We start from the raw sequence: 72089 nt of genomic DNA on the forward strand, positions 1-72089 counted from the left end.
TCAGGAAGTAAGCTTAGAGCCATCAATGTGCTCACACATTCTTGAGCGCCGATTCATGAAGACCCAGGGTCATCATTATTACTGATTACAGGATAGCGCCGCATTCCGCTCTGCTGCGCTGTGTTACCGCTGTCATTTCAAAGGATTTTACTCTCCTCTTTATCCTTTCGTTTACCTGGACGAAAGCCCGATGGAGATGTTTCTCAGCACATGGCGCGGTCGGGATCTGAGGACGGATTAAATGGGCGGCAGAAGATGGAGACAAAAACAATCATCAGTGGATGGTGAATAATGTGACCCTTGCTATCCACATGGCACACGCACACACACACACACACACACACACACACACACACACACACACACGCACACACACTATAACGTGCACACATCTGCTCAAACATCAGGTGAGGGCCTGCGACCCCGTAGGAATAGCTCTGTTCCCTCTGGCGTCCATTCGGACGACTCTGCCCGGTCCCTTGGCAATTCAAAAATGGAACCAAAACATTGAATAATGTGTTGAAATAGGTCTCGGAGGGCAGCAGACGAGGAAGCATGCGTGTATCCAAGTGTGTAATTGCATATTTGTGTGTGAAAGTGTACATGTGTATGTGTGTGTATTGAACCCCACCAGGAGGATGGGGACATGAATAGCTACATTCAGGCCTCAGGCGACTCAAGAGGCTGTGCTGTGGCAGTATTAGAGCGTGATGCCTGATAATCACCCCTCATTGGAGATAATTGGGTAATTGGATAATGGACTTCACCACGATCCTGTCTCATCATCGCAAACAGGTACCGGGTACCATGCACCGCTGTGTAAACTCAATGTAATTTGCTTCTTGTTTCTGTATTTTCGTTTCAAATGGGAGGATATTTGGAATTCCCGACAGTCGCACACAAAGTCACTACCGAGAGAGAAAAAGCAAGACAAAACACAGGGAGACCAAAATGGAGACATACACGGGAATAGAGGAGAGAGAGTAGATCTTAACAGGGTTAAAAGGAGGTAGAGACAGACAGAGGGGTCTGGCAGGTGGTTGGAAGAGATGCATGGGCTGCATTACAAAAAGCAGCCGAGCATTAAGGTCCCACCGCCATTATAGATTTAATGACACGCTGGGCAGCATCCAACTACGTTTAACCTGCTCATCTGCATAATAGGGTCTGCTTTGACAACCTCTCACTAGGGGGGGATGATTCTCATGTTCTCTTTTCTCCCTTCTCTCTCGTTCTTTTCCCCCCTTCTACACTCTTTCAAACACACACACACTCGTAAACCGCCACCACTCACACATGTTCCCCAGTTGGAATGAACATTATCATATACTTAGCATGAATGAGGCCGGAACAAAAGGTGATGAGCGCATTAGTGCGCAGAGCGTCACGTATGACCGAGCCATAACGGCCACTAATGGAATACACCTCGATGACACATAATTATGCTCGCTAACAGTGTGTTTCCTTTGAGCCTGCCAAATTCATCTCAGTGCTTATGAAATATTCATAGAAATGCCATGACAAGAAAAAAAAGTATTCAAAGTATTTAAACTTACTATTGTAAATGATCACACACGAAAAGTACATGATCCACCCGACCACCCAACCACCCAACCACCCAACCTATCCAACCAACCACCAGACCACCAAAACACCCAAATGACCAGCCAACTAACAAACCTCCCAACCAACAGACTATCAAACCACCAAACAACCAGCAAAGCAAACAACCAACGACCCAACAAAACAACTACCCACCCAACCAACCAAACAATCAAAGAACCACCAAACCACCCACCGACCCAACCAACCATCTGATCACCAAAGCACCCGACCAACCGACCATCCCACAACCCAACCAACCAACCAGCTACCCAACCACCCACCCAACCATCCAACCATCCAACCAACCAACCAAACAACCAACCAACCAGCCACCCAACCACCCACCCAACCATCCAACCATCCAACCAACCAACCCAGCAATCAAACAACCACCAAAGCATCCACCGACACCACCAAAGCACCCAACCAGCTGACCATCCAACCAACTAACCAACCACCAACCAACACTAGGTAATGGTAAATTGGCAAATATTGATTCTGATTTAGGATTCATCATCTGGCTAAACTTCCGCAGGGTGGTTTGAACTTGAGCCACTGGGCTGAAAGACACATTCTCCGACCAATCAGGGCCGGCCTGCCACCCCACAACTCCATCGACAAGGATTAGTTGAGCCTTGGAACCTGTGAGTCACACCTGAACAACTGGAAAGGCTGAGAGTCATGAATCTTATCAACGACACTTAGCTGGTTATCAACCTAATCCTGACCTTTATTTTGACTCTTTCCCTCTCTCACCCATTGTCTTCCTTCTTCTCTCCCATACCCTTTATTTTCCACTTTCTCTCTCCATTTGACACCCACACACACACACACACACACACACACACACACACACACGCACAGTGACGGTGTAGAAAATTGAACCATAAAATCCCTGGCAGTTTTGATGTGACCTCCAAGTCCACAGTGAATTATACTCTGTGCTCATTCTTCCACATATTTCATCTGTAAGCACAGCTTAAGGAGCCATAAAACAGCAGTGAATGTGATCATCCGTCACGAGCAGAAGGCCACCGCAACGCTCCCGCTCTGATGGCAACATCGCCCTTCACGCGGGGCGAAACCAGGGCCTCACTAGTTTGGTAAGTAAACAGCAAAGCATTCCTGAGTTGAAAAAAGTTCAAATTTTACTTGTGTGCTATACATTATAAATTATAGATTGTCAAATATCACAAAAACCTTATGGAGAATAAGGTGCCAACATGTTCTTGCCATCAGGTTAACCAACCATGGCAACAGAACACTTCAAAGTCAAAATTTTAACTAATTCAAACCATATTTTAGTTTTTTTTTACCTTTACCTTGATCAGCTCACCTAGTTAGGTTGGCAGATATCTGGTAGCACAGTATTAAGTCACAAAATTCCCGCTATGCACGTAAAAAAATCACTATGCAGACATGTAACCAATACCCCAATAATATGCAAGTGTGCATGTGTGTGTGCGTGTTTGTGCGTGTGCGCGCGCGCTCCTGTGTGTGTGTATCTTGCAGCAGTGCACCATAACAGCTTACATGCATGTGGAATCGGGCAGTACATCAAAGACACGTCCATATGGGTAACATTTCCACGACTATAGGGCGACCATGGCTTAAATGCTAGAGAGGGACACGCTGAATGAAGAGAGAAAGAAAGAAAGAAAGAAAGGGAATAAAACAAAAAGGTTAACAATACCAAAGAAACATAAAAAGGGCATACGATGTGTCTGGTGACGATTAAGGGAAGCGATTAACTGGAAATAGATTAAGACGCAAGAAACTGGGGCTTATCACCGCTGTGAAAGAGTGCAGGCATCTGCTCCCTGGTGGAGGCACTGACTCATCCATTATGGCCATGTGGAGCTCCGTTGTAATCACTAGACCATGACAATAAATTTGTGAAAAACACGATAATGTTCAGGATGTTGTGGTACTGATGTCATTCCGATTTTTGGAGTCGTACCATATAGGCACTGAAACCAGATGCTCCCCTGATGGGTGATGTTGAGCACGCTGACCGTGAAGAAGCACCCCTCCGGTAGGTGGAGGAGGTATTACCACCGATAGGAGCATTGGTCGGTTAGTCCACTCTGGGTCGGTGTCATGGTGTTTGTCTCTATTTCCTTCGGGGATAAAGGAACTGCACGGCCTCAAACCTCGGATACCATCCCGTCCCAATAGTAGTCGAGGCGTTTCTCACTCACCACGGGCGAGATCATCCCGTAATGAAAACAGGCCTCTGACTCTAAAACGCTGGACTGCCTCCCCCCATGTGGAGTTCTGTCAAGTGGGGAGGTCAAAACTTTTAAGACGCGCTTGCCTGTCGGGCGCTGTCTGAGCCGAGTTTTGCAATTTACCGGGGTTCGCGTCTGGATTCCATGAACGACCGAAGGAAGAGCCAATGGCCAACGAAGGCCAAACAGCACAATTTAGTTAAGATGTTTGCAGTCAAGAGTAATTATGGGTTAGTAATTATGTGCCCCATTGTGTTGCGCCTTCATAGGAATATCTGTGTTTTAATACTTGGAGGCAGCCAGTGATTGCTGTCATTTCTTGGCTCTCCTTTGTTTGGCAGCAAAAAAAAACAAGCAACAAAACAAGACTTTATTATTCGGTGCTCCCCTGGTGAGCAGTGACCCTATGAGTAGGGTTAGGGTTTCCTGTGGAAAATAAATCAATCAAGCAATCAATAAATCAAGCAATCAGTCAATCAAAATCTTGTTTTCATTTCCTACAGCTGCTTTCTTCGGGTCATGGAAAATAAAAAAAATAAGCAGCAAAACGTCAATGTTACAAAACTTCCCGCCCTGAAGTTGCCGTAGTGGATGTTAATAGACCCATCGAGATAAATTCCACTTTCATTGCATCGCGAGGTGGCAAACGGACCCGACTTGGCCCGATGTCTCCTTGTTACGCAATTCTCTCTCTAAATTCTGCGAAGCGGAGCCTGGGATTATCACCAAACACCCCCCTGAAAATATATCCCCCGTCCGCATAAAAACCGCGGCGTTTGGAGCCCGTCCGCGTCGAAAACAGAAAAGAACATTGTGTGTTTGTTGTGTAAGAGCGTCTGATCGTTTGCAGACCGGCCCGGCGTGGATCTTGTAAAACGAAGAGCGGCTGAGAAAAAGGTGACTCTGCAGAGCCCCCGGCGCTTTTATATCCCATGTTTTGCTGCCTTGTGCTGTGCTTGTCAACTTCCCCACCTGGACGCAACGTTGCCCCGAAGACCGGTTCAAGTCCCATCTCATCTTATCTCGTCTTATCTTTAGGACAATTAATAGCCCACATGGACGGCGCAGGGCGTTAGACTGGGCGTTTCTCGAGGCTGGGAAGCGCTCCCCAGCATCAAGGAGAGACCGGTGCGACTGCGGCCGCCACGGCGACAAGTATTTCATCTAAGCCTTTGATCTGCTCCCGCTGGTCGGCCGCCGCTATTTACACCTCTGAAATACACCACACGCGCACGCACACGCACACACACACACACACACACACGCACTATTCACACCTTTGAAAATAACACACAAAACCATTTATGACGGCACCACCTTGTTCGCTAATGTGCTAAATAGGTCTGTGATGCATTTACAGAGTTACAGAGTTAACGTTACTTAGCGGACAAGGCGCGTTTCCGCGCACTCTAAATGAGGACGTGACCGCGAGGGGGCGGCGCGTGAACCGCACGGGCTTCGCTCTCGTGGTAGAAACCAAAATCGACGTGTAATAATCCTCAGAGTGATTGGTGTTTCTATTTCGCTTTCTTTTTTTGCTTTTTTTTTCGGAAAGGGAGCCAAAGGGAGGGAGGCCCTGGCCGAGGCTGTGGAGGCTCCGATTCCAGCAGGTATTTAAATCTGCAGCGGCATGGTGTGACATGGTGAGACCACATGGTGGGGGCGGGGGGACGGGGGGGGTTTCCAAACATATGCCACTGGGAGTGGAAAGACAGCGCTCTTAATTAGAGTGTCCGCACATTTCTTTGGATTCAACTTCCTCTCACCCCCCAAATCCTTTCTTTCTTTCCTCACCCGACATCCAATCCTCCCCCGGCGCTCGCCAAATGATCCAGATATGCAGATAGACAGATAGATAGATAGATAGATAGATAGATAGATAGATAGATAGATAGATAGATAGATAGATAGATAGATAGATAGATAGATAGATAGATAGATAGATAGATAGATAGATAGATAGATAGATAGATAGATAGATAGATAGATGAGTGAAAAGACAGACAGACAGACAGACAGACGATAGATAGATAGATAGATAGATGGGTGAATGAAAAGACAGACAGATGATGGATAGATAGATAGATAGATAGATAGATAGATAGATAGATAGATAGATAGATAGATAGATAGATAGATAGATAGATAGATAGATAGATGGGTGAGTGAAAAGACAGACCGACAGACAGACAGATCATAGATGATAGATGGATAGATAGATCGATAGATAGATAGATAGATAGATAGATAGATAGATAGATAGACCTCGTTTACCTTATATAATGGGAGAATAGTGGGATTTCTTGAGTAAATCTACAATTTGTCAAGGATTGGTTTTTATACTCACATTGAAATAAAGCCCAAATGGGATTTCTGTGCGATATTCAGTTTAAAGCCTTTTGTAAAACGAGGCCGAGTTTCTGACTGTGCGCAAAGGTCTCGGTTTGTTTCCTGGCTCGCTCCGAGCGATCCACAGCTCCCTCCGCTTCCAAAGATCCTGGAGCATCCCGACGGCGCTGCGTTCCTCTGCCAAGGCAGGTCTTAGCGCCGCAGCGAGGGGGGGACAGATGGACGCTCCCAAGGTATAATCTCTCGCCGGTTGGACGACTTGAGGCCGCCTAATAGAGTCCAGGAGTTTGAGGCCGTACCACCAGGATCTAAAATGGGATGCTGGAAACATTGCGAGGGAGACATGTCTCGAAATGGGCTCGTATACAGAATTCCATGCGTATGATCTGATATCATGATTATACAGTAATATATATGATAATAGGATTTGATTTACTTTACAACCTGCGGTTCTCGTCGAGGATAAATAATTAAAATGAAGCGCGTCAACGGTGTCGGTGTGCGCGCCGCAGCCTTCCTCCGCGTATCAAGTTGGAAAGCCAAGATGAGATTAATCCGTTCGAGTGATCTCATCTTTTTTTTTTTTTTTTTTTTTACTTAAATGGACCGTATCCAAATGAGCCTCTGCCAGACGCTCTATCACCTTAGCAGACATTCATTAAATAAGTCAGGCTAATACTGTCCGAACGGAGAACGGTATCTCCCCCCCCCGCCCCCCTGCGTGTGGGTAAAGTAGGAATATGTGACCAATTGGAAAAACAGATTAAAAGGCTAAAGGTCAATGAGGTGCGGCATCAAACTGCACCGAATGTCGTATCCGTTACACGGGAATGCACGCGGCACTTGTCCCTGGGATCCGTGGATGCCAGCGGCAATATGAGACACGCATGAATGTGTGACAGAACCCTAACACACGCACACACACACACACGCACACACGCACACAGATACACGCACGCACACACACACGTGCGCACACACACACACACACACACACACACACACACGCGGCAGGGCTATAGACAGGGTCTTTCCTCTGGCTCCAGTCGTGTCATAATCACTGCGGTCGAAGCATTAAAAAAAAAAAAGCAACACGTATTGACATCCAGGTTGAAGTTTGCCAACGCAGAATGATATACACGGATCTTAATATTAAAAAATATGTCCGTTCCTAATCCATATAATTTAAGGTAATAATATGAATATACTGTATACTTACGCTCGCCAAAGTCTCCATCCAATCAACGTCCTTCTGTCCTGGACCTCAACCAAGCCCCAACTACTCATCAAAATTGCATCATCAGCGTCGGCGGTAAATGCTGTTTATTCTGTCTCTCAGATCGGGGGCAATACACCTCACAAAACACTCGCGGACCCAACAGCACATTCCACCGCTGAGCAAACACGATTATCCTCCGGATCATTTTAAGGGCGGCAACTTAGAGGACAATTTGTAAGAATGAATCCCGTATTTGTTTCTTCACGGTGAAGTCCCAAGGTTAAACTAATGAGACACGGGGAAGGTTTACTTGTGAGACAAGCTGATAATGGAGTATGATTTCAATCCAAACACTTACCAAGAATGTGGCTGCGCATGAGGATATTCCATATGATTATGATTCCCAACTAGAAAATAAACTAAGTCCTTCTGGAAACAAGCATGTTATTAAAGGAAAACAGCGTTCCTTTGGGGGGATGCATGTCGAGTTTTGTTGGGGAGAGCCAAAGATAAATAGGTTCACTTGTCATTTTATTTTGCATTTCCTTATTTAATTAAGCGAAAACAGGGTTAGAAAATAAAACACTGAAAGATAATCGGAGACAGATTGTTTTCCTTCTCCCGTATGAATAAAATATGTCAAATACTGTACGTGACTTTCGTCTGGAAGAAGAGCTCAGCTACACCGGTTTCGACTCGGTTGTTTTCAGAAAACAAAAGGGGCACCTCCTGTTTATTGACACAGAAAATGATTGAAATCTGAGACGTCGAAATTCTTCCCCCCTTCAGGAGCGGGGGGGAAAACAGCTGAAAATCGTCCAAAGCTCACACGGTTCTGGGAGATTTCCCTGCGTGGCGAGGCCGCTGACCTCGGCGCGGCCCGAGCCTCCCGCGGGCGGAGGATCCACCGAACCAAAGCGGCGGCGGCAGCGGCGGCGGCCGTGATACGTCAACGTATCGTACGAGACAACTCCTCCTCCACCCCTCCTCCTCCTCCTCCCCCCCCCCCCCCCCCCTCTCCTCCTTTGTTCTCGCTCATTCTCCCATAGTCGCCGTCCACCTTGACTGGAACCTTCAGGGAGCTCGAGGGGCTTGTTGTCACGGCCTTCCACCGTCACCTATTCCGAGGCGTGAAAAAGCGTCAAGACTCAGGCTGTGCAAACTGGAAAAGGTCAAACGTAGCTCTGTATCAACACAAGGGGAAGAAGGCGGGCGCGGAAAAAGGGATAAAACGAGAGAATGGGAGGAGGCGGGATGAGTGGAAAGTGTTGTTTCTTTAGGGTTTCGCGGGCCTGGTTGAGGGGAAGAGTTCATCCGTGGAACATTGGTCGTCAGCAGACCTTGTGTAAACCAGACTGCTGGAATAGAAAACCCCGCTGGTCGTGGAATCGAACCTGCCCCCCGCTCACCGTGCGGCCGCGCCGTCACCGGCACGCTCCGCGCCGTGTGCAGGAGATCTTCTCACGAGCACGACTGCCAGACAGTAGCCAGGCGGTGTGGGGTTGTATGTCTGTGTCAACAGCGACTTTGCACTTAAAAAAACGAAGGGAAAAAAAAAAGCCTTTGAAAACAGTGGTTATTTGCCGAGAATCGTCCTTTTCATCGAATAATCATTTCATTTTGAAATGAGAGATATATATTATTATATATATTGTATATTAAGTTAAGGCAAATGGTGTAGTGGTTTGAAGAAATTCTGAGAAGGTTCTGCACTTTAACCATTTGAAGTTTGCCGTAGGGCTCTGTTAAGGCTCATTCAACAGCCAGCATCACGTGGTGCATTTCATTTGATTCAGGAGCCTGTTTCCTTTATTTCAAGGGATTACCATTCTTTCGACACGCTGTAATCGAATTTAAAGGGGGCCTATTATTCGCCTTTTCAACGAGTTGATATCGGTCTCTGAGGTCCCCAGAACATGTTACTGAATTTTTGGCCAAAAATTCCACTCAGATTATGCATTCTAGCCATTCTAACATGTCCCTAAACCATCCTGTCCCAGGACGCTCTGTTTAAGTGTGTGGCGCTTCCCACCTGAGGCCCCTAGTTCTATGAGCCAATGGGGTTTGAACATTACTTCTGGGCTCTGTTATATTTAGTCTGTAAACTTTCACTGATTTCACCTCATCAGTCCAACAAAATCTGTTTCTGAGAAAATTTAGGGCGAGAAATAAGCAATCCACTTTCTGATATTCACTCATATTAGATCTCATTCAAAGGTCTGTTCCGACTTTATTTGCCGACACAGCACCGGGACACTGGATTTTGTGTTTCATGTAAACATTTGAAAAGATTAAATAAACACATCTACAATAAATACACACTATTTTTTTTTTGGTTTTGTTTGGATAAACACACAATGGATCGTGCGCCGCAGTCTACAGTCTGTCTACCGCATGCTTTTTTTTTTTTTAAAGAAACACACAGCGGAATTATTTTTTAAATACTTACATTTCTATCCTCTGCGGTTTCAACACGGACAGTGGGTGTTAATTCCTCTTTCTTTTTAGAGACTTGTGCTGGTCTCTAAGCCAGCAGAGCAGTTCCCAGCGGCTCTTGTTATTCTTCAGCCGCGGGTGGAGTTACTCAGGTGGGGGCGGTTCTAATCCTACTGAGGCAACGAGTATCGAAGTGGGATCGCAAATCTGTACGGCTCGTTTCCTCACATGTTTTTCTGAAATAGACAGCTCACAAAAAAAAAAGAGAGAGTTTCATATATAATATAAATAATATAAAATAAATAAAAAGTGAGTTTTTCACAACAGGTCCTCTTTAAGGAATCTTGTAGTGTAAAATCATACAGGTAGGTACACTGCAATTTCACACAATTCCAGATGGTACCTGTACATGTCAGCTTCTTTGCAGCGGGTAGAATCAAAATTTATGTTGAAACAACATTACAACATTACAACATACCATAAACAGAAGATTTTTAGATGTTGTGATTGATTCGACTCAGAAAAGGGTTACTGTAGATTGTGGTTGCTATTCACTTGTTTATACGTCTGACATTTTTAAGATTCTGTAAATCTCCAAGACAAAGGAAGAATAATGTGTAGTATTTCATTTTAAAAAATCATCTTTCATCTTTGAGGTCACTTCTACTCTATTGCTGTCTTTTTGTTTTATACATTTTCTCTATCGGTTGAAGTTGGAAATCATTTCAACAACTGAAATGTACTGTCTGACACAAAAACCATTTTCATGACGGTTGTATTGCACAAGAGAGAAGTATTGCAAAGATCAGCCAAGTTTCTGTGACAAAATGTTTTTTTTTCGAGTTTGAGATTCAAACTAAAATAATAGAGTTTAATCGAATATTATACTTTATAGTTCATACTATAGCTTAATTCAGCAAAGCTGGAATAAGAAGCTCTGATTTCAAAAGAATATTCAAGTGAAACCAAATCCTGAAAAATAATGCTTTGAAAAAGGTTGTATGGAGGGCATAACAAAGAATCATTTGTAAATACTGTTTTCCTTCTTTCTAGACTTTTCAAAAGGCGCAAAAAGCTCTAAACTCATATCTGTCCTTATGGGCTTATGTATCACTGTGAGACCCTGTATATTCCAGGTAATGCTTATTCCAGGTTATTAGACACTAATTTGAAATTCATGCTCATACACACGACGTTTCACATAAATATTCAAACGCTTCTCTTTCCTCCTCTGAAGTATGAGGAGCGTACGTCCGACCTCCATGCCGGTCGCATACCAGCACGTTTCGTGTGATCTGAAAGGTCAAGATCCGTCCCCCCGGTGTCTGCGGCGTAACGCTTTGTGACTCCTGCGGCGGCGCGGGCGATCGGACGCTGCGTTGACGCGAGAGGCATCGGAGCCCGCGGCGGCCGCCCGTCTCCGCGACCTCCGACCTCTAATGAGAAGAACATGGGCGCGATCGGAAACCCGCGGCGAAACCCGATCGGCGCGGAGGCACAATGCCCCGTGACACTCGACCCTCCGCCGGCCTCCGCCAGCCTCCGCCGGGCTCGCGGCTCGGGGGAGGAGAAAAAAAACGGAAAAACTCGCATCGGAATTCAATCGCATGCCGTGAAAAGCGAAGAGACTTCCACCTCCTGCGACACCTGACACCACTGAGAAAATGAAAAAGAAGAATTCTAAAATGCCCTTCATGTAAAACCTGTTCGTGAAGGACGGCGTCAGGCATTGGTGGACTTTTTACTGTAGGTACAGTAAGTACATTTTTCCAAGTATATGTACGTCATTTTTTATGGAACTTAAGTCTTTTACTACTTTTACAGTGCATTTCAAAGAAAATATCCACGTTTTACTCAAGGAGATTTCTAAGACATTTTTATATATCAAAATTAGTGACGGGATCGATCAAAGTGCTGATTTTGATTGTTCACTGATGTTTCATTAAGTCCATTTCCCTGTTATTCTCTGACACCACCCCTAGTATTTTCTTTTGTAAATGTTAATCAGGATCTGTATGAGCTGCAGCGGACATTATACAGAGTTGTATATACTCTGTTATGTCATGGCACTGGCAAGTACTTATACACTTTTACTTAATCAAAAGGTACTTCGGGTACAGTACTACTTCCATGCAACTCGCTTGCCAATAGTTTTACTAAACTGTAAATTAGATACATTCCAGGATGTCAGGAAGTTGTGCATTTCTGAATATTTTACTGATCGAAACAAGAGCTTTTGTTATCCGGTGATTGCTGCTTTTTGACTGGAAAAATCTGTTGAAGTCCGACATATTTAAATGTCTCCAGTCATAACGTCTGGCGAAAATATTTCCCTCCTCCCTCCTCAATTTGAATTAGTGCTGGGTGGATCATTTCGATAGAAAAAAAAAAAGTCCGCAGATCTGTTCATTTCCGCGCTTGGCAAGCTGCAACGGAAAGCCAATCAGTTTGAACGATCTAAAGCTGACCTTTCACCTCTGACCAATCACCTTCGTCCATATAGAACTAAGCCCCGCCCCCTCCCTCATGGCAACAGGGACACACACGTCCATGGTTTGGTGTCTTTTTGGATATTTAAATTCCGACCCAAAGCAGACGGTAAATATTCATTGTGTAAAATATGTCAACGGGACGTCCCAACGAAGACGGACAAACACCACAAAACAAAGTATTTATTGAGACCTACTTGCTGTATTTATGTTTTTGATTTGATCAAATGTTATTTTAGTTAAATGTTAATTTAAGCGGCTGCACTTGTTATTGTTCACGAATGGAAATTACTTGATTCCTAGTAGTAATATTCATAATATTTATTTCTTAAATGGCATTAACTGCATTAAATACATTTTTAAGCTCAATAAACACTGATAATATTTGACATTATTCCCTCCCATTTGTCTGGGAAACTGAAATCTTCCAGGACACGTGGACCAATTTGACCAATTTTTCCAACGGAAACTCTGATCACGACATCAATCAGCCTCTCTGAACGCTTGCAGGTTTGTGTGTATGTGTACCTGGCGACAATATTTCATCTCAGGATCCCCCACACTCTTCATTGCGTGTGTGTGCGTGTGTGTGTGTTTAGGAGACCCACTACATCCTGCCATGAAGAAAGATTGTGCACGTCGGCGGCTGAGGCAGGTAGTCATTAAACCCGGGGAACAACTGTTTTTCGGCTCGTGCACACATACTTCGAGGCAGCCATCATTACCCCCGGCCCGGGACAGCGCCCATCCACCTCCGAGGCCCAGAAGTTTTCTGTCAACGCCCGACAAACACACACATATCTGCACAAAGTAAATACCCTGTAATATAGAGGCAGGAGCACCGTGGCGGTCCGACACCTCAATTAACCTAAATTGATGTACCTTTTCTTATTTCCCCCCCGTTTCTCTCTGCGCTGCTTTCTGTGTCTTCCTACGACTTGATATTCTCACTTTGACAGGTGGTTTTGTCCCCATGTGTTAAATGGGAAAACACCTCCGGTTTGAATGAAGTCATTCAAGCTCCAGTGTTTACAGTCAATATAAAGAGTTATTGGAGAGGGCGGTAATTTTATGTGGTAATCTATCATGTTATTTTGTTGAAAAAACTCGTAATTTATACTTTATTCAGCCGGAATTTATTCAATGCATTTGTGTCGTGCATGTGCTCCCCTACATGCAGTTGCCACTGTTGGTGGCGGGGTTCGCATTTCTTGGCAAGAATACAAAGATCGGGCTCAACAGAGTGAAAGTCAACCCTGCAACCTTTCCGTCGTCAGTCAAACAGTTGATATGGACGAGCACTCAGAAAAAAAAAAGGAACAGCACCCCCCGCGAGAAACATCCACTTCAAATGACCAAGAGAAAAACAAACCAAATCACACGCTCGGAAGAAGAAAAACTTTGGAGAAAAGGCGCAAGGCCCCGATGTGGACGACTGCAGTCCACCCAGCAGCGATGATTCCAGGCACGTCGGCTTTAATGCAGGACAGCAGGAAATACCTTTTGAAAGTTCATGAGTAATCGGTTTCATTATGTAGAACTCCAACAGTGCTACAGGCATGAAAAAATAAATAAAAATCCCAAAGTCATTATTTTCCAATCAAAACCTTCTCATCAATAACAGCGGCTGCTTGAGTGTACCTGCGCGTGCGCGCGAGTGTGTGTGTGTGTGCGTGCGTGCGCTCTGTCCCGGCGCTCAGGGGTTTCACTGTAAGCCTTCTGCTCATTACACTAATCCCATCAAATTAAACGCTCACTTCCTTACGTCCAGTCTGTTACCCCCGAACTCCCTTGATTTGGCTTCATACCCCCACTGTGTCTGTCTGCCTCTCCCTCCCTCCCTCCCTCCCTCCTAGCGGGGATTCCTTGCTCCTATTATTTCTTTTTTTTTTAACTTTTCTTATTCAAACTAATTTGAAGGTCAGGTTCAGTCTGGGCCAGACTATTAAAGATGTTTTAGTATTGCGTTGAGTCACGCAGAGTATGAAGCCAGACAGTGGCGTCAACTGAATGATGCAGCTCCCAGCCTGCAGCGCCGAACGACCTGGAAGGAGAGACATTTCACTTCCAATAAATACATAAATAAATAAATTAAAAGCCTCTTACGCAACAAGTCTTTTTTTTTCACTGAGAGGAGAGAAAACTCGGTGAATCAAGAGCCTGATCGTTCATTGTCCTGCAACCTTTGCGATGGGCTGCGGTGAAAGAGTGTGACCAAGGTTCCAGGCGTCGCCCACCACCCCGGCTCGTGCACGTGGTTCTTCGACTTCTCCTCGGAGCTAAATAAGACCAGCCTAGAGGGATGGAGACTGTCAGCTGGTGGTGTTTTGAGGTGTGAGACACACACACACACACAGAGAGGAGAGTGCTGCAGCTGACTGTACCCTCTTATATAAAGCTAATAAAATTTGTCTTTTCTCCATTTTACATCCTCATGAAGAAAGAAAGAAAGCCAGGGGCAGAGAGAGGATGAACTTACGCCCCCTCGCTTTCATTTTTTTGGACCTCTGTTTGCTTCCGCCAGCTTCTCAGTTAATTTCATTAACTCACATGTGTTTGTCGATGGAAAACCTCTTTTCCCTTTTTTTTTTTTTAGCTCCAGCGTCACATTTTCCTATTTAGTTGTTCTTCTTCCACTTCATGTCCTGGCTGAACTCCCTGTCTCACTACACACACACACACACACACACACACACACACACACACACACACACACACACACACACACACACACACACACACACACACACACACACACACACACACACACACACACACACACACACACACACACACACACAGCGTCTCGTACACAGGAAAGTGATGGGCAGTGGGAATGGTTATTGAGGCGCAGGACTGGAAGAATGACTGGTATAAATAGACATGTGAGAGCGCGCAGACAAATTTAGAGACGGACCTGTGCGAGACGCTTCCAGCGGTGACCCCCCACCCTCTGAACGCCTGCGCCGCAACAACTCCGAATTAACCCTGATCAAAACCGCCCGGAACGTGCGAGTAGCGCGAGCGGAATGTGTGTTTTCCTTCGACATCTGTGCTTTTCTGACGTCTTGTCGTGAAAAACCTTCTTCCCCCGCGTCACTCTGCTTGTTGTTTCCTCTTTCGGGGTAAGTGTAGTTTGTTCTCTGCAGCTGTCTGATAAATAAACAATAGACATGTAAAAGCCGCCTAAATTATTCATCTTCTTTGTTACAATAAAGCCGGAGAAAATCACAGCGGAGGAGAATAAAAATAAAAGCAGATTTTGCTGGCTTTGACCGGGAAAAAACAAAACAAAACAAAACCCCAAAAACAAATTTCCGCCTTTAAACAACTCAATCTGCTTTCGGGTTTGTTTCATGACAATTTGGACAGTATTTATTTAAATAGGTTTTCAACAAGACAGCACAAAATAAACAACTACTTCATCTACAAAAGTGTGTTTGCTTACAAAAATATGTCACTTTCTTTCCCCCCCCACACAAATAAAAGATGATTATCATGATAGCCATACGAGAGAAAAATACATTGCCACTATTCCTAAATTGAGCATGCTGCGTCTCCTGTACATGTTATATGTATATATATTTACAGACATTCAACATGAATGTATCGGTCATGACCACAAGCAAATAATGTTTTTGTTTTTTTTGTTTTATATAAGTGGAGTAACAATGTATATCAGTAATGTCTTGATGGGTGAAAACTTTCATGAACAACAGGCACGGAGCTGCACCACTGCCTCCTGACCTGGTGAGTTCTTCCTGCGGCGTTGTCGGAGTCCCGGTGATCCGAGGCGCGCCAATCTGTTAGCGTGAGGAGCGAGCTCACATACTATAATAAGCTCGATTTTGAATCGGTACCTCCCGCAGCCCTTGGTCTGGAGTCATTGCTTTTCAGAGTCAACACATCTTGGATATTGTCGACCGTTCTCCGTGATTTCCGCAGCATCGCGTAGAGGGTACCTTCAGCGTTTTTTTTCAACCCGGGGCCTTATTAAAACGTTGCTTCCATTCGTGTCATCACTGTTTATGGCACAGCGCTAACACGGAGTCTAAATTGTGAGTTATTCCGGAAAGATATTTTTGATTGATTATTGAAAATACTTTTGTAACCCTGCTCTCATAAGAGACTACACACCTCCTGCTGACCGCCTTCTGTAGTCATCATCACATTTTGGATGTACAGGGGCAATTGCAAAAAATAAATATGCTTCACAAGAAAATGTGACATTACCGTTATTTAAAACATGTAAAAGTAATGCACTAAGAGGAATATAGTTGAGTTTCCTGTTTTTTTTTGTTTTTGTTTTTGTTTTTTATATTATTATTTTTTTTTTATGAGATTGCTTGAATGCAGCAGAATGGGGCAAAGTAAAAAAAAAAACAGTGGGAAGCTGCAGACTGCACTATGAACAGTTGTAAGCTATGGAAACCAACATTTTAAAAAGGCCCGGGTTTAAAAACAGCCAACCCATCTGTAAACTTTAGAAATGACACCGCCTGCTTCTATCCTTCATCCAGCTTTTATCGTCTTCTTCCTTCCTCCGCTGCCCTCTTCACCTCCTCTTGCTCCCCATCTCCCTCTCGGTGGTGGTGGTGGTGGTGGTGTCTCCGGTTTCTGCTCTTCTTCATCTCCTGGATGTGCTTCCACTTCCGCGCCCGGGACGGCCTCTTCTCCAGCCACAGTGCGTCGCAGTAGTCCTCCAGCGAGCCCAGGGGGGAGCTCATCACCCTCAGGTACTGCTTGTAGCGCTGGCGGGACTCCGCCGCCGGGTCCTCGCCGGGCTTGGGCCGGGCCTCCAGGTGCCCGTGCGGGACCAGACGCAGCGTGAGGCGGAGGAGCGGGCGCACAAAGTGCGTGTGCTCCTGGGCCACGCAGACGTAGACGCCGGCGTCGGAGGGGCGGAGCGAGCGGATCAGGAGCCCTCGGTCGGTGTGGACGACGCGTTCATCTAGATGAACCTGTGCAAGGAAGGAGGAAGAAAGGATTCCATTATTTTTATTTCAGTTTTTCTTTTTCTTTTTTTAAGTATGAAATGTAACCATTGGCAACAATCAAATTTATGTATTGATTTTCAGTTTAACGCTAATTTGACTTGTGTAGCAACTAAAAAAAGACCGGTTAAATTATAATCTCTTCATGATGAGACAACAACTCCCTCGGTCTGGGTTGGAAATACAAAAAAAAAAAAAAGTAGTAAAGAAAAAAAAATAAAAAAAAACCTTCGGCCTGAACGATCAATCAGCGCGATATCTCGTGACAAATCGCTCGCCCGTACTCCCACGCTGTTCACACGCATTTTCACGCCTGATTTGTGTCCAAGGTGCGTTAACCGCAGTAATGACCCCTGAAACAGGATGCACGCTGAACGGGGCGTGGCGAGGTCGGCTGCGGGACAACGGGCGAGAGGTCACCGCGCGGCGTCAAGGTATTTAGGAGCGTGATTGCCGCTGGTGTTAAGTTCAGAGCAGGAAAGGTGTATCGCCCAAGGATCGCGATCGTGCGAGAGAGAGTGTGTGTGTGTGTGCGTGTTTCATTTTGCGGGTGTGTTTGGAGTTAGGGTTAAGTGGTGAGAAGAGCTTATTAATGTTTATCACCCTGCACACCAGTATCAGCAATGATTTATCAGGTGGCACGGACACTGTCAAGGCCTTAGGCAAAACAGCTGCGTTCACAGAGCCTGTGTGTGTGTGAGACACCCCGGACCCTTGGTTCCCCAATTCCATAACAAACAAAAACAATCTGCCTATCTGGTTAGATAATTCTCCATATGGGACCATGTAGTTACTCCTGTGCCAATACACTGTGTGTATAATTGGAATTTGCCTCTGCACATTTAATTCTACCTACACGTCGCATGTGTGTTTATTTTACTATCTTTGTGAGGACATTGTGTGTGTGTGTTGGACTTCAGCTCTGACACTGATGATGTGTTTTTGGGCCAGACCAGGCCCTACAGCAGAGAGACCACTTGGACTGACCACACACACACACACACACACACACACACACACACACACACACACACACACACACACACACACACACACACACACACACACACACACACACACACACACACACACACACACACACACACACACACACACACACTCTAAATTCTTCTCTGACACGTTCACTCCAATGAACGGAGTTAAGAGATGCTAATAAGCGGATAAAAAATTTATGTGACACTTATGTAAGACTACAAAAGGAAAATTTTGCAAGATCAATCATTGCAAGATCATGACATCGGAATTTGTGTGTTTGTTTGGGAGCATTAAAAGCATCCTTGCAGTCCAAAAATCAAGGCATCTGTGACTATTGTGCTCATACATTCAGAACTCACCCCGATGGCATGCGTTCGTGTGTGCACGTCTGTTCGTGTGTGCGCGTCTGTTCGTGTGTGTGTGTCCATGACCAAATAAAACATGGAACCAAAAACCAAGTACATTACGCTCCAAGGAGCGTAATGTACTTGGTGGCACCGTAGCAGCTCTGTGTGTTTGGTGTTTTGTCTCTGTCTCCCGTCCTGAGCAGCAGTTCAAAGTATTTTATGCACTCCAAGTAGATTTTAAAAATCGTTATCTTTTTTTTTTTTGGTCTTTTTAAACAAGGCTCTAAAGGCTCTCTTGAGTAACAGTGAGTAATAGTTTCATCAAAGCTCGGATGTTTGGGCAGTCGTAGTTGACTCCATGTGCTGTTGCTGCCACTGAGCTCGTTAAAAACAGCGTTCTACGGAGCTGCTGGGAATCCGGCTGCTGGAAACGCTGCATTTCAGCTGGTTAACAGCTGAACATTTATTCAGTCTGTTTGGACGGGGAGGCCTGTTAACCTCTCGGAGCTGAAATGCCGACACGTCGCTCGGTTTTGATGGGCCCCAAACTCCCCATGATAAAGGAAAGTTTTTTTGTTTTTTTTTTCCCCTTGTCTCTGATACAGTTGATTAAAATTGTATTCCTATTGTTTTAGACCCCAGCTGGTCCTGGTTTCCATTCACCCGCGGCATTGCTTCGTCGGGTTTGATTTCTTGTTCGGCGGCGTTACCGACTGGGAATGAAACGGACGACGACGACAACAATGCCGACATAAGCCTTGATGGTTAGAATGTATATGGGACTGATTGGCCCAAAAGGGCCGGAGGTGTTGCAATTTTTATCCCAAAAAAAGTTTCACGTGAATGCGCTTCTCTTTAAATCAGTGGGTAGGCGACTCAATTTCTTTTAGCTCCTGATCTGATCTTGAGGTTTCCAAAACTCTCCATATCACCGTGGTTGGTTGCTAGAGGACGCCTTCAGCTGTCAGTGGTGCTCTACTACCACCACCATCACTACGACTACGAATTGCTGACAAGCACGCTCGCCTCAAAGTACGGAGTAAAAGGCCGAAACAATGGCCGGTTCACTCCAGATTTATCTACCGCACTTCACGAGCTCGTGAGGTGGCGTGGGCAAAAGCCAGGAGGACGACTCTCGATTCAGACTGGCCGCTTTCCAAGGCAACTGCCCAATGCATGCTCCTCTGCAATTGGAAAAGCCAAACTTCCTCGACGAAACTTCAAACAATCCCTCGGAATCCCGGAAGACCGATAGCGGGAAATAAGAGATGGAGCTTCACCCGTGCAGTGTTAAGGATCTCTGATAAGGCCCCGGTACCTCTGGCTCAGGTTACAGTAAGTCAATCCTCTAGTTTTAATCCAGTTAAGTCTCAGAGGTTGCACCGAGCCCTCAAACTCTTAGACACCAGAAAATTGGCGGGTCATGTTAACTTGGGAGGCTTACTTTCCAACGCGAGCAGATGATTTTATCACGCCCTCCCTTTAACACATCTTTTTAATCTCTCCCTGGACACAAACTAAATTCCTCCGATATGGAAATCTGCCTTTGTCCTTCCCCTGCTGAAAGGGGAAGCGGGTGACAGTCTGAAACAATTACAGGCCCGTCTCCAAAGTGTCTGTCCCGGATCAAGTTCTGGAATCCCTTGTGAAGAGTTTTTAAACCACTAACAATATCTTTTCAATCGGGTTTTAGGGAAGAAAACAGAGCAACGCTACAGCAGGCAGGCCTAAAAGTACTAAATGGTTTTAATACGGAACGTGAAGGCGTACAGATGAGGGAAATTATGTTGGGGCGGGACACAGGTGCAACGAGCAGCTGGAGTGGGAGGGTTGTTTGTACACAAGTCCATCGGGGAGAGAGAGAGAGAGAGAGAGGGAGGAAGGGATTCCCAAAGTGACAAAAGCCACGAGGAAAAAAAAAAAAAGGCAGGAAGGGATGACGGAGGGAGGGAGCAAGGAAAGATCAAGGTGCAGTAAGGTGGGACTGATGAGAAGGCTGAGAGACGGGATGACAGACAGCTGGAACCGGAGTGAGATGTTAAAATTATCCAGGCATTTCAGGGCTTCACCTGCGCCAAAACTCCACCCCCGGCCCAGATGTGCCGCCGGCGAGATTCGCGCCGATTAATTACAGCGATTCCTGGCGGCGGCTGGATTCCACCATCGGTCTGGCCGAGAATTGACACGAGTGGATCTACTTTAATAAATCTTTATTAGGCAGTTGTACGAGCTATGAGAGTTCGAATAAAGTAAACTGACTTTTCGCAATCAAAACATTAAAGCAACACGGTCACGTTTTTTAACCTTAAAATAACAGCCGCCAAATCATTTTGATGATACAATGACTTGTACGATGGAGAACGGTAACTCTTATTTCCACCCTCCACCACTTAATTTCCTGTTTTTTTCCGCCTGGCAAAATTGACAAAAAAAATTTAAATTTTAAAATAAATGATAAACTTGTCGGTTAAAATGCCCAGTAATACCACCTCCCCCACGGAAGCCGGTCCTCTCTTTCATTGCACCGCGGGGTGCGTTTCACCCTCTGACTGGCGTGTCCGAGCCGATCTGCCAGCCCGAGCACACCACTACAGCGGTAGCAGGGGGCGCCCGCTCGCAGAGAGGCTCCGGGGAGGGGAGCCGTGGCCTGAGTGCTTGCAGAAGCGGTGAGGTCCGCGCAAGGGGCGCCGTCACCTAGGTGTACATTATATTTACGTTTGCAACATAGACTTGTTGAAACGTGTGAACGATAAGGTTCAAATTTGTCCGGTAAAATAAGTTATCCTGGACACCGGAACGAGTTTTACGCCGTGGCGCGAAAGTGCACTCAGAAACTGTGGGGGCATCAAATCCCAAATACCAAGAGTTACATAGTACTGCTTTACTTTAAGATAAGTGTAGTTTTGTTTTGTTGCTTCCAGGGGAAGTTGTGATTATTTGCAGGTAAAATTATGGAACTTATCTGGCAAATGCGGTGCACTCTGCTTATTGGATGCAAGTCCTTATTCATCACTATGTGGGGTAAGGGTTTATTTTAGATAGATAGATCCTTCCTCCGCTATTAGCCAGTGGAAGTCAGCAGTGATAATCTGATGGCAGTGGTTATTACGTAATAAGTAACAACACAAAAAAAAAAAAAAAGAACCCTTAGTTTTATAGCCACTCAAGATACGGTCACAGTGTTGATTTGTGTGAATAAGCTGCCGAGCTGTGGGTCCTGCTGATCTTTACTGAAGGAGGCGGCAGAGTTTGAAGATCTTAAATGATGTCATTATGGTCCAAAGACTCTGCTGAATCTCTCCGTCATGACGGATTGCTGCTTGGATACCACTTTATTTCAAATGGTGTTTCACGTGCCAAATCCGAATCAACCAGCCTTGAGAACTGGGGAACATTTAAAAGCTTTGACAGCCCTGAGAAATTTCAACATCTACACGTGAATTGAATGGAACATAAGTCCTAGAATGAACTGTGCACTTCTAATGCACTAATCTTATTATTAATTACTTAATGAATCGCTAATCTTATTACCTTATCTTAATACTTTGTAAGTAGATAGGGTTCTGTTTTTTTTATATATTCATTGAGGGATATTGAACTGCAACACACACGCACACGAGAGTGGCCGGGGGCTGTTTCTGCTGCTGTGCCTTGATCATATAGACAGTCACACACTGCTGACACAAGCACAAAACATTTAACACACTTGAACTAGGCCTGCAGGATAACGTCAGCTAACGTTAATGGGCGCCAGCGTTACAGACCACGGTGTCACCCTCCTCAGTGAGGCCACTGGGTCAGAAAGGTGTTATCAACGGAATGGAAGATATGGACGACCGGTAAAAGAAGGAAAAGCAAACACTTGGTATCTCGACTCGATCCTGAGGGGAAGTAAGCCCAGTGATGACTGAGGTAGCAGGAGTAAATTCGGGTGACGGGCAGATGTTGGAAGATACAAGTCACGACACCATCCGTGCCACGGCTGGAAAAGAATAAACGAACTCGACCGTCTTGCAGCATGGCCAGACATTTCAGCCTCATATCACCTATCGCCACCATTGTATCCACCTAACTGGACTAACCCACTTCATGATTCACGTTCAGCTGCATTTCCCCCCCCCCCTCTCTCTTCACAACCGCAATCCTGACGGAAAGGGATCCGGAGCTCTCACGTTTTAAAATCTTTTGTCACTTTGTTTAAGGTACAATGGGTCACATATGAGTGTCTGCTTGGACACACAAATACAGAAAACACCCCATTGTGTTCATTACCTAGACAAACACATGCCTGTCCCCGGGGAGCGCCCTGTTATGATTCCTGCAGTAGGCACGCACGCACACGCACACACACACACAATGTTCCGGCCTATAAAAGGAACACATGGGTCTTTTTTGCGGCCTCTGCACCTGTCAGTCTGTTTACATTTACCCCCGAGAGAGAACACAGCAGACGAGGGGTAAACATGTGTGGGAGGGAAAGTCAGGAGACAGGAGGAGCGAGTGGGTGAATGGCATTCCCCTTTGTTTTTTTGGGGGGGGGGGGGGGGGGGGGGGGGGGTAGCAATTATGTTTGGAGAGGAAACCATTGAAGATGTCCCTGTGAAATAGTCAATGGGTTCCCCCTCCTCACCTCCGACACATCATCTCCGTGCACCCTTTCACGTCTTTTGTTTCTCCAACACCCTTTAAAAATGTCTTCCTCTTCCCGAAAAAAATAAAAAAAATAAAAAATTCTGTCACAGAGGAGCCCCGACTTCTGTCTCTCTTCCGTTGTTTTGCTGAAATACAAATGTTCTCATTGCTTAGGTGTGATGCAAGCCATTCATCACCCCCCAAGTGTGTGAACTGGACTCAGTCACCACCACCCGCCCCCACTCCAAGTCAGAGAAGCCGTAATGGATTTTGGAGAGCTGTGTATTCTCACAAGCATCAGTCACCCGGTTAAACACAACAGGCGAGGCCCTGCAAACGCTACCTCATTGTCACATGACTCTACAAAAGGTGTGGGCCGAGGATATTGAGCTCAGGCGACAAGGAGCCGGGCTGCGGAGAATTTCTGCTGCTCGGCGGCAACCGTGAGATCGCTCTGAGCCCCCCCCACCCCCCCCACCGAGACATTTTGGTTGACTTTGTCGGGAAGTGGAACTCCACCTCGCAGACCGGCTCCGGTGCAAGCGGTTCAAGCAGTCACTGCCTTGCGATTGGTGCCCTGAAGCCCCGTTGGCTGTTGAGAAACCCTGCGTCAAGTATGATGGACAGAGTTTGATGCTTTTCAAGAAATTACTAAGGCCGGCGCTAGAGGATTATGCAACTGTGAACATCTGTTTTTTGGCTGTGTTGCACAACAGCATCTTTACCTGGTACAACAGCGGTCTGACAAAGTCTCTCTCTCTACTCGTACTCTTTTTGTTCCCTCGTAATCAAGTTTCAGCGACGTGACTTACTGACAATAAAGGAACCATAGAAGTCAAAGTCTCTCTCTCCCTCTCACCTCTTCTCTGTGTTCAGAGCCGGGTTTCTGTATGAACCAGCGGATCTGGGCCTGCTGGGACTTGGGGATGCACTCCAGGAAGGTGGAGTTGTTCTGGACCCCAAAGAGAAGCCTCTCCTCCACCCGTCCGCCTCCAGCGCCTGCAGTGCGGAGGGATTCACAGGTGACGTGTGTGCCCTTTTCTCAACATTATCCACTGTTGCAGAGACGTTTTCGAAAAGAGGCGTTCTCACGGAGTGGGTTCATTTTCAAGAAAAAGAGTGGAAATATACTTACTGTCCTCTGTGTCCCAACACTGAGTTGCGGGGTCCCCGTTTTTGATATCCTGTCTTCTGGCTCGCCTGGGGAACACACACACACACACACACACCTCAATGGGGTTACAAGTTCACATCCTTTGCTTTGGAAGCAGTGCCTGCAGGCGATAGCTTTTCAGGGTTGTTAACAGTGGTTATTTGAGGGCGGTGATTTACGCCCGCCTGTTATTGACAACCGGCGGTGGTCGTTTTGTGCTTACACAGGTACAACTACAGTAAACACAACTAAATCCCTACAATTTTGAAAAATGATTCCTATTTGTTGACATGGTCCGCCCTTCGTTCGTGTTCATTGTTTTTCAACCATATTGTCAGCTGGTGGTCTTCACACATTCAACTGTAACACCAACTAGACAGTTCGGATTTTTCGAACGTCTGTGTGTCGAGCCCTTAAAAACGGTGGCACGTGCTCTAAAAATGAACTTGACTCGAGTTGCTCAAAACCATCTTAGGATGTCGCAAATGTTTAAATTCCCCCCAACCAAATGTTGTGGTTTTTTTGTCGTCTCCTTCATTTTGTTTGAGTTTTCCCACCCCTTCCTTCTTACATGTCAGCCCCTTTTACCGGGTCCTCTGAAGCCTGCGCGTACCGACACGATTGGAGATCAGCTTTCAAAGCGCCCACCGGGCTAAAAGCAGGGCTTCTTCAACAGCGCATTACAGCACACACACTCACCAAAATGTGGCAGAGCGACCCCTGACTGTAAGGCACAGCATGTAGCCTGGGTTCTGGCAAGCTAGAAATGTCAGGCAAGCAACTACACATGGGCGGGCGCGGGCGCGGGCACGCACGCACACGCACACACACACACACACACACACACACACACACACTTTTGCCTGAACAACGGCATCCTAGAGATATGAAGTGACAGTAGCATTATTTATCGTTTCTAAATCAATGCCTTAGCTCAGTGTTTGGCTGACAACCCACACCCGCACGGCCCTGAGGAAGTAGGCTGATGGACTGTCAGTTCGAGAACGTCTTACTTGTTTTAAATTAAAACGGGCTGTTCCAGTAAATCATAACACTGGTCGTGTCAATATTCTAAAGTATCACAGTGACCACAAGAAGAAGAGGAGAGCTCTGAGTTTCTACAGGGACCTATAGAAAAATGTCCGGTATTTATTTAACCAGATCTTTTCTCGGTGATGAGCGATGAGCTCAAGCTATTTTATAAATACTGGATCAATTTAAAAGACTCTGATGCCAATCACTCAAGTTGACTCACTATGATTGAAAGATTCGCGTTTCGGCCGTTATCGTACTGGAGTTTTTCTTTAAAAGTGGGGAAAAAATAAAAAATGAAATAAAAATGAAAAAAGAGGCACCGGGTTTCGCTCCCCGTACCTCTTGGACGCAGGGACGTATCTGGAGCAGGAGTGTCCGTCCCAGGCACAGTAGGGGTCTCGGGCGAGGCAGCACTCTGCACAGGCCTGACCGTACAGGGGGCATCTGCTGAGGGAGACCTGGGCCAGGCCCTCGCTCGAACCCACATACAGCTGTTGCTAAAAGGGGGACACACACACACACACACACACACACACACACACACACAGACACAGACACAGACACAGACACACACAGACACAGACACACACACACACACACAGGGGAGTGACTAAATAAACAGCAAATTATGTTATCAGTTCGGGTAAAAGATAAAACTGCCGTTAAACGTCGACGTGCAACAATGGGGCGATTCATCCTCGCGGGATAAATGCCGATTTATTGTTTTGACATTTGGCGTTTCTCAAGAAAGTGGCCTCAGGGTCGCGGCATTGCGTAAGCGGCACAACAAGAGTCGAGACCACGAGCTGCAGTGTGCTCCTTTAAATGTCGAAAGCCTAAACAAACGGAGGCGTCCCCCACAGACCAGGGAACAGGGCTGCACCATATATCGTTTCAGCATCGCCATAGCGACGCGGGCGTGCAAAATAGTCACACAGCAGGACGTGTGATGTCAAACAACGGTTTCTCCTTTTCGATGACTGTCTGATATAACATCATTTACTCCGATTGAAGGGTTCTTGGGAGGGTTGGGTATCAGGAACTGGTTCCAAATTTCCAAGAACCGTGGATCTGCTAAGACACGTGCATTTGCATCCTGCTTGTCGGTTCCTAACTTCTGCCTATTTCAGTGGCGCTCCCGACTCGCTCACCTTATGTTGTGGCGGCACGGTAGCAGACCGGTAAATGACGTAGTAATCCAATCCAATGAGTCATTTCCCGGAGCGCCACGTTCCTCCATGTTTGTTCAAGTCGCCCCCACGTGCAGATAAAGTAAAGCGCTAGAAACGGCATCGGGGCGGGCACACATTTCTGTTGGCTTCCTGGACCATGGCTGACCACAGCAAACGCTCCAAAGTTTGGCTGAACTTCACAACATAAAAACAATTTCCAAATATTTGTCCATTATTTATTTAAATAGTTTTGGTTTTGTAATTGTTTTGGTTGATCATTCCTTATAATAAAGAGTAATTTTTATTCTCATAAATGAAGGGAAATAGGAACCTTCCTGTCACAGTTGACGGTTTACTGGTTATAGCCTAAATGTGCCAAGAATAAAGATATAATTATTTTAATTTTCAATGCAGATGCACTCCCCTACAAAATCACCCCAATCGTTCTACAATTATATAATTGTTTCCAAATAGAGCAATTCAAGTCATCTGGTGAAGATTCCTGTATTTTTTATTTATTTATTTATTTTTTAAATATCGCTGAAATAAATATATATTGCAATGTCGGTTTTTTCCCCAAATATCGTGCAGCCCTGGGGAACGATTAATGGAATTCTCCAGAGATGGAATTCTTTTTGGAAGGAGTTCCATCAGATCTACTATGACTCATCTGAAGAGGAGATCCCAAACAAAAGTTGCAAGCGGAACGCCGAGGGTCGACGAAAGATGGAGGAGGGCGCGGCGGTGTGACACACACACACACACACACACACACACACGCGCGCACACACACACAGAGATGAAGGCAGGTTGTGATTGGAGGTGATGTGTCTACTGAAGCCTCTGACCCTCAGATAATGAGCGATGGGAGGGTCAGAGGTGAAGGAGACGGCAGGATGGACGGAGTAGAGGAAAAACATTGTGGAACAAAGAAATAAAATGGGTATAATGATTATTATGCTGTGCGCTATTGTATGCCACAAGCACCCATTGTGTGTGTGTGTGTGTGTGTGTACGGGGGAGGGGCTTCTTACCTGCTTGGAGGACATCTCCATACTCAGGATGGGAGTTGGAACCTAGAAGAATAAACACAAACAAACACAAGTCCTATTACCCGGTCGCCAAATTAACGTCAAGGCGAGCGGTGGAGCGGTGGAGGCGGTGACTGACGGCGGCGTTGATAAGTGCTGGGTACTGTTTTTGTATTTTTTTCTGCTTTTTTTAAAATAAGGACACATCAAACATTTTACTGTTTGATAAGTCAAGTGTCCTGCTGAGGTGCTGCTCTCGTCTAACAGATGACAAAGTTGCTGTCGTGTGTGTGTGTGTGTGTGTGTGTGTGTGTGTGTGTGTGTGTGTGTGTGTGTGTGTGTGTGTTTTCCCGCCGCAGCACCTTGAACACTTGCAGCTCCTCCAGCAGAACTTCCTCTGAAGACCAACTCTCCCGGGCTATGCTCACCACCTTCAGAACCGAACCAACATCTGACAGACAGACAATAGAGAAACATGGAGAAGCAAGCGAGAGATTTTGATTTAAAAAAAAAAAAAAAGTCACTTCCCGCCAACACATTTTTATTATACAACAGCTGACAACTGAACAATTTTGCCGGATATATAAACACTTTTTTTAAACACAAAGACGTCAAGGCCTCCAGAGTCCATCCTTCCCCGTCCAGACTGAACACAACATGTTCATCTGCAGTTTCGGCGGTTTTCCATAATTTGGGGAAAGTGCTGAAAACGCACGAGTGAGGGAATGAGACTGAATCTGACGAGGAGGAGAAGGACAACAGGACGCTGCGGTGAAAACAAAAATGTTCCCAGTGAAACCACCCATCCACCGCATTCCTCCACAACAGACACAAAGACATTCACACCCTCAAAGAATGGACCAGTTAAATGACTAATAAAAGAAACAAACAAGTTGACTATAAATTACTTTTTTCACAATAAATGGCGTTCTAGTGCCCTCTGTTGGTGACTTCTAGAGTTGCAGACAACCAAGAAGCAAGGTGCTTTCACCTGTTCCCAGGAACATGACCTCGTACTGTCCGTCCTCGGCCGTGACTCTGTCCACCACGATTTGCGTGAGGGTGTAGTCGACGCGGACCAGCGTGAACACCGGCCGGCCGCTCAGCGGGTGGATGGAGCGGTGCATCAAGGGGTGGAAGCGGATGAAGCTGATCACCTCATCGGGGAAGTCCTTGGTGGTCTTGATCCTTGGGTCGTAGGTCTTGCTGGGACACTGATGGGGCGAGAGATTATTTTAATGTTGTACATTGAGATCAGACTCGCAGATCTGCGGAAGGTGATGGTAAATATGAACTTCAGAAGAACGAAGCAACAATCACCACTTTAAGTTGTTATTTTGCAAATATTGATCATTTTCTTTTTAGATAAACGGTTAAGAATCCCAATTCTCAACCAGGGTATTAAACTGTTAATGTCTTAAAGGGGAACTATTGTTTTTTTTCCTTAAATTCATTATTATTATTATATATAATTTATATAATGTAACAGTGTGGGATGTTCATATTAGACGTGGCCAAAGTGTCAAACAACGAGGTGAACTAATGACAACTTAATCACAGTGAGCAAAACGCTCGGAACGCTTTTCAAAGGTTTTTCTATTTTCGGGAGGAGCCGATGTCAGCTCGTCAAGGATTTCTTTATATGGTCATCTGCGCCATCGGATCCGCTGTGCCTCCCTCCAAAGAAAACCAATTAAAAAAAAAAAAAAATGTGTGTGTTTTTATTGTAGATGTATTTATTTTATTTTCCGACGTTTACTTGAAACAAAGAATCCCCGCGTGGGAGGGTCCCGGTGCGTCACGTGTCCCGTGTCTCCCACCAGACTGGAGCACGGCAACCAAAGTCGGAATAAACTTTTAAATCAGGCCTTGTAGATCTGATATGAGGGAAGATTGGATTGGAACTGGATTGCTTATTTCTCCCCTCAAATTTGTTCAGAAACAGATTTCGGTGTACTGATAAGGTGAAATCAGTGAAAGTTTACCGAGTAAATAAAACGGAGCCCGGATTAAAGCTCAGACCCCATTGGGTCACAGAACCCATAACTTGCGCTGAAACCCTATCGGCTCAGAACTAGAGGCTTGGCTGCTCATTTACCATCAAACTACACACACTGAAACACACCTGTTTTTGAACAATAAGGTGTATAGACCTACACCGATCAGCCACAACATCAAGACCACCACTAATAACCGCCAATATTGTCTAGCTCCCCCTCGTGCTGCCAAAACAGCACTGACCCGTCGAGGCATGGGCTCCATGGCTTGTTGTTCCAGCACATCCCATAGATGCTCCATTGGATCGGACCCTAACCCCGCCTATCCACATGGTGTAGAAGAAAACGCGATTCATCAGACCAGGCCACCTCCTTCCATTGCTCCATGGTCCAGTTCTGACGCTCACTCATTGTAGGCGCTTTGGGCGGTGGACAGGGGTCAGCATGGGCACTCTGACAGGTCTCTTGACGCAGCCCCATACACAGCAAGCTGTGATGCACTGTGTGTTCTGACACCTTTCTATCATAACCAGCATTAACCTTTTTAGCAATTTGTGTTACAGTAGCTCTTCTGTGGGATCAGACCAGACGGGCTACACTTCCCTCCCCACCCGCATGAACGACTCCACGGGCTCCCCTGAGCCTGTCGCCAGTTCACCAGTTCTCCTTCCTTGGACTACTTTTGGTAGGTGCTAACCACCGCATACTGGGAACACCCCAAAAGACCGTTTTTGAGATGCTCTGACCCAGTTGTCTAGCCATCACAATTTGGCCTTTATCAAAGTTGCTTAGACCTTTATGCTCGCCCAAATTTCCTGCTTCCAACACATCAACTTCAAGAACTGACCGTTCACTTGTTGCCTGGTATATCCCACCGCTTGACAGATGCCATTGGAAAAAGATGAGCAAAGTCATTCACTTCACCTGTCGGTGGTTTTAATGCCTCGGCTGCTCTGTGTATATTAACATGTAAAAAGGAGCATGATACGTCCCCTTTAAGTTAGGAGTTTCACTACACTGCCCACGTCTTGGGCTACACAGTGGAGTCTGTCTCCCTCTGGTGACGCTTTTCAGAAACTGTAGTAGGAGACACACGTGCACTGAAACTGCCTTCATATTAAATACATGAGCTTAAAAATCAGTGTGAACTCCGTCCTCCACATACGAGCACCGCTGCCTGATTAACTTTTAACACAAACGGCCACAACTAATAAACATGGTCAACTTGGTAATTCTACGCAAGCCTCCCAAGCAGGACTGTCCAAATGGCGTCATGTATACACACGTGCATCATCGTAACCTGCATATTCCACCACGTGTCCCACTTCAGTATCCATTGAGGCACGCTTTCAAATCAGCTAATGTTTATTGTCTCTAATTAGCGATTATTATTTCTAATCAGCACTTTCTCAGATGACTCCATTCTAGCGGCTGGAGAACGACTGTTAACTGCCCGTGTGACTGAGTGTCTGTCCTCTGACGGCTGTCTCACCGTCCCAGGGCGGGGGTATGGGATCCTTCCTTCATATTCCACCCAGCGATAGTCGGGCCCCTCCTTGTGGGCATAGGGGCCATTAAACGCTGCCCTGATGTCCGCCATGCTGTACACACACACAGCTGAGCCGCGGAAGATGGAGCTGAAGGAGAGCGAGTCACAAAATTAGCCAAAGGGTCGAATAAGGATGTGCTGCCGGCGGTGTCGGCGGGTCGCCGTACTGTACCTCGAGGTAGTGAAGACGCCGTACACCACGGGGTTCTTGTCATCTCTGGTGGGAAGTAAAAAGATGTCCTCTGCAACACAAAAGGTTCAAATTAAGCATTTTGCACGTCTCAGCCGGGGAAGGTTTAATACACTGATCTTCGTTGTGTTCTCTGACCATTTGGACATGAGGGGCAGTTTACACCAGAATAGTTCAAATATTAAATTATGTTTGGGTGGTGACTCACTGACCAAAGACAAATGTGGATCCTGAGGCCATACCAGTTGAGAACCACTGGGTTATACCTTCTGCTACTGATTATAGCAGGAAGAGTGGGAACAACAGAAACCGAGACAAGGGGTGTGTGTGTGTGTGTGTGCGTGTGCGTGTGCGTGCGTGCGGGCGGGCGTGCGTGCGTGCACGCACACACACACACACACACAGCTTGTTAGTGTCTGTGCATAATGCGTGCATGTGTGTGTCACTTACGGAGCTCGTCAAAGTGCGTGTCCACTCCGTCCGGTCCAGGGATGGAGCAGACCAGTCTCGCTTTCAGGAAGGTGGTCCATTTGTTGGTCAGACTCCTCAGCCCACCCACGTCATTCTAAAAAAAAAACACCATCAAACACCTTGTATGGAAACCACCGTCACAGTTGCAGCTGTCTGACGCGACCGGATGACAACCTCCATACATTTTAGAGAGCGACCCTCGAATCGCAATCAGGCTCTTGCGCGTCCAGTGGACTTTAGAGACAGTTTGAGGACGACGCACAAGGTTCCAGTCTGGTTTCAATCCCCCGGACTAATTAGGAAAATAAACAGGTGGACCACATACCACCAGCCCGAGTTGAGATATGCTTATTTAACAAGGAGGAGGGATACCCTCTCGTTAAAATGATCGTATAAAAAGAAGCGAGCAAATGAAAGACAGGAAGAAAAGAAAATAATGATAAAAGGAGTTGAACGGTAGATCAAACAGGGCTTCTCATAAATAATGTATATATATGTTTTTGTTTTCCATGTGAATGCCCGTTTCAAGTAGTGAACTGATGGGGCTAGGACAAGAGTACTTAAGTCCCCCCCTTTTGTCTTGCTTGAGAGCCAAAGGTAAACCTCCCCATTAAAGTCGGCCGGGGGGGGGAGGGGGGGGGGGGTAACAGAGCAGGAAGACCGTTTAGGGTCAACGAGGCCAAAAATACTTGCTGAGAAGCAAAAGGAAATACAAAACAAAACACATAAAGATGGCGTTTTTATAACGAATCTTCTAAAATGCTGGAAAAATAAAGTACGACTATATACGGCAAGAAGAGAAACACAGAGAGAGAGAGAGAGAGAGAGAGAGAGAGAGAGAGAGAAATAAAGAGATTAGGAGCGAGTGTGAGAAAGACAGAGGAGCTGTAGCTCTGGTGGAGTCTCCTTTCTGTCTACCTTGCAGCTTACTCCCAAGTCATAAATGTTCTCAAGGCTTTTTCCTGCAGAATGTAGCATGTGGCTCTGAATGCTTATGGGGAGGTGGAGCTCAGGAGCCGCTTAACACCGTGCACAAGGATCGCACAGTCCGCAGGCCATGAATTCACCTGTCTCCTATCCTCCATTAGCACTGTCCAATCACAGTACATTATAAATGGTGTAAGTAGATGGGAAACGCATGGCTCGTGGCTTAGTCAGCTCTCGGGTCGCTGAATCAGCAGAGCTTTGCTGCTAAATGGGCCTGAAATCACAGTTTTTGCTAAAAGCGATAGTGCGTAAATTGCATTTAGTTCAAATTAGATTCTGTTGTTATGGAGCTGTCACATTTTTTACATAAATCACCTCAAAGCATTATTTGAGCTGACGAAGCATTTATAAAAAAACAGTTAGATTCCAGTCATATTTCTTCCATCCAAAATATGTTTTTGTAATCCTGTGTTGCAATAAATAAAATTTGAATTTTATTGCACTTCTACTAGTTGGGTTGAGGCAAAATGGCTGCCTACATTTTTTACGCCCAATTGTAAATAAATGACTGTTCTTCAACCATTAAGAGGGATGTGTCTTATTGCACTATTATAGGCTTATACTTAGACAGTGAAATGAACAAAAACCACTCAATCTGCAATTATTTGCATGACAATCACTTATGAACTAAAATTTCATAATGCTCGACTACTACAACCACTGCATGATGCTGTCCTTTTGATGATTTTCCCCGACGTCCATTTAAATGTAACCGTTAAAAACAGAAAGAGCCGTTATCTGAACAGCTTTTATATGCCGTTCACATTAGACTGTTAAGACACAGTTCAACCAGGGAAGGGGAATAATTGATAACGTAGAACAAGTGCACCGACCCGATCACTGCATCCGTCTTAATGAGTGTCTGGGGAGCTGCCCCCGCCAGCAAAACACAAAGGGCTTTAAACTCTGATTTTTATCCCCCCTGACAGCAATGGCCTGCTCCTCTTTCACCAGACTACAAATGAGGAATGTACCAGGAAGGCCTCTTCCCGGAGAGGGCATAAAGCACAGGGAGCCCATGGAGACACAGAGATCTGGGGGATCGGATCCCTCTCTGAGGAGTAACGCCTGCTGCACCGCCTGTGGGGGGCCTCGTCCGTCACACTGCCTCTCTACTGCGCCCATTGTGTCTCAGCACTTCATACTTTGTCTTCCAGGAATCTCCCCCCCCCCCACCGCCTGCTGTGTTTCAACAGGCACGGCTCCCGGTCAAGAGTCACACTCGCGCTCTTAAGCCGTATTTACACTGAATCCAACCGACAACGGTGCAAACCGCCGGAGCCCGCCCCCTGGTGGCCCTGGCAGTGCCAAGTGCCTGGATTTCACGTGATTTAAAATGTCATTTATATGTTAAATATTCCCCCCCTTTTTTTTTTCCCCCTCGTGCTATCAGGCCCTTCATCTTCTTTTCCACATCCTCTCTCTGTCGATGCAACTGGCGCCGCGCACCGCCCTCCCGCGAGGATTCCGATTTCGCTGCTCACCTTGCAGACGCGCGCCACTCGAGACAGAATGCTCTTGTCCTTCCCCTCCTGCGAGACCTCGCGGAAGAAAAAGTAGATCTTGTCGTCGTCCGGGTTGTAGGTGTCCGAAATGGGATGGGCAGATATAAACCTGGCCTCTGAGGTTGGGAGATAAGCAGAGAGATAAAGGAGCGCATTAATTGTAAACGGCATCTCCCAAGACAGTATTTAGACGGCCCTGTTCCAGTTTTAAGGCGTAAATGGTGCCTCATAACAGATCAGTTTTTACAGCGAAATCCCAGAAAAGCGTTCATCATTTGAGAAGGAGGCTGTAAAAACAGCCACAGCAAACCCTCCGAGGTAGTACAGCAGGCACCCTCTTAATCTTAGTCGCTCTATAGGAGCCTCGTAGGGCACACTGGGTTGACGCCGTCACGCTGGGATGCTCAGATACCTTTTTAAAGAACGTCACCATCACTCTCCCGGGCAAATCTTGTTGATAAGCTAAGTGTTACAGTGAAGTTATATCAACATCGGCTCGGCCCCTTGGAAGCGAGGCCGTGCTGAACAGGGCCAATCCCCGCCTGGGGCGGCTTAATGAACAGCGTTTCAACTCTACACAGAGGAGCCTTTGTTTGGATGATCTCCCAGAGAGCAACCGAGTGGACGTGGACATAGAGAGAAGATGTCTAATTTCCCTGGACTCGCTGATGGATGTGTCGACATGGATAAATATTAACACACACACACACACACAGAAAAAGACAGTGGGGGAGAGAGAGAGAGACAGAGATAGGGGCAGGGAGAGAAAGACGTAATTACTCTAAACATCTTGTGCACACCATGCCTGGGTGGTTGTGAAATGTGGAGCCCGTGTGTCAGGATTTAGATCCTGGTGACAACTGCTGATTCATGAAAACCCATCACACACACACACATCACTGGCAATAAAACTGTCTAGACCGGGGTTGACCACACACACACACACACACACACACACACACACACACACACACACACACACACACACACACACACACACACACACACACACACACACACACACACACACACACTTCCATATTTATCCATGTCCACACTTCCACCAGCACATGTATGTGCATGGTGAGGGCGACCAAGACCGGTTGCGGCACACTGTAAATTTCCCCCCGTAGGCGTGGTCCCTATTTGACTCTGGCATTCAAATAAAAGTTCCAGCTAAATGAATAAGTGGGGCTGTTTCCTCCGAACTGGAATGCCAATAACCACACGGCATCCCGCCCCGGGAGCGCACAGAGGCTCATTGTATCAATAGAGAGCGCGGAAATATAACGTGTAGAGAAAGAGGGATAACAAGTTATGACAACACTCCAGCCGGTGTGTGTGCGTACCATTGATCCAGTAGTCCTCCGAGATCTCAGTGCGTATGTAGTGCTGGTCCGGCGGGGGGCCCAGGGAGCGGGTGAACGTTGTGTCTTTGCCCAGGAAGTCCGACGCCGTGCCAGCGTACAAGTACTGGTCTGCGTCACGGTCACAGACAAAACGCAGCGTTAAAAACACATCGGACGGGTCAGAATTAACCGACCAGACTATAAATGTACATGGCAAAGGTTTCGTTTCGACCAAGCTTATAAAAGCAAAAGTTCAACATGGCTTTTTATACATCCAGTAAAATGCATAATCCCCTTAAAAACAAGTTTAGTTTGGGATACATTCGGAGCGGAAATTGCAGAGCTAAGCTTTTTTTTTTTTTTTTTTTTATAGTTGTTTTCAGCACACACTCCACAAAAACTGCGCAGCAAATATAAACTGTTTGCACATTGTAAGACTATTAATTGGCTTTTCGAGTGATGAACCGCCCTTGAATCGAGATGACTTCAGTGGCTTATCTCATTAAACCCACAAATGCACAGAGACAAACAGAGAGGGAGAACGGGAAAATATGAGCGAGGGATGAAGTCAAACAAATGCGCGCGCACGCGCGCACACACACACACACACACACACACACACACACACACACACACACACACACACACACACACACACACACACACACACACACACACACACACACACACACACACACACACACACACACACACACACACACACAGTTTATAGTTCCTTGCCAAGCAATTCTGTCCATTTAATGTTATTGGACAGCTGCTCAACTTGAGAAATCCTAATAAATCAGAGACAAGCGCGTTTAAAGAGATCTTCGGAAAATAAGTGAGTCAGGCAACCGGGCGGAGACGTGACGAGCCGGATCTTTGCGTCGTCCCGGGGACAGACGTGTCGGCGGGACGGGCTCGGTATCGTGTGCGATTGCATCTCGCACCTGCAAGGACGGAGGTGGACGGCTGCCAGGGGTCAAAGGGACACTTTAATCTGCCAGACTCCACCGTGCCGGGGAGCAGTTGGAACACACCGCCCTGAGGGATCGAGGGGAAGGAGAGGTGGAGACCCGTTAGGAATTAAGAAGGAGTCAAACCCAATGCTCGCAGCTAAATCATCCTTCGTTCCGTAGCCAGCCGCGTCCAAAGCCGCGTGCAATACCTCTCTGCTTCCTGTGAGCTCGATGAACACGCAGCTGGGGTGGAACGCTCCCGTCCCACATGCGTAGACATGCGTGCGGTTGTAGTTGTGGAGCACTCTGATGAAGTTGGCGCACTCCAACTGGGATAAGAAATCAAGGGAGAGAAGAGAGGGCAATAGACCAGATGAAGATTTTTTTCTTCCCCCTCCCCCCCTCTCCCTTAGCGGAACGCAACGTCCTTGAAATGTTTTGATCTGAGTTTCTCAGTCACGATTCGGTTTTCTTCGGGAGGCACTTACGTTTACGTTTTTGCCTGCCAGTATGCACGTCTCCACTCTGTCCGGGGAAGCGGGCCAGCTTATCTGAAGACACATCGGCAGACACGCAAACATTTTTTCACGTCACACTTTCGGATTTAGCACGCAACGTAGCAGCTTATATAAGTGTAAACAGTATAATAATAACACACACACACACACACACACACACACACACACACACACACACACACACACACACACACACACACACACACACACACACACACACACACACACACACACACACACACACACACACACACACACACACCCACCCACCCACCCTCAGGGCAAAAAATAAAAATGAACCTTTTTCCTTTCCCGAACGATTTTGTAGATTGATTATTGATGGTTTTAAGATGCGCAACCATCAAAACCTCCGGTCAGGGGTTTTAGTACGTTGCAGAGGAATAACATTCAATGTCCCTTGCATGTACCCATGTTCACACATGGGTTATAACAGGCTTATCTACTTAGCATCCCGCCCCCCTAAACCCTACCAGGGCGAGCGATCGCCATTGCACATGCAAACAAAACTGAGTGTCTCATGATACGATATGATTACACGGCGCTGAGGAATTTAAGCCTTGATGAATTGATTGAGTACAGTGCATGACTTGTGTGAGGACTCTAGTGCGAGCTGGATTTGCGACTCCCATTTACCATATGGCTTGGTTTCACAATAGCTTGCGGTGGCATTATTGTACAGACTGACATAGCCTGGCATAACCAAGCAGCTGGATAGCCAGTCAATAAAAGCGGTTTAAGTTTTTACGGTTTTCAACCGAGGGACGCCTCTAAAATAATCAATCAGCGCAGTTTGTGTCTCTGAGTGACTATCGTATTCACTTTCAACGTGAGGGTGGAAGCCCTCCCTCCAGCACCGGGATATCAGTGACCAGAAAGGCAACACTTTGAGAGCGGGAGTAAGAGTTAAAACAACGAGATAAGATCAAATAAACACAATGTCGTCTCACTTGTGGATCAACCACAGCTGCACACACACACACACACACACACACACACACACACACACCTCATGTGTGCAGACGTGTGGACGTGTCAACGTAAACCTGTGTCTTTGGATGTGTATGCAGTTAAACGCATGTGTTTTTGTGCATGTGTATGCTTAATGTGTTGGCAAAAAAGTCCCCAATGACGCTCCAGCATAGCAGTACAGTGAGTAATGGAGAAATGGTTTGCATGACCTCTTGTGACGGCCAGGCAGGAACGTCATGATGGCAAAATGAACTAATTTTGCTAATAATGAGCCCTTCAGAGGATACATAGCTGTAGTTATTGTGACTCTTAAGCACGATGGCCTGCATGCGTCTGCATGCGTGCAGATTGGGACGGATCCCCCAAGCACATCGTAGAACACCTCACTCAGCTGTTCAGGCTCTCACCCAGCATTTTCCCCCGTTTCTGCTGAGGTTGCGATGACTCTTGAAACCTCTCTAAACATGCCTGAGTCCAGATAAACATGCTCTGAACATCAACACAAGGCCTGGAGTTGCTGACCAAAATGCACGGAGCAGCAGCCAGAAACTCACAACATACCTATTTTACTTTTCTTCTCTAGGTTTTTTTTAAATTTATTTTTCTTATTTAAATTCTGCTTTTTTTGTTTTGTTTTTTCCACAGCGATCAAGAATCAAATAAAAAAAATAAATAATAATAATCCAGTCCCGCGCACGGCATCGCGTCATTTCCGGTGTCGGTTCCCGCCTTTGTTTTCGTGACAAAACGTAGTTCGGAGACCCGGCTTCCTGCTGGTGAAAGACCTTGCAACGGTGCGACCGCCTGTCTCCGATCAGTCATGTAGTGTGAAAACCACAAGAGCGCAAGGTCGCCGCCCGCAAGACAGAAGGTCGCGCAGTGCCCCCGTGGCATTAGTTGAGTGCATTTGATACCTTCCTCGGGGCTCTGTCCAGGTTGTCGGGGTTGAGCAGATAGACGTGATCCCTGGCCCCCAGCAGAAGACGGCCCCTCTCTTCGTCCAACAGCAGGGTGTGGGAGTGGAGGCCCTCGGAGGGCCCCAGGAACACCGAGACGCTCCCGCCCTGCACCAACTCTGAAGAAACGGCAGTAAAACGGAGAGGGAAAGGTGCATAAACTCCGCCGGAGGGCATCTGCAAAGAGCTTACGATCGGGTAAAAAAAAAAAGCACATGTTGATTGATGTGAACCTTCAGCAGGATTAAAATGGCCCACGGTCCAAGTTGACCTGACTTGATAGGGTTCAACGACACAATAATCCTTCAGTCGAGCCCAAGGGGTGCTCTGCCAGGGGGATGCTGCATGTCTTATCTTGACTAATAACTGACTAATCCTCTGCACTTCACACCTAAGAGACACAGAGGCAGAGAAGGGGCTTAAGGTGTTTTGACAGGACTACTGTGGCATTAGAAGCAAAGCGAGGTGTTGGCGTGTCTACGAAAACAAAAACCTGAAAAATAAGTCATTACGGCTGATCATTCGGCAACGGATGACGGAACATCGGCGTAAACAGCCTTCCGTCACGGTCGTTAAGGAGTAATAAATATCAGATAATGAGAGATCTTGGAGTGTTTCTCCATATCTGTGAATATCCAATGAACGCTGCGTTCTACCAGTTACCCAAAACGGATGGATCTAAAGTGACAGTGGTGCGTCACATGCTTAACACAAGTTATAACTATTCAATAATAGTTACAACCTCGGTGCCGACTATATTGTTGTCTCAGCCTAGTTCCTTGATCAAAAGGGGGTCTGCCTAAAATCACTCTTTTCACTCTGTCGGTACAGCAACATGTCTCGAGTAAACACCGGCTCCATGCGGGGGAGTCGGAGGGGAGTCACTCTGAAAGGATTTACATTGTGATTACCCTTTCAGTGTGAAGGATTGGGGAGGTTGTAGCCCTCCAATATTTGAACTTCTAAGACCCCCCCCCCCCCCCAGTCCATGCAACACACAGCCTAATACCCATGGTGTGTGAGCATTCACACATGCTCACACACCAATCAATCCCCCACATGCCCATACCTTTCACCACCCCCCCACACACACGCGCGCGCGCATGTACACACAGACCCCTGCCCTCCTCACACTAACCCTCAAAGAGAGATTAGCCGTGCTAGCCCTTGGCTAACGCTGATCTCTTCTGTAAACACACAGCACTGCGAGCCCATTGAAACGGCACGGCTAGCTGCTGCAGCTTAGCATAGGGCTCAACACCTTTCACCAGAGAGCGCAGCCCGCGGCCCCCCTTCAGCGGCTCTTCGTTAGCCTCACTGCTCAAGCTCTGAAGCCAAACTCTCATCCACACATTAATTTGGGTAAAAAGAACATAGGGTTGGCTTGCAGCCAGTGGATTCCGGTTCCATGGGCACAAGCGCTTCGCTCGCTGCACCGCAGCATCACGCGCTGTATCCGGAAGAGTCATCTAATGTGGGAACACACTCCGTCCGCAACTTTTCCATAAAGGAGGCTGATGTGGGAATGACCACCTACTGCCTTTGCTGGATGTTTTTTATCCAGCAACGTTACGGATTCCATGTGGGAAAGGGGCTTTATTGTGTGCATTATTTCAAAATGCTCTATGAACAAAAGAACCGGGGCGTGGACGTTTTTTGGAATGGAGGAATTTGGTTGTACTCTTCTAGTCCTGGCTGACCCCGGTCCAGATAACACCCCTGTTGTGCAGCCGCATGGTCACGAAGACGCCAGCTGCGCATATAAAGTACAAAGACCACAGACACTTAATATCCACACACTATCCATCCCTTCATGGCTTCAGGATGCACGGCATAATGTTGCAGTCCGTGCCGAATGATAAATCCTATGGTTTACACATCAAAAAAACAGCGATCATTATGTTGCGGGGGTATTTCAAGTACTGGCTTTTCTTTCATCTCGTTTCGTAATACTCTATACGCTCTCAGTTATAGGGGATAGAGGAAAAATGGAACGTAGGACATAGCAATGTCCTATATTTATTTTAGATTAAATATAAGCCAGACGAAGATACATTAAACATTTGCACACATGTGGCGCTACCTCATACCTCTCAGTAAATGTCAAGGCAAGAAATCCATGGAGACGCCGCTCATAAGCCATTTCATAAAAATATTTACATTTTGGACGGATCATTTTTCATTTTATTTTTATTTTTTTAATTCTGCTTGGGAGGAAAAAAAAGCCACCGTGTCTATATCGTGCTCTTTTGAACATCATTTAACTCGCTCAGCTGTTCAATGAACAGCAAGCCTGGCTCGGTGGAAAGTTCACGGGTTTGCGGCGAGGGAGGGCTGTTTTGGAGGTGCTCACTCACTCAGACTTGATGAGGCTTTATTTGAAGTTGTGCTTCCACATGGGTGGGACCCGATGTTTGAAGCGCGCGGACATTGACGGGAGGCGTCGCACTTGATGAGGGACGCGTGCGTGTGTGTGTGTGTGTGTGTGTGTGTGTGCGCGCGTGTGTATGTGCGGGGTCGGACGTAATTTGGGTTTTGATTGATTCTTCTGCCCTCCAGCCAAATATGGACTTTGTTGAAGTCCCTTCACTCGCGATCGGAGTACTCCACCACGTCATTTGGTAAAAGGGTGCGCAGCACAAAATAGAGCAGCTGGACACACCGCAGGCCAAGTAGGGTTACATTTGTAGAAATAAACACAGACTCAAACTCAAGTCTATCACCAAAAACTAAAGTAAGAAAATGCCTTTGAACATCGAATACGTATAATTCCAATCATCAGGGAGAATAAACAAATGCAAACAGAACCAACAAGGAGAAAAAAGAAAGAGCAAACGAACATAAATCGGGACAAACTACCGCTAAACTTTGTCATAACTGCTGAGTAAACAGTGTTCCTAGCAATCATTATTCCCGCTGCCACTTATGTATATTTATTTTGGACGCCCAGGACATAAATGTGCATCTATTCCCGGCGAAATGGGTTTTCGGAAGCTTTCAACCAGCACAGGGGTTGCTGAGGTTGAAAGGCAGACCGAGTTTACTTTTAAGTCGCCGTGGGGATTCCGTTTTATAGAGCGGGACGAATGCTCATTTTGTGTGGCTTTCCAGCAGCTGGTGTTTTTGGGAGAGTTAACGGCAAAGCTATAGTTTTGCGCAGGACAACGGCGAGGACGGAGAGTCAAGCTAAAGAGTAAAGTTTGCCCTGGAGTTCAGAAGGGGTAATAACTTAGCCGTCCCAAGGCGCCACAAAGCAAACAGGCGGAGTTGACTTAACACTACACACACGGACACGGTTCACACCGCCACAGCGGCATCGCACCGGCTGATATACGGACTGCTATGGGGTCCTGTGTGTATCTTATATAGGAATATATGACTGCACTCCGGGCGTCGTGGGGCTTATTTCATTGAAAATAAATATTTGATATTTTGTCACTGCCTTTCTAAATATTTCAAAGCCCAAACGTGGCTGTTTGTTTATGTGATACAGATTTACTTCACTCTGGGGTTAAGACATTATTCCTGTTTCATGCATGAGAGGGGGAAAAAAAAAAAAAAAAAAAAAAAGTCTCGAGTCAATTCAAGTGGAGGGAGAAAACAAAATACCCCCACTACCTGCTATAAATCTCTTTTACAGTTTTGCTTCACAATGATATTTTAAAGGCAATTTACTTCGACAATGCAAATGTCTCAATGTTATGTGCTCAAAAAATATACACTGTATGGGAACATAAAAGGCCAAAATTGACATGACAGAACAGCAGACGGCAGGTGAGACATAGCTAGAGATGCCCTCCCAATGTGTAGTCTGCGCTCATGCACCTCAGAAATTAATTGAGAGCAAAGTGTTCAGGATCAGAAATACAATTCACAGAATGAAAGAAAGTAGCCATGCTTTCTGAAAGCTTAAAGGGGACTTTTATTATCTATTATGCTCCTTTTCAACAAGTTAATGTAGGTCTGAGGTCTCCAAAATATATTTTTACGGTTTTTTTTTGTTGCTGAAAATACCATGCATTCAAGGCATTGTGACATGCCTCTAAAACATCCCGTTCTAAGACGGGCCGTATTTGTGGGGTGGAGCCACCTTCCCGAGTGATGTAAGCCAATGGGATTTCAGCTTTACTCTGGGTTTTTTTGTATTTCTCTGTAAACTTTCACTTATTTCACCTTATCAGTACACTAAAATCTGTTTTTTGAACAAATTTGAGGTGAGAAATAAGCAATCAAGTTGCTGAATCTTCTCAAATTAGATCTACAAGGCCTGACTTAAAAGCTTGTTCCAACACCGTACCGGAGATTTTTTGTTTCATGTAAAGGTTGGAAAAAATAAAAATAAAAAATACATCTACAATAAAAACACAACTTTTATTGGTTTTATCTCTTTTTTTGTTTGTTTTTTTTTTTTTAAGAAAGAAACTGTAGAATTATTTTTTAAATACTCGTCTGCAATTTTGTCCCCAACAGATTGTATTAATTTCTTTCTTTTAAGAGATTTGTGCTGGTCTCTGCAGCCAACAACAGAGCACTTCCTATGCTTAGCTTCGACACTAGCAGGTGCAGTGGCGCTCCAGCCGCGGGTGGAGCTACTCAGATGGAGGGTGGTTCTCGTTCCAATGTGTCTCAATGTTACGTAGTACCGAGACACAAATATGAACGGCTTGTTTTGTCACAAAGAGACAGCTCACAAAGTTTCAGTGCTAGTGTTTTGTGTGTTAGAAGGCCCATCAGAGACCCAAATGTATATGCACAAGCACTGTTGAAGTGAGTTTTTCATAATAGGTCCCTTTTAAATTCCAGGTTGTGATGATGAAAGTGTCTTGCATATTTATAAGAAATTAAATATTCAAACTCTTCTTACAATATTTTAGATATTAAATGAACTATATATGCATATGGGTGCACTAAAGTGTAAAAGGCCTTGTTTTCCTTATGTAGGATCACCAGATGAGCTTTCATTTTTATATGACAAAAAAAGTAAAAGATTCATCATATGTAGCTGTTTGTTTTTTTTTTTTTAAGTTTCACCCGCCCTATCCCAGAGCATTAGAAAGCATTAGAAAACATTCCAAAACATGCTGAATGTCCTTACCTGAGTAGCTGAGTTTGACTCTGGGAACACTCTGTTTGATGCTCGCTCCAAGAGGCAAGGCGGCCAGCAGAATCAGCCCCACCAGCAGCCGCTTTGGGTGGGACACGCCCTTCTTTCCATTCCCACATTCGAGGGATCCGACCGGCACCTTCAGTTTACCTGGAGGGCAGAGTGTCTCCCCCTGATTAAGACCCCTGTGAGCGGAGCCCTCCATCTTTGACAGGAAGGTGAGTCTCACACAGTGTTGCCGGCTCACTCTCTTCTTCTCTGCTACACCCTGAAAGGGAGAAACGGGTGTAAGTAGTCAAGCTATAGGGAGGGGCTGGGTGCGTGCGTCTGTGTGTGCACACATGTGTCCATTTTCGAGTATATCCCAAGCCTTAGCAGGGAACGGACACACATTTTTGTTGTGAGCATTCAGCCGCTTCACCATGGAGCCCTGCAGGCATGTCGCTCATCTAAAAGCTCCAACATCAGCTGTTGTCGGTCACAGACTTCCCCCTTTGTGTCCCTTTTTAAATCTGTTTGACCAAAACAAAGGTTCAGAGCGTCACAACAGTCTCATTCTGCGGTCTCTCAGGCAGCCTCTCTCCCCCCTCCCCATCTGAGTTGTTGCCCTTTCACATGGAAAACTAACTGAATTTGTTAAATAAACGACTCCTCCAAAATAGTTTTAACATTGACCCTGTCAGCTGTTCTTTGTCTGCTGGTATAAATATAAATGTCCCGTCCGCATCTTCACGCTGCGTTAGACAGGCTGGCACTACAGACATCGGTCAATACAGACTGACGGGTGGAAAGTACCACTGGATTAAAAAAAAGGGAGCGCCTCCTTTTTATTACCTGCACTTTAAAGTGAACTAGCCTGGAAAGACCTTGCCGCCACGATCACGAAACTTTAACCGACGTTTAATTGTCAAACAAATAATTGGGATTGATGATTTAATTGCCTTTTTGGTTCATTTGACGCCACCATCATAATATAATGGTGTAATAATTTACATCCACCTCGTGAAGAAGAGTCGTTTATTGCCACTTAGCGATCGAACATAAAGAATTTGGGTTTGCAGTTCATTCTCCTCATGGAGACGGACCCAATTCACATTCTATTTGTGGGAACATTCCTCACATGAGCTTAAAATTCCCCCGACGTTTGGATGAAAACACAATAATTGGATCCAACAATTTGGCCAAAGGAATCTGATTATCTCAGATAATTGCTCTACTGATTCATTGTGTGCAGACTAGTACAAAGTCCCATTAAAACGCAAGGCTTCTCTATCAGTTTGTAATATTCTGAACGAGCACATCTAGGGAAAACAGCCTGAGAGCCACGTTCACTTTTGACATTTCATACACAGCAGTTTTTTGCGCCTTCCGGAATCGACATCCCAGCACATTCCCCCCATCCCATCAAGCTACTGATTAACCAATTAGTAATGAGAAATGAGCGAATGCATCTGAAGAATGTGTTGCCCTCTGTCCTCTCCTTCCACCCCCAGCGCGACATATATCAACATCAAACTGTCTGGGGAGAACATAAACAATGTCGAGAAAGGAATGGCTATATCACACCCACAGCCAAAACCAATCAATATCCTGAGCACAGGAAGAATGTGACGTGCAGGGCAGAGCTTACCAAAAAATAAAAACACCACCTACCGCAAATATTGTACTGCACAATCGTGCCATGTGATCGTTGAATCAAGTTCGAGAGCGCACACACACACACACACACACACACACACCAGTAAGAATTGTTTAACACCTGTGTTGATGATGGGAAAACAGTTAAGTAGGTTAGATGTGGCCGCCTTAACCCTATTATACCCTGATAAACAGCCTGGTGACACTTTAAGGAGGCAAATTGAGATGCCCTGAGAGGTTACAGATTCAGAGCTGCTTGTGATGGATAGTCAATCAGCAAAAAGACATGTTATTTCTTGCGGGCTTGTGTGTGTGTGTGTGTGTGTGTGTGTGTGTGTGTGTGTGTGTGTGTGTGTGTGTGTGTGTGTGTGTGTGTGTGTGTGTGTGTGTGTCAAAAATGTCTATAAGATACGCTGCGTCGTTGCCTCGACGAGTGCATTCGCGAGTGAGGGAGTGACAGCAGCGTGGAGGTCAACCCTCTAACCCGAGGGGTTAGTGACACAATCTCAGTCATGTGAGCAAAGTTCGTGTAATGCATCTCCCTCGGCCGCACAAATCCATCAGCGGCGGCGGAATGTGCCGCCCGTCCAGAAGAACGGCCCCCCCGGACAAAAGGAGAAAGCTCGAGTGTTGGAAGTGCGGGACTAACACGCTCCATCTGCTGTGAAAAGGATGACAAGGAGGGATCAACAGGAGACGGAGGTTTAGAAAGTCCCCGGCCGCCGTGTCAGTCAGCCAGCCAGCCGGCCAGCCAGGCGAGCGAAGGGGACAAAGAGTTCCACCAGCCGATGCCATGCAGGTTAAGCCGACATCCCTGTTTCCTGGTGGATGCCGCTGCGTGTTGTCTTTGGCATTGCCCCCCTGCGCACGGCGACGCTGGGCCCAACAGATAGAATGTCACAGCTGACAACTCATTAAGGTCGACCGTCTCGGGTTTGGCCCGACTTCACACACAAAAGCCGCGCCGCAGCTACGACGACCGTGCAACGTCACGGACAACGTACGACGACTACTCATCCGAGCGCGAAAGCGGAAAACGACTTCCGCACTAAAATTCTCTAGAAGCCTTCGGCGTTTCCTCGTGCTGGGCGGTAGGACCAAAAATTGGAATCACGGTATTTCTTAAGATTCTGGTGGCTTCACGGTATATCACAACATTTTATTTTATTTATTTTTTTCTTTCATATAGTATGGGTTTACTTATATACATAGATCATAAATACATTTTAATGTATACACTGAAGGCTTCGATTACTATAGGGTTTTGCTTGGCCCCACAAAATCATACAATATATGAAGGAATGAGCATGAAACAGTTGCATATTGGTAACGTTTTTTTTATTGTGCAAACTGCAACGCAGTACAAAACAGAACTTAAAAATAAATTCATTTCATTTATAAATTGATATTTTCGCCTCCAAGACCAAGACCTCCAATACCTCGAATCCAGTGTTGTGATCATTGCCCTGAACCCTTATTTCTCGACCCTCTGTAGCGGGACCGTGTCCTTGCATAGGTGGATTGTAAACGCGTTCTGGGGTTGGGCGAGATATTTTCCGACCGGCAACCAACAACCCAGCAACCGGTGATTGTTCATAAATTCGTGGTTGCGGGGGGGCTCAGGGAGCCGATCCAATGTGGCGATGCGCCCCCGTCTCCCTCTGAAATCCTATATGGGACTATTTTGATTTTAAACGGGACGCAACCGACTTTTCCTGTCGTATGCAGTGTCTCCAGCAAATGCCTCTGAAAGCGATGCCTGACCCTTTGGAGCCGCGACTGGTTGACAACCTCAAATCCAGCGGCCGCGATCGCATACACTCTTGGTATTCCAACACATGTTTTGTGTAACTAAGTTGAGTAGGTTGCTCGTGTTACCACCACCGGCATCCAGAGCGGCCCGACAAACTATGCAATAAACAGTCTTTTGGTCTACGTCGGATTCTTTAAAACCAAAAAAAAAAAATTAAATGAAATAACTTCCAAACATCAGACACTGCTCCTCTCTCGGGCACAAGTTCCTCTGGTGCCTGGTCTCCGCCTCCGGTCTGTTTCTTCACCCCCCATCTCTCTTTTCTGTTCTTGAATGTTACGTTACTGTAGCGACGACGAGACTCTCCCAGCTGCAGCAGAGCGTCATGCCACCTGGATACGTGCGTGCCGTTCGGCGAGCTGGGTACCCAGCGTGCCGTTGGGCGGGGTCATTTGTGTCACAAATTGTCGTGTGCCATGGCGTTTCAGCGGTGTTGTTAAAGAGAGTAGGTTGTGGGTAAGAAGGGTACGCAGTTAATAGGGGTCCCATCGCAATACACTCACTCGCATTTCGCGCCCAACGTTATGTTTTTCCAACCTTTTGAAGAGTTACAGCAATTGTTTCAGCTATGCACCGGCACGGCGGTACGTGAAAAATTCATATCGTACAGGAAATTAAAAGCAGTATACCGGCCAGCACCAGTGTTTCCCGTACATTGATTTAATTGTGGTGGCCCGTCACAATATCAACATCGACCGCCACGCATTTATTTTCTATTTTATTTATTTTTTTACTATTTAAAATGGGTAAAATCTTATCTCATTGTAGAGTTGCGAGAGAGAGAGGTGCAGGATCGCACTGCTGCTTTTAAGAAAAAAATGCCGAAAACACATGCCAAAAACACAGAGCCAAACAGCAGCAGCGCTCGTCAACATCACATTACGGTCTCCTAGCCAATCAGATTAGAGAGGCGGGTCGTAAATGTTTTCACTGCCGATAACATCCGGTTCATATCAACTGTCAGTTATTTGTTAATATGTAACATGTGAAAAGTAATTAAGGACTAATGGGTTTAGTACATAAATCTCTAAAACAGCGAAGCAAGCTCGGAAAAAAAATGTTTGAGCTCCCACCACAAATAGAATCTAATTCTGTGGGAAACATTAGCCTTGGTTTTGGAAGTCGCTAGACTGCCAGTAAAGGTTGTCAGTAATGAGGGAGAAGCAGATGGGGAAGAAGTGGGCTGGAGTAGCTGAGGGCAATTTGACAGAAAGACCACCCCTAATAAGGCATTTAGTGACCAGTGAGGACCCTGCAGAGTATACCATTATCAAATCCCTCCATCTACACAGGGCAGAGTGCATTAGCCCTGCTATTTGTCTTTATTCCCTGACCACAAGCAATGGCCTGACATAATAGCATAGGTAATTGTTTCTAGCTCTCGGGACATTAGATGTTTTTCTTGGCAACGGTCAATCACCTTTTTTTGTACCTTGGGTTTAAGCAAGCATGCCAGACTCCCCAGTGAGTCTGTGCGAGTTCACGTCTACCGGGGTAGACTACAGGACCGCCACTCGCATGCACGATTTGTGTTTGCACAAAAGACAAATTAAGGCACGTACAAAGAACATTAAATCATCTCCATTAGCTGTAATTTTAGTTCTAGACTGCGGTATAAGAAAGAAACATAATAGGGCTGAACTTACGGAATAACACTCGTGTAACTTTAGAGTCGCATTCTGACGGCGTTCTCGTCGCGAAACGGCTTCCAGAGGACCGATTACTTTTTTTATTTCCATGAATGTTAAAGGATATATATATATATTCACACCATCAAACGAAAAACAGAACACTTCTGAGCTGTATCAACACCACACCCTCGACTTATCTGAGCAGACGGCGCGCCAATCAAAGCGGCCCGCGTGCCTCCGGAGATTACGCGGCAATACTTAATGTTAAATTGATTGCAGTATCCTTTTATAAGCAAGCCAGCGAGCCAATTTATTAAGTTGAAACAGATAAGGCCCGTTGGACAGTTATGGGCTTTGAAGGTGAAAATACTGTAATACATCAGCCACGGCAATGAATGGAAACACGGCACGGCACATCCTGGGAAAAGGTAACCGATGATAGATACCTCTCTATGGAATCATTTGAACGCATTAGACTTCCTGGAGTGACTTATATCATGATGAAAGGCTATGAACTATAGCGAAGGAGAATGTCCCTCAAAAATATTTGGACAAAGAAGAGCAAAGAAAAAAAAAAAAATGACAACGAGTGAGGATACGTGACCGCTGGTGCCGCTCCTCCGACCCGGTTACTGATGACTCATCGAAACGCTTCCATCAAGTCATTCCGTTTATACCTGCAGCCGCATGGAAGCCGTTTGCGAAGAAGCACGTCACAACTTTACTCACCATGTCCGACTGTGTAAAAGTGCAGTTAGGTTATTTAGCAACTACCATCCAGGGTTGATGTGAGCTAAGAACACTCATGGAAGCCACTAAAACTCAAACAGAACAGCTAAGACTGAAAAAAAAAAAGTCATCCAAGTTGTCAACTTATTGGGGGAAATACAAAACATGAAGCATGTTATATATTAATGCTTCACATTCCTTCTTATTTATGCTGCGTGACACTTGCAAATATAACACGCTGACAAAATGAACGTGAATTTAAAAAAAAGGGCATGCTGCCCAATCGTAGTAATCACAGAAATCTATCTTTACAGATCAGAATGAATGGAGTAGGTGCTTATTCAACCTGATATGTCTAATCGAAAACATGGACTGACGCTGTTGTTTTATCAATCAAACATATTACGTGAAACAAAAGCAACTTTGCCTTGGTACAAAAACCAATTGGCAAATGAATGAATAAAACAGAATTAGGCTACTAGGGTATTTGGGATGTAATGTTTGGCATTCAGATAGGCTTTCTTGAAATTGTGCTTCAGCCATGGCCAAGAATATAAACCTGTATGTATCAGAAAAAAAATAAAATAAAAACAAACCATACTGGATGCGCTGGTATGCCTTTAATTGTTTCTCTATATAATTTCTAAATTCTTCACACAATCAACAAATATATCTATGTAGGTTGTAAAAGCTCCAATCGGAGGAATCCTTCCCTTTCGGAATAGGTTAGTGTGTCTCGGGAAACGGGGAAATGGTTAACATCCCAACCCCCGAGGTCCACCTCCCGTCCGCAGTGTGGCCGTGCCCTGGGCTGATATCTAATGACATCAGTAAGAGAATACTGCAGGGGAGGGCGGGTACGAGGGTAACCGAATACACCGTGGCCAGAGGATAGTCATGGTTAATGTTGCACTCTGATCCTGCCATCTCTTTCAAGATTAGAGGGAACCCTCCGATACGCTACTCCTCTCGGCAAGCGGACGAGCGCCGGCTCAGGTCCGCTGTCACACATGCATGGGTGGTAGGCAGCAGGAACTGATACGGGAGTAGAGATTTAACTCGCTTCAATAGAACAGAGTGCTCGGATGGGGGTGGGGGGGGGGGGGAATCGAACAAAGTGCAAACTATGTTGACTGGCTATTCAATACCCAGAATGTCCTGCGCCGCCGGTAACCAAGAGAGCACTTAATAGATAAACATGAGGAAAGACTTGTTGATAATAACACAGCCAACACAACGAGTAACTCTACACATCCTGACAAGGGCAACAACCGGTCACTTAACTCGTTGTGCGGGATGTGTGTTGTGCACGTGTGTGTGTGCGCGTGCGTGCGTGTGTCTTCTTCCTGTATGCGAGCGTGAGCACATGCGTGTAACCTAATACCTTCCTAAGGTAGGCAGATGGGAGCAATAGGGCATGACAAAAGTGAGTGACATTTGAAAGTGCGCTCACTTGTCTCGCCATGGCTTGGGGGTATGGGGGTACACCCATCAATGCAATGCGGCGGCACTGCTTGAGTGCTCCTTTCTGCAAAAGATGTGGGAAGCGATTCTGGCTTTCTTTCTCAGCCCAGAAAAAAAAAAAAAAAAAAAAAGAAAGCCTGGTGGTGCTACGCGAGCAGGAGTTGAGGTCCACACCAACTCTTTTTAGTTCGGTTCCATAAAAAAAACAAAAAAAAAAAAAAAACGGCAGAACACACATATGGCGGAGAGAACCAAGGGAGTCAAACGCAGCCAGGTCGTCTGTCTGCGAGTCATTGGCACCTTGCTGTTGTAGACTCTCCAAACACTAAACGGTCAGCCCTTGAAGGCACCTTTCTTTGTCTTTCCACAGTGAGGGAATCTGGAAACCGGACCATATAAGGGCGCGATGTATAAAAGTTAGTTTTCTTCTCCTTCCACACACACAAAACCTGCAGTCTTGAGAAAACACACTCGGGCTTCGGTTTTCATCGTTATCCAGAGGGGGAAAAAAAAAAAAAAAAACCTCAGCCCAAACGCTGCAACTCTAGAAGCTCTGGAATGGAGCTGAAGGCCACTCAAAACATCGCAGGGTATTGATGCGAGGGTCTTTATGGTGATGTTGGAGCGGTCTCGGCATGCGGGCGCACCGTAAAGGCGGGAGGCGGGCGACGGCCCAGCGGCGGTTCAGGGTTAGCACAACACAGGTTTCGGGCGTGTGGGAAAGACGCCGGACGCGCAGACCCCTGAAAACCTGGCCGCCACAATCCCCGCAAACACATTCCCCAGGTCTGACCGGCTCCCCGAGCCACGCCGCCGGCGCCCGCGTGGAAGCAAGTTTCGAGAAGAGGCCGTTACTCGACTACAAAGCGAGCTGTCACGTTTTAAGAGTCCTGTAGGAGTTCTTGAGCGTGGAGCTTTTGAGCTGCAATTTTTGTCAGGGGAAAAAAGAAGAAAAAAACCTCAGCGCGCCCTTTCTTGGCCCAGGATGCCTGACTGCGTCCGCCTGTGCGCACACAGCAGTCGGTAGGAGGCACGGCTGACACCGCTCCGATGAAGCAACCGTTGGATGGTGTTTAAAGAGCCCTGTCAGAGGAGGTTCCACTGAGACATCTCCGTGAGGTCAGGACCCAGAAATTAACCACTTATTTTATTTACCTCCGTCATGCTGATCGAAGGCACTGCCAGATCTCTCTCTCTCTCTCTCTCTCTCTCTCTCTCTCTCTCTCTCTCTCTCTCTCTCTCTCTCTCTCTCTCTCTCTCTCTCTCTCTCTCTCTCTCTCTCTCTCTCTCTCTCTCTCTCTCTCTCTCTCTCTCTCTCTCTCTCTCTCTCTGAGGAGCTTAGGTGGGACACAAACTAAAGAGAACACAAGTGTGTATGTATATATATACATATACACACACACACACACACACACACACACACACACACACAGAGATATATATTAAAAAAACACCTTTTTTCATATATGATTATATTTATTTTAAATACGACATGATAACTCATGTGATAACGCACAAACTAAATAAATAAAGAGACTTTCCTTTTCAGTATATAGAATGAATGCAATAATCTAGGCCTGATAAAAGAGCCGTAATGCTCACAGTGTGACCCCAGACAAAACTGACAATTACCTTTTGGTATCTCTATATAGACGCATAATGGGCCCATAAAACGTTTTTATTTAATATTTTAATTATATTGGTGCATTTGTACCGGCTCTTATTAACTTCACGAAAGGGGCTTTTTTTTTTTTTTTTTTTTTAAGAAAGTTTGAAACGGGGGACGCCAGCACTCTTTCTGCATCGTTTATTATTATTATTATTATTATTATTATTATTGAACGCCAGAAAGTTGCATCTTACCTCATATAAAACGGTCCTCTCCCAGCGCGAGGGGGACGCCTCTTCCCTGAAACCCTTCCACCCGCTCCGCCGCCTCGACCCGCGCGTCCGCTGCGCCGGTGAACTCTCGGTGCACCCGCGCGCCGCTCGGTGACTGGCGGAGGATCTGCCGCTGCTCGTGCCACCGCCGGCGGAGAGCTCGTGCCGGCTGCAGACGCCCCCGCAATTATGTTTCTCCCGAATGGGGCGGGGGCTCCGGCATCGGCACCGCACACACGCACGCACGCACGCACACGCGCACACACACACACACACGCACACGCACGCACGCACGCACGCCCACACACACGCACACACTGGGGCTGTGCTCTAAAGTTAATAGCAATAATAACAATATAAATGACAATGATGGATCAAAGAAAAATAGAAGGATGCGTCAGTAAACCGCAATGAACGACAAACCAAAGAATAAACAATAAACCTCTATCTCAACACTTGGAAACGATGCGGGTGAGTCGAGAAATGGTGTGTGTTTTGCTGTGTGTATGACAACACAGATTAAAAAAAAAACAACAAAAAACTGTTTTTACCTCCAACGTGCGTGATCCTATGACCACGTTTTTTTTTGCGTCATTTCCCCTGGAACGCGGCGCTCGAACGCCGGTCTGCGCGAGATAAAGTGAGTCAAGCTTTTATAAACGTATGTCACTTAAGGGCACACCCTCATTAGCTCCGATACGACAACGATGGAGGCGCGGTCACCTACGTAATCGTCAAATGTATTGGTTGTTAAGTGGAGATCAATTGTGGAAAACACGTGGGTCTCTCTGAGAGAATGAGGGACGGTAAAATAAACAGGGGGGGGAACTCATAGAAAAACGTCCCAAAAGTCGCACGCCCCTCAGTCCGGCCACCGTGCCCGACCGCCTGACCCAACCGCCTGCGTTCCTGTCCGGCTTTTCCTGCGACGGCGGTGCGAGCGGAGCAGCTGTGTTTGGGTTCAGGCAGGAGATCCTGCAGGGTGGGATCCGCTGGCCGCCGGCCCTCCAGACCCAGACCCCCGCCTCCCTTTGATGTAAACACGGACGCCTTGAAACCCGGGCTCGCGCGCGCGTTCGCAAACTCAAACACGGCAGCTTCTTCAAGGTCAGAGCCAAGTACGCTCAGGGGTCACGCCTCGGTGTTGATTCAAGATTCAATCCAAGAGGTTTATTCGTCACATACATATACATGTGTTGAGATGAGACTTTGAACGTCTCGCCGCGTTCGGACATGTCGAACGAGTGCAAGCGCGAGTCTGGTCCACGCGAGCTGTAAGGCGAGATGGAACATCCTTGTTTTATGTGTTGTTTTGATAGGGCTGAACCCAGAATGGCCCTGGTGGTGGGTGTCGACTTTTGGCATGTGCGAACGGGTCCGATTTGGCTAAAAGTGTTGGCGGCTAGGTTAGCAGGTTAAAGCGGTGTCCTCCCACCCTGGAGGCGGGCGGGGCATTAACTGTCAGGGTGTGCCCGTCTCTGTCGCACAGACGCACACAGACACACACGCGCACGCACACACACACACACACACACACACACACACACACACACACACACACACACACACAAGCAGAAGTCTCTGGAGGATGGGCAGGGATGGAATGGACGTTGCAGGCCAACGTCTGTTTGTCTTACACGCCAGTGTCGTCAATGCAGTTCTTCCCTCGCGGCGCGTTGCTCTTTTTTTTCTTTCAGCCTGTGCACGCGTGTCTGCTCTTTCGCTTCTTATTTGTTTTGCAAAATGAGGCAATAAATACCTCCGCTCTCATTTATCAAAGCAAACCGATCTCCTTCCTGATACACGGAGCTCGAGAATGACGAAGGAAAAGCATCTTGATCGTCTTAATTAGCGATGGCCTGCGTGTAAACAGACTCATGTAGTGACAAACTGACCTATGGTGTAACCGTGGCAACAGAACATAAACATCGGACTATACAATACACAATACAAAAATATAGCGTAACAATTAATTAATACATTTGTTAGGCAGTATTCACATGCACACAAATGTATTCACAAATGGGTATCTACACCAATTCTAAGTGTTCTGCCACATGCAAACAACTGATAAGCCGCCGGTTTGATTGTTTCCTTCCTTCCCCTATCCCTTGATATAACGGGTGTGAGAGGATGGAGAGAGGATTTGGCGGTGTAAAACATGATAAAAAACCCCAACCAGAGAATGGGCTAATCCCCCGGTCTCTTCTACTCCGCTGTGGTTTTTTTTGTTGGTTTTTTTTTTGATACCAGAGGATCAACTGTTCAGTCTGAATGAAGTGGGAATGAGCAGAAACGTGAAGATCTGTGGCTTCCAGATGAATTGGCTGTTTTTTGTTTAAGTGCCGAATCTTATCGCTACCCACAACATTTGGGCCTCACTACCAGACGATCCCAGACACGGGGCTGTGTGGGGATCTTCTTGGCGAGAAACACAAAATAATGTCCCTTCACGAGGGATTACTCTTCGTGGAGTCCATGCACTTTCACCAGCACATAATGTGTTTTGGACACACGGGCAACCCACGTATTAACTTACAGAATTTGGTCTGTGCAGCCTCTCTAACCCCATCTAATAACTTTAAAACCGGCTGTGTGGAAATACAATGGAAGCTAAGTGATGGTGTGTAACACGTTAAAACACTCTGTAAAATGAGGTGTGGGCACCGAAACTGTTATGAACTCGGGCATTAACGTTCCATTAGGCGGTTCGCAGTCCCCAAGTTTGTTTAGAGAAGGAAACAGCTTTTCTCAGTCCATGCTTTTCGGCGATCCTCTGGGAGACGGAATTGTGCAAAAAAACACACATTAGTGTGTATTAGGCCGCATTAGAATGCAGCGCAATCTGTGAATAATTTTTGTCGGTAATCATCGGGTAGATTTCCTGAGAGAAAAGGCAGTGATCCGGGCCTTGCTGCACACGCACGCATGCCACGCCACGCCACGCCAGGCGCGCGCGCACGCACACACACACACACACACACACACACACACACACACACACACACACGTACTTCAACGTCAATTAGGAAACACACAAAAACATGCAAAAGGAAACATGCACATGGGTATCCATGCACACACACGCACACACGCACACACACACACACACACACAAACACACACACACACACACACGGACGCACACATACACTCTCTGAAGCCTCAGTAGTTCAATAGATTTGTACCGATAAACTAATCATGCCATTACTTCATTAGAGAACATGTTCCACCGCCGTGCATGCGGTGCTCTGCAAAAAGAACCAGAAGCACAGATAAAGTTGTTACTTATCAATGAGTGGAGTTAAGTGTTTCATTCAGCGTCTCATTAGGAGACCTTAGAAAGCATTTGGGGAATGATTTGGGCCTCTCTAATCGAAACGCTGATACTGCAGCAAACTCCAAACCACCCACAGAACACAGGCCCAGCGTCGGGTTAGAAAGTGTAGAAAGAGCGGAACTTAAGCGGGGCAACGAGGCGAACCGGATCAGTGACCGTGAGCTCATTTCCTATGACGGCTCTCTTCGTCTCCGCATGCGCCGCTCACACAAGACAGGCATACACGTCGGAACTCAAAATGCAGTTTTGGCGCCTTTATCGCCAGCCTGCCCCTCAGTCCTCTCCGTCTGAGACAGGCGGCCATAAAACCCGTTTAATGCACCGTGAAAAGGGGCGGCGGGGATGAAGCTACGCAGCCGACTTGCAAAGGCAGGTGTCATCCCACTTCCGGGGACAGGTTACGGCTTTGCCGGGGGACCCGGCGGAACGTGCGCGGGTGGGGGGGGGGGGGGGGGGGGGGGGCGCCGTTTTATCACATCGCGAGGGGTGGCATTGTAATTCATGGTGTGGTGTGTGTTTGGAACAATTTAGTGCGTCCCGCTCCATGCAGTGAAGGGAAGGTAACTCACCCAGACACCTTCCCCGCCGGGGTGAAAAACGACTGAATTCCCAGCAAGGAGGCACACTTTCGCTATTTCCTCCCCCCCTCTGTAATCTCCCATGAAGCATTTTGTTATGTCTCGGTGGTTTTAAGCAGTTGAAAACAAACATTGATGTATTTGGGGCGTAAAAAAAGCGCGCGGCCATACTTTCACTATATATCTCGGGTTCCTCCCCCTCGCCGTCTGTCTCACGCACACTCGAAAAACCTCCGGCGCAGAGCCGACCGCGCTCTCCAGCTGAAATAAGGAGTGAATAAACATGGCTCCGAAGTTCGCGATCTCGCAGCCTAAACAACTAGCAGCTTTATTAAAGATAAATTAATGAATTAATAAAAAAATAAAATAAAAAAAAAACTTATTTTACATATTCTTATATATTTCACCAATATTTTTTTTTGTTTTATATTTACGTTTCATGTATGGACCGAACACCAAGACAAATTCCTTGTTCGTGTAAACTTAATTGGCAATAAAGACTTTTCTGATTCTGATTCTGATTCTGATTCTGATTCTGACTCTGATTCTAAAAGACACAGCCCCGCAAACGATTCTAAATGCTGCCGCATGAAGCGCATGTATGCAGAAGAAAAAAAAGCCACCTGGAACCGCGCCGTCGAAGGGTAAACACCAAACACAAACTGTTATGAAAACATCCAATCAGAGGAGGTGGAGGGCGATGAATCACCTCGGGGAAAAGTTGTTTTTTTTCTGCGTGTGTGTTCCCCTCTGTGTCTGCGCTCTGTTTATTTATCTTCTGGGATTGTTAGTGGCCGGCAAGCGTCTGAGCGTGGGATTATTTATTTCTTTCCAGGAGGAGCGTGCAGTTTGGTGGCAAAGTGAATAATCAACCCCCGCGACTGAAGCGAAGCGAGGTCGCAAACAGGTGGGGTCGCTGCCGTGGCCGAGAACGGAGAGGGATTGGTGCAAGGGGGGGAAGACGGGATGGAGCAGAACATGCAGAATTAATTTCGTTAATACTTGTACGGTGCATGCCTGCTCGAAATGTAAGACTTTGAGACATTTTAATATGTTATGTATATATATATATATATATATTTGAAGCTTTGTGACGTGGCAGGACTACTCTGTGAGGTAGGCACTGCAGGCAAGTTAAGGTAAGTTTCATTTAGGACGATTTAAATGTATATTTAATACAACACAGAAAATGAATCCTTTTATATAATTATAGAACCCAGAATCCCGATTGCGGCGCGGCGCGGCCTCTTGCGGCTCCCAGTGCGGGCACCTCGTGTCGATTACACACATTTTTAGTATTTTTAGTATCTTTAGAGCTTATAGAGCTTATTGTGCGTAATCGCCGGGTGTCATGACATTTCACTGCATGTATGTATGACCCTATGTATATGTATGTGACAAATAATTTTTCGAACTTGAACTTGAACTTGTTTAACAAAATGTCAGTGACTCAGTCCGGTGTTCCACAGTGGAAGATGAAGCTGCCGGTTAAAGTCATACACCAGGGAAGGACACTCTTTGAGAGCCTTGAAGCCCGCCCCCCCACTGGCTCACTGCTTGCTGTTCATTGAAAGTTTATTAATATTACAGTCTAAATTGCACCAAATTTGGAAATTGCACATCCCTGCAATACACCCGTCAAGTGTGAAGTAGATCAGATGAACGGTTGTCGAGATAATTGAAGGACATACATACATACATACATACATACATACATACATACATACATACATATAGACAGACATACATAGAGACAGACAGACAGAGAGGCAGACAGACAGACAGAGATTCCTAGAATTAAAGATAGATCATTGTCAGTGGTGGAAGTACGCAGACTTTTTACTTTGGTAAAAGTACAAATATTCGGACACAAAATGACTATGTGAAAGTACCATGTCGATGTTTCTACTTAAGTTAAAGTTATTTTAAGTACTTGCTCTGAAATGTACTTCAAGTATTAAAGGTAAAAATACTCCTCCTATCCAGTGCCTGGGTTCAAGTACAACAGAGCCTATAATATGGCATAAAGTAAAAAATAAACATTTTCATTTATAAGGATATGGAGCTGATGAATCGCTGATGAGAAACCCTAAATCAGCAGTTTGATTGATCCATCCTTGTTTGTTTTGTTTTTAATTTGGTTACTTTTGATATATACATATATATATATATATATATATATATATATATATATATATATAGATATACATTTTCTAAATGACACAACATGACTAATGTAGAAATGTAGTATGGTAAAAAGTTGAATTATGGAATAAAATAAAAAGTGGAATAAAAGTTGAAAGTCTCAAAGTTTGTCCAGTAACCTTGTATTTGTAGTTTCCAATCCCTTTTTGAATATTCTGAACAACAGGATTCCGCATTGTTCTCAAATGGACGCGATAAGAACAGAAGCAACAAAAAGTAAAACCAGAAAAAAGTCTCCTTTGGTTAAAAGGTGAAAGTTGCTTTCAGGAAGAGCTGCCAAAATCAATATGTTTGTCACTTTGGCATTTTATCTTCTCCCAGCAGGACAGCGGAGAAGAAGGAGCGGACAGATGAGGAGGAAAAAAAGATGGAGGGATGAGCGCATGGAGGGAGTGTCTTGTCCCAGGAAATAAATGTCTGTTATTCAGCCGTGACCCGTGAAGATGGATGTTACACTCAGCAAAGTCAGAGTTTACTGTCAGCGGCCTGTCAGGCTTTGGCTTGAAAAGAGCCTCCCTGCACACAACACAAACACACACACGCACACGCGCACACACGCACACACGCACACACACACACACACACACAATTATCACTATCTGGCTTCAGTAGTGAGCAGCTGGTATCTCCATTACTATAAACCAGTGGTGCTGCTTCGCCTATCTCTCCCAGTGCCAAAACTCATACTCAGTACATACACCACACAATAGGCCTAGGGCTTGCGGGTTGAGTGGGGCTTGAGGTATGTGGGTGGGGAGGCGGCGGGCGGCTGCCATCTTGCCTGTCACGATCCTGTCCCAGCGTGCTTCTCGTCCATTGCGAGATTTGAATCCTACTCATATTAGCTTAGACCACATACACTCGGACACCATCCTACTCTGAACAACACCCCACCAGACCAGGGTTCGCGGGGCAGGAGGGGTGTGAGGGATTCAAGTTTGACCTACCTGAAGGACTCGCACCCCGCACCCTGCAATTTTAACTGCAATTGCCAACAGCACACACTGAGCACTGGGGTTTTCCCGGGGTGGCTGGTCACTGGTGGGTCGGTGTTGGAGCCTGGTTGGCCTGGGGGCTAACCCTAACCCTAACCCTAACCCTAACCCTAACCCTAACCGGCTGGGCTGGAGTCCTGGCGGGTCTCCTGTGGCTGCAGGGCAGGGTGCTCTGCGGAGCTCGAGGGGGGGGCTTATACACCAGATCCAAATGGGATAAGTCCTTAACACTCACCGGTGGACACATCACACACACACACACACACACACACACACACGCTCATACAGGCGGTCCCATCACACACACACACACACCACCAACACCTGCTTTGAATGCATCCCAACACCCACCTGGTTGCATTCCTCTCCTTTTCTCCCTCATTTACTGATATAACTCTGACAGGAAAAGGTGCCCAGTTGTAGTTCTAGTTTTCCTGGACCTAATTAACTTCAATACATGTTGTTATCTGATATTCCAATGTTTATGTTTTTGTGTACATGTTGTTTGGTTCTATGTTTCTTTGTCTCACCCGTGGTGAACCTCCCCCTCTTGGAGTAGTGATTAGTTGTTCATAGACCCAAACATGGTGCTCTTGTCATCCTACAGGTCGTCCACAGGACAGAGTTATTGCAGCAGTTCTTGATGATTAAAGAATTAATAAAGAGTTGCATTGCAGGTTGAGAAGTTCAACACCACTTGCAGATTAACTCTGTCCTAGATGCAAGAGCACAAATACTATGTGTTGTATGCCTAGCATGCTGACAGAACAGGCTACAAAAAATTAAAAATAAATTAAATAAAAAAAAAACAAAAAAAAAAAAAAAACACAGTTTTTTTATTTGGAGGAATAAGGGATGGCAAAGGGAAGCACAATGGAGCGCAGTTAGCGGTCACCCCATCGTTGGCACACTGATGGAGGATGCCCCATCGTTGGTGCCCCATCACTGGTGCGCGGATGGGATGGGCCCCTAGCAACCAGTGACCGCAGTTGAACCGCCCTGTTGCACCGTTAGTTGTTATGCCATTGAATGTCTCCTTGTTTTGGCAGTTTTGTCTTTGTTTTTGTCCTTGTTTATTATAAAATCAACCAAAATCAATACCTATATCCCTGTGAATCCCTTGGGTGTAATGGTACAACATCCACTATTAGCTCTCTTTTAAAGACAATATTTACATTGTCAGTCTCTGCTTTTGTTTATCCTCCTGATCCCATTGGCTGGATAATGTGCTAATGGATTCGTGAATTTGGTCATCTTTCCGTTTTTTTCATCTTTTTGGCCAATTTTCCACTGAGCTCATCTCCCTCACTTATTTCCTATTTGGGCTTTTCAGGGATATAGTTGTTAATTAGAAAAAAAATTCATTCCATGAAAATATAGTGCTCCATAGTTATAATCATATAGAATATATGGAACTTTCCCTCTAGTTGGATCCAGATGAACACTGTCAAACCACCAGGTTTTGGCACGGCGTCCCAGACTAAATAGCTGGAGCTGACTTCTGTCTCAGATCTTGATAGGCGTTCAAATTCCTCACTGGTGAAATAAACATCTGTGGATCTGATTAGCCAATCGCGCTTGTTAGGAGGACGAGGAGGAGGAGGAGGGGTGGAGGACGGACTGATAGACGGATAGAGTGTAAATTAGACCTTCTGGGGAGGAGGCTGACATGCGGCTTCAGATGGTCTGGAACCCTTTGAATAAAACACATTAAACAACATGCTCCCTTGTGTACTGTGTGTGTGTGTGTGTGTGTGTGTGTGTGTGTGTGTGTGTGTGTGTGTGTGTGTGTGCGTGCGTGTGCGTGTGCGCATGTATGTGTGTGTGTGCGGGTGTGTGCGCACGCGTGTGTGTGTGTTTGTATCAGCACATCTGTGTCATGTTATCAGGGAGACCTCTCTTCCCTTGATTAGCTGCCCTGGCCGTCTTGCCCTTTGGGGTCGAGCTCCGTCTACTTTCCATGTCTTCCATGTCCAGGCTCTGAACGGAGATTAGGAGCTAATGGAACGATCACTGTATGAGCTGTCATGAATCCTCCTGGATCTCCCAATATTTGTATTTGTTTTTATGTTTTACTTTCATCTGGTCATTTCCTCGTGCCATGTCACAAAACCTCCATGTCAGTTCAGATCCGCCCACTCCCTTCACCTGGTTTCCCTGCCTGCAGCTCACTCGCTCCTTATTCCCCTGGGTATAAATACTAGTCGACCTCTCTTTGTTCCCTGCCAGATTGTCTTTTGCATTACACTGAGCTTCACTGCATTACTACCTGTTTCCTGTACCTTCTGTACGAACCTCCACCTTAGTCCCTGGATCCTGATTCTCTGCCTGTTCCCTGCCAGATAGGTTTGCCTTCTCTGAGTGATCTCCTGCTTTTGACCTCTGCCTGTTATTTGGAATAAACCATTGACCTTCACCTGATTGTTTTTGTGTCGTGCTTTTTGGTTCACATCCATTCTGAGTCAGTGAGCGTAAGACCGTTTCCGCGTCATGCTTTAAGGTGGATGTTAATATAACGATTGCTTATGCAAGTATAGAGCAGTGGTTCCAACTGGTGAGGCTTGATCCAAAACTGGGTCATGGGGTCCATTTTGAGTAGACCATGGTCTTCCATATCTCCAAAACAATCTCTCTCTCTTCTGAATTTCCGAGGCTGCGCTTTTATTTTGAAACACCAGTTTCCAACTGTGGCCTCAGGGTGTCATGATGTCATATCACAATATAGTTGTTGTTTTGCCAGGTCACATTGAATCAAATCCAATCAGATCGCTACACTCGCTCGCTAATGTTTTCCACATTAAAGCTAACTTTGTTTTGTTTTTAACGGAACACATATTCATTTTGGGAGAAATTAGAACGGCTGAAATGATCCTTTGGTTGTAACTTTAAGGGCAAATGAGGATCCTGAGGCTAGACCAGTTGACAACCACATATATGGAGAGATCTTTGAAGAGACAGTCTGAGAAATCAATACGGTGCAATGACGAAATGGAAATAACTTTGGAGAAACAAGGTTATTTCCACTGAAGCTGCTGTGCGCACCGGGAAAGTATGCGACCCTTTGAATTGCCCCGCAAACCAGGCCTCGACCCCACGACGTCGGCCGCGAAGGGGAATCGCGTCCTGCGCTGTCGTCAGACAGGGTCAGCGGCGGGCGGCGACCACTGACAGACTGAGGAAGTGGAGACCGGAGGCATCAGCGATCCACTTCCTGCCAACAGGCGTAATTGTTGGGTGCCAGCGGGGACGGCTAAATAGATATGTAGATACCCTGTCTCTCTCCTTCTCTCTCTCTCCCTCTCTCTCCTTCTCTCTCTCAGTAGCACAAGACCATAGGGAGAAAGGGTCGGGGTGGGGTGGTGGGGGGGGGGGGGGGGGGGGGGTTACTAAGAAAATACTGCGGCCAGAAAAGCCAGAACGGCTGGCATAGTTCTCACGACTTATCAACCATCACAATTCAATTAGGGTGGATAGCGAGGAGGGGGGCCGTCCCCCGGTGGTCCCAAATTCACTAACATAGAAACAGTGGTGGAAGAATGTTGAATGCCCTGATTTGCTTTGAAATGTGGGGATGTAAAGCCCAATGTCCAACGTCGCCCCAACTGAATTTACTTCAAGCAAGCGTCGTGCGGTGGGACTGTCACTGCCCTAACCCTAACCCTAACCCTTACCGCTGAGATAGAGATAGGTCACCTTTGAAGATGGAAGCAAAATCATGGCTGAATAAAAGGTGGTCAGCCTCTTGCAAGTAAGAGACCTTAAGAGATTCACTAAGAGACCCTTATATATATATATATATATACAGGATATATATATATATATATATATATATATATGTATATTAATACCTAGACTGTAGTGTCTGAGGTTGAGTGTTGTGAGTGGGTGGGATGGGATGGAGCTGTAGAGGGGGCTCCACGCATTTCACTGTGTCAGCTCGCTGCATTCCTGAAATGAATCAGTTTAAATCACGACTGCATCCTGTGCCGGCTGCAGCTTGTAATTGTGGTCAGTGTAGCATAAAGAAGCAGGAGGGGGAGCAAGACGGATAGAACGAGACGGGCAAAGATAGAGAGAGAGAGAGAGAGAGAGAGAGAGCGAGAGCGAGCGAGAGCGAGAGCGAGAGAGAGAATGAAAAGTGGAGCTTAGACAAAATCACAGTCATGGAGATGAATGGTGTGATAACCCCACCTCCATATGAGGACGATTTCGTGTTCATGGGTCATCCAGAAGTCCAGAAAGCGTTGAACAGAATCAGACTTGTCAACTAGATTAAAGATCCTACACACTGCGGTGTATTCATTGGAAGCTACGGAGTGCCACAGTCAAACCTGGTTCATAATGGGACGGTATCAGCACTGCTGTAATCACTAATCTGCATTCAGTCTGTTAATTGTAATTTCGCTTGTGTTTCCACACAATTTCCTTTAACAATGGAGCGTATTTACCATTGCGTTCCAGCGTCCAGCCCAGAGGAATGTGCTGTTTTGTAATGCGTCTGTGTGTGTGTGTGTGTGTGTGTGTGTGTGTGTGTATGTGTGTGTGTGTGTGTGTGTGTGTGTGTGTGTGTGTGTGCGTGTGTGTGTGTGTACTGAGCGAACGCCGCGCTCAGGTGTGTTTCTGCTCCATTTCACGGAAAACCTCCATCTTGACAGCTCGGAGGCCTCGCTGCTGGAACCTAAATTACTGTTTTTCTGCATTCCACACAATATACGATAGTTAGAGGCAGGTAGAAACGGTAATCACCCGCACCCCGGGCGGGGTATTGTGAGACCAGCAGCGACAAGGGAGTTAAGTTCTAATGGCGTCACTCTCATTATCCAAGTGATTAAGTGCGACACTTACTTCCACTATAAACCTGTCAGCCTTAACCGAGCAATTTTGACAAATTACGAACAATACGCAGTTGTTGAGGATTTTCAATAAATGTAGAAAGAAAATGTGAAAGACCCACATTGGACTGGTTTGGTAGAGGAGGTCCACACGGTACTGGTACTGAGACGTTGGCTATCCATAGGACGTATTGGATCATGTTTGAGAGAATGAGCGTGTGTGTGGGTGTGCGCGCGCGCGTGTGTGCGTTTTGGGTGTACATATACATCGTCGGCGTGTGGGTGTTTTGTATGAATGTGCCCCGAGTTCTCCCGGGGCCCTCAGAGAGGTCTTTTTTTTGGGTACCTGGGTACTTGAACCAGGCCGTAAAAACACCTCAGCCTCCATTAGGCCATAATGGGTTCTGTGTGAGGCTGTTGGGACGGAGTGCTCCGGCTGGTAGCGCACGGCTCCGGCTTCAGCGCCGAGGAAATGAAGAGTGATTGTTACAATGACTCTCTGTGAGGGAGAAGTGGGGCCCGGACCTGCACCCACTGCGCCGCTTAATAAGTCCCCTCAAGTGGTTACTGCTCATTGTGTGGAACAGGGGCCAACTTGTAGTTCTAACCTCTGTGTGTGTGTGTGTGTGTGTGTGTGTGTGTGTGTGTGTGTGTGTGTGTGTGTGTGTGTGTGTGTGTGTGTGTGTGTGTGGATTTATGTATTTCTCTTGTGTGTGTGTGTGTGTGTGTGTGTGTGTGTGTGTGTGTGTGTGTGTGTGTGTGTGTGTGTGTGTGTGTGTGTTTTAATTTGAGTGCCTTACCATGCACAAAGCATAAGTACGTATTCAATGTTGAAATAGGGAATAAAAGTTTACAGTGAATTCAAGAAATAATCATGAAAAAAATTGATTATTTACAACATGAGACTTGTTATTTGCTCCCGAAGGAAACGTGTACGGTGGCCGGCACGTCTCAAAACATGTCCAGTCGGAGGAACGTGCTGCAGCCTCAGAAACGATGCAACACGATGGAACAAACACATGCGAAAATCCCCCAAAAATATAACGACGGAAACGTGCTGCCGAAATCCAAAACAAATACATGAACCGGAAACCCACTGTCAATACAGAAAACGATGCAAAGTCAAAAACACATGAACCACAAAAACAGAGACAACAGAAAAAACGCTGCATTTGCAGTCATCGCAACAGGAAGTGCTCCAGGCCTATAGGGGGAGCGCTCGGTGGAACAGCTTGATATTTCAACAGGCGCTTGGTATTGGGATTAGTGTAGGTGTGTGTATCGAGTGTATTTATTTATTTTTTTTTGTCGTTTTATTTCATGTCATAAATGTTGGGGATTTTGGGTCTGCATACCCAATCTTAAGTTAAAAATAAATGTGAATACCTTGTTTTCCAGTTTATCGATAAGGATTTTTGTAATATCCCCCCCCCCCTGTAGTCATTTGTACACTTTACACATTTTAAATACTAAACCAGCACTCATTGCATGAGTGAGAGGACCGAGAAGGACACGCCCAAATAAAGAAGTTTATCTTATAAAATCGTAAACAAAATGATTTTAAATTATATTAACAATGATAAAAATCGAACACGGCTGTTGTTGATAATAAGTTTGAGTTCGGTCAAAAATCAAGCTCTCCCCCTAGAGGCCTGGAGCACCTCCGTCGTCGACCGCTCAATGCAGTGTTTTCTGCGGCCGTTGTTTTCGCGCTGCGTGCGCTGTTGACTCTGCATCGTTTTCTGCAATCGCAGCGTGTTTTCTGTTCGTGTATTTGTTTTGGATTTCTGCAGCGCGTCGCCGCCGTTGTATTTGTTTTGGATTTTCTCTGCGCACGTGTCGTTGAATTGGCGCCGTTCCTGAAGCTGCGGCGCGATTCTCCGACCGGAGATGTTTTGAGCCGCTGTCGATGATGCAGCGAGTAAACGATCCCATATGCAGCTTTATTTGTGAAATGCACCGTAACAACACAGTGAGTAGCAACATTTTCGAGTGAAGATTCCCTTAATAATGGTACCGGTGTAAAGGAAAAATACAACAGATTAAAAAAAACAAAAAAACAAGACGAAACACAATTTGAGCTTCTGTCAACAACTTCGTTTTAGAATGAATGCGGGGGGGTGGGGGGAAACAGATTAATAAATGTATTTGAAAAATAATAAAAAAGTAATAAAAGCATTTAGAACATATTGGAATTTTGATCATAAAAAGTTTATTTTTAAATATATGCTTGGCAAAATAATGAACATTTAACATGCCAAATCTTTATGACTGAAATGTACCGCTCAGCAATATGTTACACGTTGTTTGAAGCAATCATTAATTTCCAATTCAAGGCCGGTCCATCAATATTATTGTTATTCTAACACCCTGACGAGTTCAATCTGCATCTACTTCTTATTTGACTGTGGTGACTGGTGTCAACATTCACGTTGCAGGACTTTTTGTCGGATTTTAGTTACCCCGCCGTCAACCTGGTCGTTTTCAACTCCGTTACCCCCGAAGGCAAAGTATCACATTGTTCCATGATGTGATGTTTTTATACACTTTTAGGTGCAAACCAATATTAAGTAATCTTGTTTTGGAATTCAATTACAGTTAACCAGTCACATCATGGATGTTACTTCGAGTCCCCACAGCATTTGCAGCTGCGTTGTGAAAGTTGTTTTTTTCTGGGAGCGACGGTGATGGGAGACACCTGGAGAGTCTGGGGCACCGCGGCTTTTTAACACCCGTAACCAGAAGAGGGGACAATAAATCTGTGAAGGGTTTAAATAAAAAAAAAAAAAAAAAAAAAAAAAAGGAGAGAACAGAGGAAAAGAGAGGGAGAGGGCGGAAGCGGCGGTAAAATCTGGAAAACGAAAACCCCGCTTATCTGCTTTTCATCTGCGGTAATGGTCATTATCTACGTTTGTGGAAGCTTGTTTCGAATTTGAAAAACATTAAAACCGCCGGGTCATTCATTAGAATCATTGCAGAGAGCAGGGTTGTAAATTTTAACGTTTTCCCCCTCGGATTGCTCATTAGATTGCAGCAGGAGCACTGAAACTGAAACCAATGCCATATGGTTAAAAGCAAAAGAAACTCGATTAGGCGGGCCGGAGCGGTGGCGCGGGGTCACCGGTTCTGCCGGGAGATGTGCTCCGCGACAGCGAAGGCTCGGGAACAGAGAGGGGAAAGAGGTAGTTTCCATGTGTGTTTATTTGCCCGTTCTCCCCGAGTCGGCATCCTGATACCTGAGATAAACTGCGTGCCAAACTGTAATGTAACCCCAACGTGTTTCTGTTTATTGAAATTGATATATATTTTGTTTGGATTTGGTTCCGGGTTTTTTTAGATTCTAACCGTCACGTAACATGTTAAGTGTGCCCTGCAAACGAAATCCTCCCATCTAGCGCGGGGGAATTGGTTATCTGATCCTCTATGCATACGTACAGGCCGATGAGTGAATGACAAATAAGGGTTTTAAACGGGGAGCAAATAAAAAAACACGCATTTAAAGTTTATTTTGTAAAAAAAATATATGTATTCTGTTTATTCACGTATATCTATTCAATTGAAAGACCTAACTGGTTGTTTTTACACAATTTGTTAATTTGTTAAAAATGTCAGACGGCACAAGCGTAAATAAAGCCTTTTCACCGTCTAAAACACGGCTGCACCGCATGACATTTTTGGACTTGAGCCACAAAAATCCCAAAACGAATGAACTTGTTGAAACGTTCGGTTTTAAATTGAGTGTACTTGGTAGAGATGTTTATCTATTTCACATGTCTCCATATCTACTTTATTTCAATGATATCTGATTTGTCATTGACCCATATTCAGAGATTTCCCCCGCCATCGAGGTGAATTGTTCGAGCCGTTCCCTCGCCGCGGCCTCCACCTAAACCATTATCACTGCGTCTCCAAACACGCCCTCGCCTGGGCGCGCCCGGACAGCCTGGGAACCTGTCGAACCTCTACCTGCGTGGAGACCCCTCCGTGACCCCACCACCACCCCGTGATGACCCCGCGGCCTGCCCCCACGAGCGTCCCCACACAGGAAGCCAACCGCACACATCAGGAAGCTCAGGGAGAGAAAGCCCGAGGCGAGCAATCCATCATCAGGTGTCTTACGTGAGGTAATGTGTGTGTGTGTGTGTGTGTGTGTGTGTGTGTGTAGGGGGTGAGGGTGTGTGTGTCGGGGGGGTGTAATGGAAATCGACTGGGAGGCGGGGGTGGGGTGGTAGTTATGCAGACATAATTGATGAACCTGCTTAGAATATGTCGCCATCGTGAGAAGAAATGCAGTGACCTCCCCGTAGCCTAATAAAACACACACCATGCAAAGAGAGCGGGGGACATTTAGCTGCACCTCAGATCATTTAGTGTCCATTGAGCTCACGACACGAAAGGTTACATCGAAAGCATTAACGTTATGGTAACAATCATTAGAGATATACAGTACTTTTAAAGTGGTAATCCGTGAAATTATTCTGTCAAGAAAATCCCATATTTTATGCTTTTTTTTAATTTAAGCTGGCACTTTTTAAGAAACAGATTCTTTTTATTTATTGAATTTGTGTTACGCGTGTGCTCCACTCTGTGTTGTTTCCATTGTTGGTGGCGGGGTCCGCCCCGCACAAGAAGTGAAAGTAGTGTACTGATAGTAAACCGTAAATTATACTGTAAATTACTGTATAATATACTGTAAATTAACTATTCACAACCGGGGAAAAAATGTCCAGACCACCTTAAGTGACGGAGAAAGGAACCCCGACTCATTCAGTCGGTAGAAGGCAAACGTTTGAGAAAAGAAAGTGACTTTAAAGTGTCTTAGAAAAAAGAAGAGGTTACACACAGATTGTTGAAAGCAACATTCAAATTCAAAAATTCTCATGGAATTGTGGGACTTGTAGTGTAATCCACAGACAGTCTTGGATTCGCACTTTAACGACACCATGTATGCGGAAATAATGTTTTTTTTTAAACATTCATTGCTTTGCTTATTATTTTTATTATATTATATTATATATTTATTTTTATATTATTATTTTTTTTATTATTATTATTATTATTATTATTATTATTATTATTATTATTTATATTATTATTATTTATATTATTATTATGGGTTTAGGGTTAGGGTTAGGGTTAGGGTTGCAGGCCAAATCGTTGACACATTAATATACTGTATATTGTCATTCTATCTCTGTATTCTTTATCTGTAAAGTGTTTATCTCTTCAATCTTCACTTTCATTTTGACTGTGTTGTGCATGTGAAAGTGAAACGGGACTTTTTTTGCATTCATGATGTTTCTTTATGTCATTTTGCAGTGTGATACGTGCTAAAACAGAGCGCCACAGGCCTTCATGTGCATGGAGCAGATGTTTCATAAAAAACACGATCAAGGGAGTTGGCCTAGTTAGCGCGGCTCACCTGGACGCACGCTGTGTGTGTGCGTGTGTTGTTTTTTATGTATTTTTCTTATTTTAAATAAAGGCCGTCCTGTTAAAAGCTGCACTCCCGGCCTCGACGGCAGAATCTCGCTCTAACGAGAGACCGTTTCCTCCTCTTTACGTTTATAACGGGGGATCAGCAGATCTTTCAACTCCCACCACCCCCTGGGGCGTGGACGGGGTAGGGCCCGGGCCCGGCAGCGAAACAGGAAAGCCGCGCGTCCCGAGCCCCCGCGGCATGCGTCATTAGCTGAGATTGAAATAGATTCCTTCCATTCGCCGATGAACCCCGCGATTACCTTTAATCTGCGCGGCGGCGATAAATCACACGCACAAAGAAGGGGAGCTGAATTAGATGAGCTTCCTGCCTGTACAGGTGCACACACACACACACACACACACACATAGAAAAGAACACTCACGAGCGCACACCAATTATGTACAAGGTTTGGATGAATATTACTGTAAATGATCGCACATGTTGCATGATTAGGACAAAAAAATGAAAATGTTGAGTGAGTCCAGCAGAGGAAGGGTCAAGTCCAAAAATAGCCCATCTGCCTGTTGATTTTTCCTTTTTCTTTTCTCCTCAGCTCTCCCGCACGCCGGCCCTCTCTCTCTGTTATTGAAGATTGATTCCATAAGTTGAGAGGTCTCTGATTCTCTATTATCTTTCATATTCTCACGTATCACATGGCTCTGTTATCGTCGAAATGTGTGCGTTTATTTTTCTTCACACTAATGGTCAGGTCATTGAATATCAGTGACTTTGGGAGAATTCCCAAAAGCCCCGTTTGCTTTTTTTTTTTTGCTTTTTTTTCCCCTTCTGCGATATCAACACGCAGACCGTGAGTGATGGAGTCATTCAGGGTGGAAAAAAAAGAATCTGTCCTCATTATCGAACGATTATCATCGTATATGTTGCATAAGTGGATAGGAGGAGGAAGGAAGACCGTGATAATGGGAAATCGCTAAGATTATGAATATAAATTGTTCATAGCCTCGAAATGAAAGCTGGAGCTTGCGATCTATTCCCACGGTGGCTCAGCGGTTGAATGCCGGGCCGTCCCAGATCCTTTCTGTGTGAAATTTGTGCGTTCTCCCTGTGTTTGCGTGCGGTTTCCTCCCGCCACCAAAATACACGCATATTCGGGGTTAATGCTCCTGTTGGTGCCCCTGACCAAGGCACTGGCAAAGAGCTGGAGTTGGTTGCCTGGGTGCTGCACTGTGGCCCACTGCTCCCAGGTAGAGGATCGATCAAATAATCACGATAACGA

The 72089-nt window shown here is 45.8% G+C and overlaps 1 protein-coding gene across 1 annotated transcript; it reads right to left on the reverse strand.

Annotated features, from left to right (window-relative positions):
* Window positions 1–15708: 15708 nt before the first annotated feature.
* Window positions 15709–53517, reverse strand: sema3d (sema domain, immunoglobulin domain (Ig), short basic domain, secreted, (semaphorin) 3D). Its single transcript, XM_080001957.1, has 18 exons — window positions 53403–53517; window positions 44256–44532; window positions 39119–39279; window positions 37185–37247; window positions 36906–37025; window positions 36688–36781; window positions 35738–35866; window positions 34368–34504; window positions 31876–31990; window positions 31408–31477; window positions 31179–31323; window positions 28681–28903; window positions 28052–28140; window positions 27693–27734; window positions 25826–25983; window positions 24434–24498; window positions 24158–24297; window positions 15709–17290 (listed from the first exon to the last, which is right to left on the reverse strand). Exons 2-18 carry the CDS (start codon window positions 44467–44469, stop codon window positions 16853–16855), a joined length of 2403 nt encoding a protein of 800 aa, XP_079858083.1. The 5' UTR covers window positions 44470–44532; window positions 53403–53517; the 3' UTR covers window positions 15709–16852.
* Window positions 53518–72089: the final 18572 nt, after the last annotated feature.

The sequence above is a fragment of the Zeus faber genome (genome assembly GCF_960531495.2).
Source record: "Zeus faber genome assembly, chromosome: 6".
NCBI lineage: Eukaryota > Metazoa > Chordata > Actinopteri > Zeiformes > Zeidae > Zeus > Zeus faber.

Excerpts from the sequence above, each read along its gene's own strand:
- sema3d (XM_080001957.1), bottom strand. The coding sequence starts at position 44,469 with ATGGAGGGCTCCGCTCACAGGGGTCTTAATCAGGGGGAGACACTCTGC. Across the intron at positions 25,984-27,692 it reads TGGAGATGTCCTCCAAGCAG|CAACAGCTGTATGTGGGTTC; the intron begins GTAAGAAGCCCC and ends TCCCCCTTTTAG. Across the intron at positions 24,298-24,433 it reads GTGTTGGGACACAGAGGACA|GCGCTGGAGGCGGACGGGTG; the intron begins GTAAGTATATTT and ends TCCGCACTGCAG.